Source organism: Pristis pectinata, chromosome 1, assembly GCF_009764475.1.
Source record: "Pristis pectinata isolate sPriPec2 chromosome 1, sPriPec2.1.pri, whole genome shotgun sequence".
Classification (NCBI taxonomy): domain Eukaryota; kingdom Metazoa; phylum Chordata; class Chondrichthyes; order Rhinopristiformes; family Pristidae; genus Pristis; species Pristis pectinata.
This window is the reverse complement of record NC_067405.1, coordinates 91,675,336-91,747,424: the sequence shown is the minus strand read 5'-3', so window position 1 is coordinate 91,747,424 and position 72,089 is coordinate 91,675,336. Positions and strand designations below refer to the sequence as shown.

General features: G+C 43.1%; 1 protein-coding gene across 1 annotated transcript; it reads right to left on the bottom strand.

The window, feature by feature from the left end:
- Positions 1-14,305: 14,305 nt before the first annotated feature.
- LOC127569723 (fibulin-7-like) lies at positions 14,306-68,684 on the bottom strand. Its single transcript, XM_052014578.1, has 9 exons — positions 68,534-68,684; positions 66,300-66,481; positions 32,181-32,337; positions 28,635-28,805; positions 24,017-24,142; positions 21,150-21,278; positions 19,786-19,923; positions 19,078-19,216; positions 14,306-14,666 (listed from the first exon to the last, which is right to left on the bottom strand). The coding sequence occupies exons 1-9, from the start codon at positions 68,682-68,684 to the stop codon at positions 14,306-14,308; spliced, it is 1,554 nt and encodes a 517-aa protein (XP_051870538.1).
- Between the last annotated feature and the right edge of the window lie 3,405 nt (positions 68,685-72,089).

Here is a 72,089-nt window from a genome sequence, read left to right as displayed (position 1 = left end):
ACAAAGCCAGCTCACAAAGAAGACGCAAGAGACTGCAGATGCTGGAATCTGGAGCAACAAACAATCTGCTGGAGGAACTCAGCAGGTCAGGCAGCTGATTTATCTCAGTGGTATTTAGCAGTATGCATCGGGGGTTGGTCTTATGTTTGGAGTGTCAGATGTGGGGACCCTGGGAGACTCCCAGACTCCCCGATAACTACATCTGCACAAGGTGCACCGAGATGTGGCTCCTCAAGGAACAGGTTGAGAGTCTGGAGCAGCAGCTCGATGACCTTCGGCTGATTAGGGAGAGCGAGCAGGAAATAGACAGGAGTTGTAAAGAGTTTGTAGAGAGTACATCTGTGGCGGTCCCCCTTGAAAATCGGTATCTCATTTTAGATCTCATTGGAGAGGATGACCTGACAGAGGAAGACCACAGCAACCGGGACCTTGGCACCGTGCCTGGTACTGTGGTCCAGCGGGGAAAGAGAAATGCAGTGGTTATTGGGGATTCTATAGTGAGGGGTACGGATAGCAGATTCTGCGAAACCGACAATGAACCTCGGATGGTGCGTTGCCTCCCTGGTGCCAGGGCATGGGATGTCACGGACGGGGTCGAGAATATTCTGAGGGGAGAGGGTGATCAGCCAGAAGTCTTGGTACATGTAGGTACCAATGACATAGGTAGAAAAAGAGAAGATGTCCTGAAGGAGGAATACAAGGAGTTAGGGAGAAGGTTGAGAAGTAGGACCTCAAGGGTGGTAATTTCACGATTACTACCTGTGCCACGTGCCAATGGTAGAAAGAATAGAAAGCTCTGGCAGATGAACGCGTGGCTGAGTGACTGGTGCAGGGGGCAGGGCTTCAGAATTTTGGATAATTGGGACCTTTTTTGGGGGAGGCATGACCTATTCGCTAAGGATGGGTTGCACCTAAACTCCAAAGGGTCCAATATCCTGGCGGGAATGTTTAATTTAGCTGTAGGGGAGGGTTTAAACTGACCTGGCAGGGGGATGGAAACCAGGATGTTAGGATACAAGATGTTAGGGTAAGGGAGGAAGTTTATAGAAACAGGTCCAAGACAGTGTGCAGTGAGGATGGCAAGAAGGAAAGGCAGGTGAGAAGTCAGGATAATTTGCTGAACAATAGAAGTACGACAAATCAGGATGTTAGGATACAGGGTGTTAGGATAGAGGATGAGGTATATAGAAACATGTCTAAGATAGTGTGCAGTGAGGATGGTAAGAAGGACAGGCAGGTGAAAAGTCAGGATAATTTGCTGAACAATAGAAGTACAACAAAATCAATAGCAGATACTGGACTAAATGTACTATATTTAAATGCACATAGCATTAGGAATAAAGTAGATGACCTAGTGGCACAACTACAGGTTAATAAATACGACATTGTGGCAATCACCGAGTCATGGCTTTATGACAGATGTGATTGGGAACTGAATGTCCAGGGGTACACAGTGTATACGAAGGATAGGCGGGCAGGCAGGGGGGAGGTGTGGCCATGATGGTTAGTAATGATATAAAATCAATAGAAAGGAATGACATTGGGTCAGAAGAGGCGGAATCCTTATGGGTGGAGCTAAGAAATAGCGAGGGTAAAAGGACAATAGCAGCAGTTATATATAGGCCCCCTAATAGTGGTCAGGAAGCGGACCATAAGTTGTAGTTTGAAATAGAAAAAGCATGCCAGAGTGACAATGTGAAGGTAATTATGGGGGATTTTAACATGAAGGTGGACTGGGAAATCCAGCAAGGCAGTAGATCTCAGGAGAGTGAGTTTGTGGAATGTCTATGGGACGGTTTTTTGGAGCAACTTGTTGATGAGCCCATTAGGGGATCGGCTGTTTTGGATTGGGTGCTGTGTAATGAACCGGAGGTGATTAGGGAACTAAAGGTAAAGGAACCACTGGGAACCAGTGATCACAATATGATTGAGTTCAGTTTCAAATTTGAGAAGGAGAAGCTGATAACTGATGTATCGATATTTCAGTGGAACAAAGGAAATTACAGTGGTGTGAGAGAGGAGTTGGCCCAATTTGATTGGAAGAGTAAGCTAGCTGGAGGGACGGTGGAGCAGAAATGGAAGGAATTTCTACAAGTAATAAGGAAAATGCAGGATAGATATATTCCAAGAAAAAAGGTTTTGAATGGAAAAAAGGCACAAATGTAGATAACGAGAGAGGTGAAGGCTAAAATAAAAGCAAAAGGGAGGTCATACAAGGAAGCTAAAATTAGTGGGAAAACAGAAGACTGGGAAACTTTTAAAAACCTGCAGAAAGAAACTAAGAAGGTCGTTAGGAAAGAAAAGATGAATTATGAAAGGAAGTTGGCAGATAACATTCAAAAGGATACTAAGATTTTTTTAAAATATATAAGGAGTAAAAGACAGACACGGATTGATATAGGACCAATCGATAACGGTGTGGGAGAGATTATAATGGATGATAAAGAGATGGCAGAAGAACTAAATGAGTATTTTGCATCGGTCTTCACTGTGGAGGACATCAGCAATATACCGGATAGTCAGGGGTCTCACAGAATGGAACTGAGTTCAGCTAAGATTACTAGAGAGAAGGTGCTAGGAAAACTAAATGGGCTAAAGACTGATGTCTCCCGGACTGGATGAGGTGCATCCCCGGGTTCTGAAGGAGGTGGCTTTAGAGATAACGGAGGCATTGGTGATAATTTTCCAGGAATCGATAGACTCTGGCATGGTTCCGGAGGACTGGAGGGTCGCAAATGTAGTTCCACTGTATAAGAAAGGTGGGAGGCAGCATAAAGGAAATTATAGACCTGTTAGTCTGACATCAATGGTGGGAAAGTTATTGGAATCAATCCTCAAGGATGGGGTTATGGAATACCTAGAGGTGCAAGGCAAGATAGGTCCTAGCCAATATGGTTTTGTGAAGGAAAGCTCCTGCCTGACCAACCTATTGGAGTTTTTTGAAGAAATCACAGGTAGGGTGGATAAGAGAGAGGCGGTAGATGTTGTGTATTTAGACTTTCAAAAGGCCTTCGACAAGGTGCCACATAAGAGACTGATTAATAAGATGAGAGGTCATGGAATTACAGGTAGGATAACAGAATGGGTGGAGCATTGGCTGGTTGGCAAGAAGCAAAGGTTGGAAATAAAAGGATCTTGTTCTGGTTGGCTACCGGTTACTAGTGGTGTTCCGCAGGGATCGGTGTTGGGGCTGCTTCTTTTTACCTTGTACATTAACGATTTGGATGATGGAGTAAATGGCTTTGTGGCTAAGTTTGCGGATGACACCAAGATAGATAGAGGAGTAGAGAGTATTGAGGAGACAGGAAGGTTGCAGAGAGACCTAAATAGTTTAGGAGAATGGGCAAGGAAATGGCAGATGAGATTCAATGTTGAGAAATGTGCAGTTGTACACTTTGGAAACAGAAATAAACGGGCAGATTATTATCTAGAAGGAGAGAAAATTCAAAGTACAGAAGTACAAAGGGACTTGGGGGTACTCGTGCAGGATACCTTAAAGGTTAACCACCAGGTCGGATCGGTGGTAAAGAAAGCGAATGCTATGTTGGCATTCATTTCTAGAGGTATTGTGTATAAAAGTAAGGGAATGTTGATGAGGCTCTACGGGGCACTAGTGAGGCCTCATTTGGAATACTGTGCACAGTTTTGGGCCCCATATCTTAGGAAAGATGTGCTGATGTTGGAGAGGGTTCAGAGGAGATTTACGAGGATGATTCCCGGAATGAAAGGGCTTACGTATGATGAGCGTTTGTCGGCTCTTGGACTGTACTCACTGGAGTACAGAAGAATGAAAGGGGACCTCATAAAGACATTTAAAATGTTGAAAGGACTGGACAGAGTAGATGTGGTCAAGCTGTTTCCCTTGGTGGGTGAGTCCAGGACCAGAGGGCACAATCTTAGAATTAGAGGGTACAGGTTTAAAACAGAGATGAGGAGAAATTTCTTTAGTCAGAGGGTGGTGAATTTGTGGAATTCCTTGCCACATACAGCAGTGGAGGCCAGATCATTGGAGGTGTTTAAGGAAGAGATATATAGATATCTAAATAGTTGGGGTATCAAGGGAAATGGGGATAAGGCTGGAAATTGGGGTTAGTTTTTTTTTGCCCGCCCCCCCAATTTCTCATTTCTTTTTCTTTGGAGCAGACTCAATGGGCCAAATGGCCTACTTCTGCTCCCTTGTCTTGTGATCTTGTGATCTGTGGGGGTGAAAGGGATTGTCGACATTTCATGTCCTGATGCAGGATTTCAAGCCAAAAGGTCAACAATTCCTTTCCTCCCACAGATACTGCCTGACCCGCTGAGTTCCTCCAGCAGTTTGTTATTGTGGCTCACAGAGAAGTCTTCCTGCTCAACAGAAAGTATGTTCCTTATACTCTTGGCATTAATTTGAAATGTAAGTGTACGTGTGTTACTTGTTCTAACTGTGGGTATACTGGATATCGTGAAGAGACTTAGAGAGTTGCTAAAACACAGGATATCTTGTTTATTTGGTTCTTTAATTATCCTACGCACATGGGCATACATCATATGTTTACATACACTACAGGGGTTTATTCTAAATTTTTGTCCTCATGTCAGGAGTGGACCAAAGCTAGCACCTAACAGAACAGGAAACTATTTAAATAATTAACCATTGCGTTACATAGGAGCTAAAACAAATTCACCTTGACTCCATGTACAATGAGTTGATAGTTTAATGGTTCAAACATTATGGTTTACATTCATTGTGTACAGTTCATTAAGATAATTTACTGACACATAAAACAGCAAAAATTTAAAATTCTAATCAGAAGTACACGGCTTATAAAAATAGCTCTATCAAAAACTCTTTGATTTTGTTGTAAAAGCAAGGTTGCTGCTTCCGATCTCAATCGGCTATCTACTGAGATGCCTGTATCTACAACAATTACTAGCACAATTCATGGTATCCCATGAAACAGTACAAGGAAAGGGGTGAAGCAAAGAATACTTGGAATAAAGCTTCAGGCACTGTCTCAGCCTCTTAATAATCCTTCCCTCTCCATTTTTAACTGAGCATATCCTTGAAGCAAACACCAATTCTATGCATAGTTGCCATGGCAGAGAACCTTGATCTTGACCACTTCACCCCACTGATCTTCTTTATGTGAAGGTGCCTGACCTCCACCTACCAGTAACCAACAGAGATATGGTAAAGACCAAGAACTTGTAATATGATGCCCACTACCAAGCTTCAATAAAGCTACCACAAGCAAGCTCCAAGCCACCTCTAGTGCTTAATGTCTTTTCTGTGCAAGCTTCCTCATTATCTAGCAAGGGAATTCACACTGATTAAAACTTTGAGGTAAAATTAATGATTATGGCCTTTAACAATGTGAAGGGTGATGTGGAAATGTTCTCGTGCTTCATTTCAATCAGAGCTTCCATTGTGAGGGTTAAAAAACACAGGGATAGAGTTTCAGTACTCATTCATCAGGATCATTCATCATCTGCAACTAAAAGGGTTTCCTTCAACCTCCTGCTGAAATTGGATGGCAGAAAAGCAGGACAAACCCCCCGGGGAAAGTAATGGAGATAATTTAGTAGGATCCAAAAAGAACTTTGTCAGAAGGCTCAACCCATGTTTGTCAGAATGGAGAACAGCTGGAGGCACTTCAACTAATTTGGTTTCTTGATAATGGTGAAGATGGAGGAGAAGGATACATCCAGCAACGAATGATGTGCTGATGACTGAGGTGTTAACAAATTGCTGTTAAGATCATGATGAGATAAAAAAAACAAATGGAATGTAGTGATGGCATGAAGATGATGAGATGGACAGCATTATAAGAGGAATGATGAAGATTAAAATACATATGGTGGGATGTAGACATTGAAGATGAAGAAGGGAATGATCGTGAGGATACAGAAAAAAAAGTGTACACATTTTACACTCTACATACACTGGTCTTGCTGAGATTGGTAAGTTATGCAGAATCACATGTTATGCAAGCACTGGAAAATGTCATATGCCCAACCCATATAAATACCCATGCCCTGCAACATTGAATCAGCTCATTTTGATGATGTAAGTTTGACTATTAATGTTCCCACCTTGTTCACAAAAATGCTAATACCAAATATTTTAATTTCCTGACTGATTATTGAAGCAAATGTAAGTCACAGCTCTCAGGGAATGTAATCCTTTTCCTTACTATGTTAATTTCTGTGCCACAGCAAATGGTAATAAAATAAAGATCATGATGTTAAGAAAGGGTGACCATCATGACAGTTGCAAATAGAAATAAAGTTATATTATGAGATAAATATCATAGTATTTATTATCTTTATTATAACATATTATATAAATATGCTAATAAGCTGACAGTGATCAAAATGCTATAGTCAAGATTATATTGCAAAGGGTTATGATGATACTGATGAAGATGGTGTCATGGTGGAGATAATTAGATTCATAACAGATGATGAGAAGGCAGTGACAGTGATGATATTCCAGTTCAAGTGATGACATAATGGGGATACAGATAAAATAGTCATGATGCTGAGTTTCTAGTGGCAGTGATGAGGTGGAAATAATAGAGATGCAATGGAGATGAGATGGGAGTGATGATGAGATAAGAGTCAGGATATCATGATGATGGTGAGAAGGAAATGATGGCCACGGGATGCAAGTGACTATGACAATGATGCAATGGGACTGATGGAGATGAGATGAGAATAATGGAAAAGAGATGCAAGTGATGGAGAAAAGATAGGAGAGGTGATGACAATGATATAACAGGAGTGATAAAGACATGGTGGGAGTGATAAAACAGTTGATGAGATGGGAGTGATGGTGACGAGATGGGGTACTGACGATGAGATGGGAATGATGACAATAATGAGATAGGAGTAATAAGAGTTGCGATGTGAGCAATGGTGATGGGAGTGATGATGCAGTGGGAGCGATGGAGGTGATAGGAGCAATGGTGATGGGAGTGATGATGCAGTGGGAGCGATGGAGGTGATAGGAGCAATGGTGATGGGAGTGATGATGCAATGGGAGTGATGGAGGTGATAGGAGCAATGGTGATGGGAGTGATGATGCATTGGGAGCGATGGAGGTGATAGGAGCAATGGTGATGGGAGTGATGATGCAATGGGAGCGATGGAGGTGATAGGAGCAATGGTGATGGGAGTGATGATGCATTGGGAGCGATGGAGGTGATAGGAGCAATGGTGATGGGAGTGATGATGCAATGGGAGCGATGGAGGTGATAGGAGCAATGGTGATGGGAGTGATGATGCATTGGGAGCGATGGAGGTGATAGGAGCAATGGTGATGGGAGTGATGATGCAATGGGAGTCAAGCTGACAATGACACAATGGAGTGGCAGTGATGCTACGGGAGTGATGGTGATGTAATGGGAGTGGTGGTTATGAGACAGCAGTGATGTCGATGTGGTGGGGCGATGGTGACAATGATGCAGTGGGAGTAATGATGATGCAATGGTATGTGATGGAAGTGACAGTGACAATGATGATATGGAACTGACAACAATGAGACGAGACTGATGGTGATGCGATGTGAGTGATGAACGTGATGATGGCAATGATGAGGTGCAAGAAACACCAGAGGGATGATGATGAGATGAAGTCACGATGGGAACGATGAGATGGGAGTGATGATGACACTGATGCAACGGGAGTGATGCCTGTGATATGAAAGCAATAGCGATGAGGTGCTGGGAAGACAGTGATGAGAGTGAAGGTGATAGAATGGAATTGGGAGTGATGGTGATGAGATGAGTGGAGTGGAGACAAGGACGTGATAGGATTGATGGCAATTGAACCGCTGATGCAATGGTGGTGATGGGGACGTGATGATAATGACAATGTGATGCAACTGATGGTGACGAAACAGGACTGACAATGACAATAATGAAATGGGCGTGACACCACTGGGATGAGAGTGATGGGAGTAGATGGGAATGATCACAGCAAAGATGTGATGGGACTGAAGGTGAGGAGATGGGAGTGATGATGAAAGTGATGCAATGGGAATGATTGTAATCAGGTGCAATAGTAATGAGGTGGGACCAACGATGGCAGTGATGTGATGAGTGTGACAGTGATGAGGCATGAGTGATGAAGTGGTGGAAGTGATGATGAGATGGAAATAATTATGTCATTGATCTGATGGAGAATAGTTGGGAGTGATGTTGATTCGATGCAAGTAATAATGACAATAATTCGATGGGAGCGACGCCCATGCAACGGAAGTGACCATCACACTAATGCAATGGGTGTGTGGTGAGGACATGAACGTGACAATGATGTGATGGGAGTGATAGCGATGGGATTTATTGCTGGAGCGTTTGAGTATCAGAGGGAAGACCGCTTACTGCAATTATATAAACCTTGGTGAGAACATAGCTGGAATATTATGTACAACTTTGGTCTCTTCACCGTAAACATAATATTTTGCAATAGAGGGAGAGCAGTGAAGACTCATCAGACTGGTTTCTGGGATGGCAGGCCTACCACATGAGGAATGATTGATGATTGTTGATGAGATTGGGGGGAATGTTGTGATGACAGCAAAAAGAACAATGACGACATGGGATAATGAAAATGCGATGGGAGTGGTGGTGACAGAATGGGGGTAATGGGAGTGCTGATCAGATGATGAGATTAATGATGACTCTAATGAGTTGGGAGTAATGATACGGCAGCAGTGAGAATGAGGTGGTAACAATGAGAATAAAATGAGTCAATAAAAGTTAGACAACAGAGATGATATCAATGAGGAACAGCTGGTAGCGGTAAGATTGAGATGGTAGCAATGAGAATGAAAGTAATGAGAAAGGGATGGTGGTGATGGGGTGGAGGTGTTGAGAACAGGACGGTGGTGATGGAAATGAGATAAGGAAGGAAGGGAATGAGATGGAAGTTAAGAGAATGAATTGGTGGTGAAGGGAATGAGGATGGCGAACAGAAGGAGATGGTGGAAACTGGAAAGAGACAATGACAGAGAATGAGACAAAGGTGAAGAGAAGAAATGTTTGGAGATCTGAATGAGATAGCGGAGATGGGAGATGGTGGCCTGACGATCATTGGTGGAGTCATGGTCAAGGGATGGTTATGAGGATGAAAAACACTATGATGCTGGAGGAACTCAGCAGGCCAGGCAGCATCCATGGAGAAAAGCAGGCGGTCAATATTTCGGGTCAGGACCCTTCTTCAGGACTGAAGATAGGAAAAGGGGAAGCCCAATATATAGGAGGGATAAGCACAGCAGCGATAGGTGGACAAAAGAGCGGAGGGAGGGGTGGGCACAAGGTGGTGATAGGTGGATGCAGGTAAGAGATGGTGATAGGCAGGTGTGGGGGAGGAGGGGAGAGCAGATCCACCAGGGGATGGGTCAAAGCTAAGGAGAGAAAGGGAAAAAAAGGGTAGAAAAAAGAGATGGGCTAGGAAAGGGAAGAAGTGAGGAGGTTGTGGGGAAGGGGGGTGGGGATTGCTTAATCCATCCCCCAGTGGATCTGCTCTCCCCTCTTCCCTTGCACCTGCCTATCACCATCTCTTACCTGCATCTACCTATCACCACCTTGTACCCACCCCGCCTCCCCTCTTTTGTCCACCTATCACTGCTCGGCTTTTCCCTCCTATATACTGGGCTTCCCCTTTTCCTTCAGTCCTGAAAAAGGGTCCTGACCCGAAATGTTGACCGCCTGCTTTTCTCCGTGGATGCTGCCTGGCCTGCTGAGTTCTTCCAGCATCATTGTGTTTTCCATCTAGATTCCAGCATCTACACTACCATGCCATCTTAGGAAGTCTGGAACTTGGTCACACTCAGCTTTTTAATACTGGCAAAAAATTCTTCACTCCAAGAGCTGTGAATCAGAAGTTTTTGTTTTGAATATTCAGTTAGTGAGCTCCTGAAGACAGGTCAATAGCATTTGGATACCAAGAGAATCAACAAGTAGGAAAGTTGAGCAGGAAGATGGAACTAAGGTAAGAAAATATATAATTAAATGGAAGAGAAGGATTAAAGGGTCAGTTAGCCTAATTCTGCTTCTACTTCTGGTACTTCTGTCATGATGATTGGATGGGATCATCATCATGGGGAAGGATGAGATGCTGGTGAGATGGCAGTTCTGCAGATACTGTGATAGTAATAAGATAATGCTGGAAAGCTGGTAATGATAAAGAGGTAATATTAAAGAATGAAGATGAATTGATATTAATGTTAATAATGAAGTTAAAATCCTGGAGGTGAAGGCAGTTACAGAGATGATGGTGGTGCAGACAGAGGAGCAACAACAGGGATGCAGATGTTGATGTATAAAAGGTTGAGAATAAGGGAATAAAGCAGTCACCAGTTTATGCAATTCCCTGAATGCCCACCAATTCATGTATAAGAAAGGATTTTAAACAGTACAACATCACAGCTCAACGGCATTCAAAACCACTTCACCCAGACATACCCAAATTTGATACTTTGTTAGTTCCAATTGCGTATTGTTGAACTTCATGAATAAATACTTGTGAAAACTATTCCAAAGAATGAGTGTCAGGGAGGGGGACATTTCAATGATGCCTGAAAGCTATGGAGTGATTTTGAGTGTTAAAATCCTGAAAAGTAACATGTTAAAAGAATCATTATTCAACAATGATCACAACCATGTCTCACTGCTGTAGCTACCTGTTGATGAAGTGCCTATTCCCGTCACCAACAGGATTAAGGCAAAAAGTGACAGTTTAAATCCAACTCGAAGAGGGATTATACTGAGCACAGACCCAAACTAAATTGGTGAAACAAACCTTATCAATTTGTATCTTTTGAAGCATAGAATTCAGGAACAGTAGGCCATTCAGCCCGGTGTGCTTGTTCTGCCATTCAATACTATCATGCGCTGATTATCCAAATTCAGTATGAAAAACACGATGCTGTTGGAGGAACTCAGCAGGCCAGGCAGCATCCATGGAGAAAAGCAGGTGGTCAACATTTCGGGTCAGGACCCTTCCTCAGGGCTGAAGATAGGAAAAGGGGAAGCCCAATATGTAGGAGGGAAAAGCAGAGCAGTGATAGGTGGACAAAAGAGGGGAGGCGGGGTGGGCACAGGGCGGTGATAGGTATATGCAGGTTAGAGATGATGATAGGCAGGTGCGGGGGAGGGGAGAGCAGATCCACCGGGGGATTGGTCAAAGGTAAAGAGGAAAAAGGGGGTTAGAAAAATGAGAGATAGGCTAGGAAAGGGAAGAAAAGAAGAGGCATCGTTGGGGGTGGGGATTACTTAAAGTGGGAGAATTCAATGTTCATGCTGTTAGGCTGCAAAGTTCCAAGACGGAAAACGAGGTGGTGTTCTTCCAGTTTGCGCTTGGAATTCTCCTGGCAGTGGAGAAGGCCGAGGACTGACATATCTGTGATGGAGTGTGAGGGGGAGTCACAGTGACTGGCAACGGGGAGATGCAGATCGTGGTTATGGACAGAGCGCAGGTGTTCTGTGAAATGGTCACCTAGTCAGCGTTTGGTCTCACCAATGTAGAGGAGGCCACACTTGGAGCATTGAATGCAGTAGATGATACTAAGGGAGGTGCAGGTGAATCTCTGTCTCATCTGAAAGGACTGTTTGGGTCCCTGGATGGAGGTGCTGGAGGTGGTGTAGGGGCAGTGGAAAGTTCCCGGGATGGGAGTGGGATGGGTGGGGGGGGGTGGTGAGGAGTGAACTAGGGAGTCACGGAGAAAGCGGTCCCTGCGAAAGGCAGAAAGGAGTGGGAAGGGGAAGATATGCTTGGTGGCGGGGTCCCATTGGAGATGAGGGAAGTGGCGGAGAATGATGTGTTGGATACGGAGGCTGGTAGGATGAAATGTGAGGACAAGGGGGACCCTATCCCTGTTGGGTCTGGAAGGAGTAGGGGTGAGAGCGGAGGTGCGAGAAATGGCAGAGATGCGGATGCAAGCTCTCTCGACCACAGTAGGGGGGAAGCCATGGTTAGTAAAGAAGTTGGACATCTGGGATGCCCTGGAGTGGAAAGCCTCATCATGGGAGCAAATATGGCAGAGGCAGAGAAATTGAGAAAAAGGGATAGCATCCTTGCAAGAGACAGGGTGGGAGGAGCTGTAATCGGGATAGCTGTGGGCATCAGTGGGTTTGTAGAAGATGTCAGTGGATAAGGAATCTCCTGAGATGGAGATGGAAAGATCGAGGAAGGAGAGAGAGGTGTCAGAGACAGTCCAAGTGAATTGGAGAGCAGGGTGAAAATTTGAGGCGAAATTTATGAAACTGTCGAGTTCCGCATGGGTGCAAGAGGTGACACCAATGCAGTCGTCGATATAGCAGACAAAGAGTTAAGGAATGGGGCCAGAGTAAGCTTAGAACAGAGACTGTTCAACATAGCCAATGAAGAGACAGGCATAACTGGGTCCATGCGCGTGCCCATGGCTATGCTCTTGGTCTGTAGAAAATGAGAGGAATCGAAAGTGAAGTTGTTTAGGGTGAGGACAAGTTCAGCCAGGTGGAGGAGAGTGTTAGTGGAAGGGGACTGGTTCTGTCTCTGGTCAAGAAAGAAGTGGAGGGCGGTGAGGCCATCATGATGGGGAATGGAGGTAAAGAGGGACTGGACATCCATGGTGAAGATGAGGTTGCGTGTGCCGGCGAACTTAAAGCTATGGAAGAGTTGGAGAGCGTGCGATGTGTCACGGACGTAGGTGGGAAGGGATTGGACCAGGGGGACAGGGTAGTGTCCAGGTACAAGGATACAAGCCCCGTGGGGCAAGAGCATGCGGGGACAATAGGTCTGCTGGGATAGTCCATCTTGTGGATTTTGGAAAGAAGATAGAAGTGGACAGTCCTAGGTTGTGGGACTATCATATTGGTAACTATGGGGGGGAGATGTCCCAAGGTGATGAGGTCAGTGATGGTGCAGGAGATAATATCCTGGTGGTCCTTGGTGGGGTCATAGTTCAGGGGTAGCTAGGAGGAAGTGTCCGAGAGTTGGCAGAGTTGGCATCTGGCCTCTGTAAGATAGAGGTCGGTACGCCAGACTACCACGGCACCACCTTTGTCAGCTGGTTTGATGACTACATCAGGGTTGGTGCGGAGGGAGTGTTGAGCAGAGTGTTCAGAAGGGGTGAGGTTGGAGTGGGTGAGGGGAGCAGAAAAGTCAAGACAGCTGATGTTGCGCCGACAGTTGGCTATGAATAGGTCCAGGGGAGGTAACAGGCCTGGTGGGGGAGTCCAGGTGGAAGAAGAAAGCTGGAGGCAGGAGAACAGGTCATCAGAAGAGGGAGAGGACTCCTTACTGAAGAAGAAGGCACGGAGGCGGAGGAAAAAGAGCTTGGCATCGTGCCGGGCTCGGAATTCATTGAAGTGGGGGCGTAGAGGGACAAAGGTGAAGCCTTTGCTGAAAACAGAGAGGGAAGGTCGGGGGGGGATGGTAAAGACCCAGCAGGGGTTGGAGTCAGGGCTAGAGGAGGAAGGGTGGGGGGAAGTGGGGGTAGAGGGACTGGGCTGGTGAGAGGAAAGGGGTGAGAAGGGTTGGGAGTGGTACAGGGGTGAAGAGTGCGATGAAGGATGTGATTCAATACCCTGTTCAGTATTCAAATTCAGTACCCTGTTCCTTCCCCGCTCCCTCCTCCTCACCCCCGCCACCCCACCCCCTGTCCCCATCCCTCGACATCGTAAGGTTCAGGTTAAGTCACATTTCTCTCCTGAACAATGAAATACCCTGTCTTTCCTGGCTGGAAGAAGGGACAGTTCATATGAAAACTTCACAGCATGCTTTGGTACCTACTATACTTCCTGAAACAAAGCTGTGATACTGCTAATAACCAGGACTTAAAAGTTACTCAGTACCCACTCACCCAACTCCACCTTCTCCCATTCCCCCATACCTCCACATGGTACAGAGAGATGGATGAGGAATGGATGTTCACTTATAAATGGTTCCGTTATCACTTCAAATGTTTGATTAGCATGACCCACTATGTTAGTGCCCACATCGCCGTACAAGACATTGCCAATTGAAGGTGGAGAGGGTCTTCTGAAAACTTTGCTGTAAAGAACTTGGCCCTCCGAGCACGTGCAATGGCTTGAGACATTGTCGTTCCCCTGCCCACTTCAATATCAATACAACTCCTTCCATCATCTTCAGCCTTGTCCCTCAGAGGTTCTCCTTCATTCTGATGCAGCAGCAGCACGTATGCCCATTATTGTGTAGCTTGATATTATTCTTAATACTTTCTTTAAGCACTTTAACTTTCTATTGGTTATACACTTAATTTATCTCGGCTCTCTTTTAAGGAACAGTAGCAGGAGTCTCATGGGAAAGTGAAGTTCACCTAGAAGTTGTACTGTGAGACAAAGATAATGACCTTGGAGATGTGCTTGGTCAGGACTGTTTTCCCATGGAGTTCCGTCATCTCCATTTCAACCTCCAAGGTTGCAGGGCCTTGGATGGGATGTACCAGCACCAGCTCCCCTGTCTGCCTGTCTGACCGCTGGATGGAGAAATGGTTCTGTCCAACACCTCCTACGATGCTGAAGCGCATGGTGTCACCTGTGAATCGGCTGCTTGTCATCCGGAATAGAGCTCTGGGGGTTCGCAGGTTCGAGGTCAGGGTGAGGTAATGGAAGGTAATGGAGTACGCAGCATTTGCACACAACTTGCTCTCCATCGGACACGGGTTTCTCTCACATTTACTAGGATTAAAAGAGAAAAGTGTAAGACCTAGGGACGAAGAGAATGTGTTGGATCTTTTACCGTACTGACACTTTCTTTCCCAAAATACAATGGAGGGAGGTGATCAGTTGAAAATTCCATACATTTGTTGTTAAACAAAGACTGAAAAGGGAGACGCACATTACTGCTGTGCAGCAGTGTGTCTCCAAGCAATTTACAGCTAGTAGTTTTTAAGTGTTGTCATTATGGAATGTGGGAAACATGGCCATCAGTATATGCAGAGCAAGATCTCACAATCAGCAAGAGTATCGGCAGACCAAAGCAGCGTGCTCCACATTTACAACAGAAGCAATGCTGGAGCCTGGGAGGAACCAGGTTGTGCCCTGTTCAATGATGATTAAGCTTTGGCATCTCAGCATTTCTACACAGGCTTCAGATTAATAGCAAAGAAATGTCATGAGGTACCAAAAAGGCAGCAAAACCCCAGGCGACCATTTATCATTTGATGAGCATTTAAGTCTATTAATATCTGTGGCCAATATCTAAATTCATAATCATTTATACTTATGTTCAGTTTTCACATATAGTAAATAAAGGCTAAAGACGGGTGGTGAGATCAGGTTACCTATGTTTCAGAACATACTGCAATATATTTAGAAGTTTTATTTAAAAAGATGCTAAACTGTTCACATGATAATTATGGATCAGACAGGCTATTTGATTCATCTCAGGCTCGCCAGAATGGAATCCAATCGTGCCTCATGTTATTCTAGGGGTTGTGCCTTCACAACATGCCCAAGGGACCATTGCATGTGTTGAATGCTCTTTGAGGCACATTTTAGCCTTGTATGACTGCATTAAATGCATGAGGGCAGTCCTTTCACACCTCTCCAACTTTAATGTCAACCAACTTACATCAGATGAGCTTGGTATATGGATTCACCATCATTTTGTTTCACACCAGAACATATTAGGCCAGGTCATCCAAGCCTCCTGCAAGCAGCTACACCTTTGTTTCCAGTCAGAAGGTGATGGATTGGCAAAGTCCCTCAGCAATCACTGATTTGCCAAACTTCTGACTGCCTACCCACTGGGGATCTGCTCCCTTGCCAGTCCCTCACTGAGCCACTGGGTGCAAAATCACCTAGTCCTTACATCAGCATGTGGCCTCTTGTTCAGCAATCCAAGCTCCACCGTAGATTTCTCAGTGTACCTGAGTCGCTAAGTGGCTAAGACCTTGTACTGAGTGAGAATTACAAATCAGTCAAGAACTCGGGGGTGGGGTTGGAGAAATGTGGGTGGGCAAGTGCTAGTTGACGCGGGGGGCTGCTCAACATAAAATGAGAAAGACATCCTCGTGTTATAGGATCTCCTAATGTAACTTCATCAGAGAGAATTCAGCAGAGAACTTACATCCAGTATCAACAAGAGTAGATAACTTTAAAAACTTGGATGATTAGTGTTTACTAAGCTGCCGTTGATGGGGTTTCTATAAATAATGAGCAATTGCTTGTCTATCCTAGCATTTGAAAATCACCTCACCCAGTTGGAAGTCTTTGTTAATAACCCAGAGAGGAACTGAAGGGAAGTGTACCACAAAGGCCTGCTATAAATGTCATGACTTGTGAGTTCATATTCCCACTTGTGGGTAAGATAACACAAACCAGCCCACCCATTCTTCATTAATCTATATGATATCTACTGATCTCTGACATGGCAACTAAGCAATCACGGCCCACTGGGTAGAAACCTACAAAATATCAGTAAATGTTTTCATGAATAGGTTCCTATTTAGGATTATAATTATTCTGGTTGTACTAATTTAGCTAAATAATATAAAATGACAAGGTTAAACTTTTCTGAACTGCGTTACTTGATCACTAGAAATAATAAAGGTATTAAGTAAAATTCCCTTGAAAACATGCTCTGATAGCAATTCTATGTGTACGTAAATTTTTTTGATGGGGAAGCTTGCATTTCAGGCTTCTTTGGTGTGTATTTGGAATGAGCTGCCAGACATAGTGGTTGAGGCAGGCACATTAGCAACATTTAAAAGCCATCTAGATAAGTAGATGGATAAGAGAGGTTTAGAGGGCTCTGGGCCAAACACAGGCAGATGGGTCTAGCTTGCTGGGCAGCATAGTTGGTATGGATTAGTAGGGCCAAAGGGCCTGTTCCCCTGCTGTGTGACTCTATGACATGTGCCTTATTCATCGCTATCAGGGGGAAATTATTAGTTCAGGTATATGTCAATTACTGGAATACCATATTCAAGCCAAAACATAATTAGATCCCATATTATGCAACAAATGTTGGCTGAAATACTTTCTGCAATATTATCCTCTACTGTATTATTATATCTTGGTTGAAACTTCCTATTATGTTTATAGAGTTGTGGATTATTTCAACATATATATCCCATACTGCAAATTATTACCGTAAGTTATTTAAAAAATTTGCATAGCTCAATTCAACATTCCTCCTCTAAATGGAAGGCCAGACAACTTTAAAAAAATATATTTAATCATGTACTTGGTGAAATAGAAATGGCTTAACGTTATTGTTTAATTTGATTTTCTCGTCCCATCTATTTATACAGTTAAGAATAAGAGTGTAAGAAATAGAAGTGGGAGTAGGCCATTGACCTGCTCATACCTGCTCTACCATTCATTAAGATCATGACTGCTTCTTTACCCCCGTGCCATCTTCCTACACTAACCCCATATCATTTAATAGTCCAAAATCTACTGATTTTAGTTGTGATGACTGAGTCTCTGGGTAGAAAATTCTGAAGATTTACCACACTCTGGGTGAAGATAATTCTTCTCAGCTCAGTATCAACTTTTGAGGCTGTAACTCCCTTTCATCTACTCTGTCAAGTCCCTCAGACACTTGAATATGTCAGTGACAGCACTTCTTGCTCTTTTAATCTTTAGAGTGTGCAGACCCAGTCTACTTGATATATTGGGTCCCATCTCAGGAAGTAATCTTTGTTCCACTTCCTCGATCACAAGTCCCTTAGATAGGCAGACCAGACCTGTACACAAAATTTTAGGTGCTATCTTGCCAGTTCCCTATATAATTGTAGTAAGTGCTCATCTCCAACTTGGTGCCTCCACACTGCATTGTATCTCATCGTCCTGAATCTCACCATGTATCACATGAATTTAACATCTGTGGATCAAAGGCAAAAACATCGGCAGCATTTCAAAGCTATTGGACTGAAAAGCAGTGAAGCATGTCTTGTTTTACCTCATTGGCACAAAAAATCAAATTGTTAGGTTTGAAGGGCTAATGACAGGAGTCCATCCTGAACACTCCACTGATACTGCATTTTCATTTTACTTTGTAGCAAATCCTTCAAGTGCCAAGATTCCATGAGAATGTGTCAGGACATCAGACAATAATTAGATCCAGCTGGAGAACATAACCAAAAAAATACCCCAGATAAAAAAGGGATTAAAAATTTGATCTACTGAAAACATAAATGGCATAGATTTCCATTCCACTATCAAAACTGAAGGTCCATGTGCTTTTATTTATCATTTGTTTTGCCTTATTTCATGTTGTCTTCAGTTTCCAAGACCCCTAACTCTTGTTTTGATTAACTCTGGCAAATTCTTATTTTAACATACCTTTATTAGGTAAATTTAGTTTTCAGCCCTTGCCTGTGAAGTTGGAGGGGGTGGTGTTTTCATTCTGATGTTATCAACATGTGCAAAGGGCAGTCAAATGACTACCCCCCCCCACCCCCTATCCTGACCCCCAAGCCCTTACCCACCCGTGCTTATGATCGATGGGTGGTGTGGAGATTAGCAGGTGTTCAGCCTGCCAAGCTCAATTTGGAGTTCAGCAGTAATTGAAAATCAAAACACTGCAGATGCCAGAAATCTGAAATAAACAGACAATGCTGGAAACACTCATTAGGTCAGGCAGAATCGGCAAAGAGAGAAACAGAGTAATTTTGAATGATTTTGAAAAATCAGAAAACATCTCAGGTCCCCCACTGCCTGTCCATTAAACACACACCACTGTCTGTCCATTATGCTCTCCCCCACTGCTTGTCCATTAAACACTCACCACTGTCTGTCCATTATACGCTCCCCCACTGCCTGTCCTATATTCTCTCTGTAAGCTCTCTTCAGATTCCTCTGTAAGGACACCACTCAGATACCTCTCTAAATTCTGCTCTCAGATCACCAACTGCCTCTAAGTTCATCTTGCAAAGACTTTTGTTTGAGACTGTGAGTCCAATTTTTTCTTTCTTTATAACTCACACGAACGTACTCCCTCACACAATGTAAGAGTTCAGTCATGCAGCTCCTCACTCTGGAATAGTTCACTTGAGTCTGTGACCATAACTAGCCAAAACTCCCATGGCAAACCCTCATTAGACCCAACAGAGGTATGTTTAGAAGTGCCAGTACTTACAATTGGGATGTTTTTACGTAGCTCGCATTGTGGCGAGACTTTGGACACTCTGGGCGAACACAATGGAACCCACCATGTATATTAATGCAAATTTCTTCTCTGGTACAGTTATGTTGATTGGTCAAACACTCATTAATATCTGCAAAAGCAGTATAGTAATAAAATATATAATAACACATAGTTGGCATAGCTATGGAGAGTACATAAGTTAGAGAATAATATACAGCCAGTGGTAAGTTAGAGTATAAAGAATAGCCAGCTATGAGAAAGGATGGGCAGGCAGCAGGGAACAGGGCATTAGACAGTTGATGCAGCATAACATTATGGCCAGGCAGTGGGGAAAGTAAACAGAAAGGCAACAGACAAGCGTATAATGGCAGGCAGTGGGAATGGGGAGGGCGGGGAGAATAACAAACAGACTGGAGGAAGTATGATAGACAGGCAGCGGGTAGAGTATAAAGGACGGGCAGAGGGAACCATAGTAGACAGGCAAGACTATAATGGAAAGGCAAATGGAAGAGTATAATGTACAGGCAGTGGGGGTGAGCATAATAAATAGCCAGCTGTGAGGGGTAGAATGGATAGGCAGCAACAGGTGAGTGTAATGCATGGGTAGTGGATTATAATGGTCGGACAGCAATGAGTTACAGTAACTAGCAGGCAGTAATGACCTTCAGGTGAATGAACATGAGGATTGGGTGTGCTTACCTTCACAGCTCCGAGAATCCTCCAGTAAGCTGTATCCTGAGGGGCATGCACAAATATAGGAACCTGGAGTGTTCACACAGGTGTGCACACAAAGGCGAGCCAATCTGCCTGTTTGAAAGAGCTCACATTCATCCACATCTGAAAGAAATACAGTGTCTGGTGAACATTTTAGGAATAGGAGCTTCCTCGGTGTGCTGGATTAAAACTGGTGGGGAGTCATCGCTAAATTACTGTGAAATTTCAGGGAGCATTGAATGTCACATACGAACACTGAATGCAAAGCTTCTGCAATGAATGAAGAACATGGTATACAGATGGATAAAGAGAGAGAGAGAGAGAGAGAGAGAGACCCTCTCCTTACCCAAGAGTTAGTAGAAATGTTGGAATTCTCTCCCCAAATGTTTATGAGTTCTGGGGTCAACTGGAGTGTGCAAGATTGAAATTGTTAGATCTTTGTTACTTTATCAATATAGATTGAAGATGGATAAATGGAGTTGATCTAAATGAATGAATGGGGTAGCAGGATTGAGGGACTGAGAGGCCAGCTTCTGGTCCTAATGTTTATTGGTATAGGCGTTCTTCAAATAAGGATCAAAATATTGGGGGCTAAATGTTTAACATTTCATCAAAATGTTAAACATGGGCTTCACTTTATCCAAATCACCACCATCGAGCAATCACCTGTACCTTGAAGAGTATAACGCATCTTGGCCAAACAACTCTTTAGCTGGCAAATGTTAACTGATAAGGTACCAATGGCATGGCTGTGCCAGTGTACTCTGCAAGAGGTGAAAGTTGTCATGAAATGGTAACTCCTGCCTAATACAATAAGTTTTATTTATTGATCTATATGTTTCTTCATTTATCAAGATCTGGACAACAGAGGCAAGGCCAGCTTTTACTGCCTGTCCTTAACTGCCCTTGAGAATATGGTGGTGAGCTGCCTTCCTGAACTACTACAGTCCTTCTGATTAAGACACTCCTACAATGCGGATCGTTAGGGAGTTCCAGAACTTAGACCCATTGGTGTTTTCTTTCCACGTCAGGATGGTGTGCAACTTGGAGGGGAACCTGCAAGTGGTGACGTTTCCATGTGCCTGCTGCCCTTGTCCTTTGTGGTGGTAGAAGTTATGGGTTTGGGAGATGTCAGAGGATCCTAGGCAGGTAACTGCAGTGCGTATTGTGGTTGGTTCACACTACAGCCACTGTGCACCGGTGGTGGAGGGAATGAATGTTTAGAGCGGGTAATGGGGTTACCAGTCAAATGGCTGCTTTGTCCTGATATTTGCATTTAAGGACCATTCCTCCATCATTGAATTTGTTGCTTTCATGGTCTCAGTTCAACCGTAGTGGATGCTACTTACCTCGACACTGCCTCAGGTCCATCCCATTCAGCTGGAAGCCTGTCTCACAGATGCAATGTTGTGAGCCTTGGATATCTGTGCATCGTGGCTGGCGACTGAAGGATGGGTCGCTCTGCACCATTGTCCGCTCTGTCAACAGTGGGAAGAGGTTTGTGTAAGCACAGGCACAGTACATTAAAAAAACAAGGAGGCCATACGAATAACTCACAGCTCACTGGTTAAGCTTCAGTGGGACCATTATGTGGGCACCGCACCTACAACTATATGAGCAAGGAATTACCAGTACCCCACCTGGCCCCTCAAGGCTGTTCTGTCTTTCAGTTACAGTATTTCCATATTTCCTTGTGATGTTGAAGGAAGCCATGTACAGGAGGAGGCTGTATTTGGGATGTTGTGTCCACTTTTGGTCACCCTGCTATAGGCAAGATGCCATTAAGCTGGAAAGAGTGCAGAGGAGATTTACGAGGATGTTGCCGGGACTTGAGGGATTGACTTATGGAGAGAAGTTGAGCAGGTAGGGGAAATTTTTCATTGGAGCGTTGAAGAATGAGGAGTGATCTTATAGAGGTGTGTAAAATTATGAGGGGCATAGATAGGGTGAATGCGCACAGTCTTTTTCCCAGGTTTGGGGAATCAAGAACTAAAGGGCATAGGTTGAAGATGAGAGGGGAGAGATTTAACAAGAACCTAAAGAACAACTTTTTCACCCAGAGGGTGGTCAGTATATGGAATGAGCTGCCAGAGAAATGGTCAAGACAGGTACATTGGCAACATTTAAAAGGTACTTGGACAGGTACATGGATAGGAAAAGTTTAGAGGGATATGGACCAAATGCAGGCAAATGGGACTGGCTTAGATGGGAATCTTGGTCAGCATGGACCGGTTAGGCCGAAGAGCCTGTTTCCGTATTATATGACTCTATGACTTTATTCCAACCCTTTGAGTCTATCCCAGCTCACAGAGAAATCCCAATTCACCTCTAGTTTTCTCTGTAACGTACTCTCCCCACATTCCCATCAACTCCTCCCAGATTCTACCACTCACCTACACTCTTGGGACAACTTAGTGGTCAGTTAACCTACCGATTCATTTGTCATTGGGATGTGGGAGATAAACCAGATCTGTCACTGTATACAGTACTGATGTGGACACGTCTGAGGATGTAACACAGTTAGTTTGAATGCAATTTCTGTACACTTCCAATAGATTCAGATATGTATGTGTCGGCGATAACATTCCCCACTCAACATCAGAAGCAATTGCTTCAACACACACTCTAAAGGCCTGTGTATATGGTGTGAACTTGCAGGACTGCTCTTGGAGGTGTTGTCTTTCAAATAAGATGTTATACCTCTCAAGTGTAAATAAAAGGTACAGTGGTATTATGTTGAACAAAACCACATCCCTAAATACAACCCTAGTGCTTGAATCAGTATTTATCCTCCAAACCAAGAGAAGACCTTGTTGCCGTGGGATGTTGCGGAGTGGAAATTTTCCTTCCTAAAATACAACAAGGACAACACTTTCAAGCTGTCTATCTTTCACTTCATGTTATGCTGCATGGGACATTTTCAAACACCAAAGAAAACCTTTTCTAGTCCTGGGCTGTTTACCAGGAGGCGTGGCTCCTGCCTCCCACACAGCGCACAGCTGATCAATGAGAGAATGGGGAGGCTTAGAGACTGGAACCCACAGCTATTTATCTCCCCGCCATGGTATTCGCTCACTGCGTTCCATCCTTTGTTGCTGTAACTGATCTCTGCCCCTGAGGAGCGAGCCTGTCCTGTTTTCTGAACAAAACAGGGTTCTCATTGTGCCAGAGTCACTGGAGATACTTTGAGATCCATCCAACTGATAGAGATAGTCAGCATCAGACAGGACGTGCATTCCCTGAATAGAATTAGCTAGCAATGTTTCCAGATTCCCACAAAGCACACTGTAAATAAGAGCAAAAACCAGCTGTTCCTACCAGCAGGTGTTATATCACATTTTCCACATATTACAGTCAGCTTGATTTAAGTTTGTTGTTTTGCATCAATTCTTTGATGAGTAATGAGCGCCACTATAATTGAAACTGTTATGCTACACCTCAGAGTTCTCTCAGCTTTTGTTTTGCCGCACAGTCCTGCACATTCTTACAATCCATTTCACAGTCAGCCAGTGTGATTGACATGGACAATCATCTACATGCAATTAGCAACTACTGTTTGCTATCAACAGTGGTGCCCATCACTGAGGGTCTGAACATATATTAATGGTGTTTTCTCTTTGGGGCACCTGAAAATTAAATAGTTTAAAAGCAAGTGCAACTTCAAGCAAAGAGACATAGGGCTAGAGAAAGAGGAAAAGAGAAAAAGAGAAGTGAGAAAGGAATAAGAGAAAGAAATGGTAATCAGAAAAGAAAAAGAAAGAGACAAACATGAGAACGAGACTTTCATTTACGCAGAATTTTCCCTGGCCTCAGTTCATCAGAAGCTGTTTGGAGTTAGTGCAACACTTTCAATGTGAAGTTCACAGAGTGCAATGATTTCAATGCATAGTTCAAACCTAGTGCAAAGCTTTCAATATGTGATTCACAGCCAATGCAGCTGTTTCAATGATAGCAGCTGGTACATATGTTTGATGTGCAGACTACAGCTTGTCCAGTGCGTTCAATGTGTAGTTCACAGATAGTGCAGCCCTTTCAATGTGCAGTTCACTGACACTACAGTGATTTTAGTGTGTAGTTCACAGATAGTCCAGTGATTTCAATGTGTAGTTCACAAATAATGCAGTGATTTCAATGTATCCTTCCAGGAAATGTGCTTGAACCCACAAACCCTGAGGATTGTGTGTGTGCTGGGGTTCAACAACCTAGTGAAACTTACGTGAGTCTAAGGTAAGGCGGCAGTCAAAGCCAGCCCAACCAGCACGGCAGAGACAGGCATAGCGGTTTACATCATCCACGCACGTCCCACCATTGAGACAAGGATTACTGGCACACTCATTTATATCTGCAGGAAGAGAGTATAAGCAATGGGCAGCATTAGAGCTTAAGCTGATGCTCTACTCTTGAAATGATAAAAGCAACAAGCATTTATATGTCATCTTTATAATAAAATGGAGTCCCAAGGTCCCAATATTTGACACTGAGACACACAAGAGGACACTTGGGCAATTAGTTTCAAGAGAACATTTCAAAGGAGGAGAGGGAAGTATGAAATGCGAGGAGTTCAAGCAGGGAGTCTCAGTTCTTAGGATCCAGGTAGCTAAATGCACTGAAAACAGGGGGCTGCAATATAGATCAGTGATGCTGCGATGGAAATCCAGGAAGCACCAGAGACTAGAAACAAAGGAGCAGAAAAATCTCGGTCGGCTGCAGGGCTTGAGGAGATGGCATGAGAGATTTGAAAATCATAATTTTAAAACTGATGCAAATCTCATTGTAGTTCAACAAATACAGACGGTGATGAGTTATCGGCTGTCTGGGAGGATTTATGGGGGTGGGGAGGGTTGTCCACATCGAAGTTCTTTCACTCTTGCAGGTGGAAAGGGTGAGTCCAAGGTTTTCATCTGTACTGGGCTGCAACAGGGCAGTTATCTTGCCTAACATAAGTGGAACCGGTGCTGAGAGCCACGTTTACCCAAATAGTATGGGGTTAGAAAGGGTTGTTTTAACAGCAAGAGAGTCTTTACAAACTAAACCACTCCTACCAATCCTTACATGCGATTGAGGAACTCCCTGCGCTGGTGAACAAAGCTGTTCTGTGATTGGATAGGGAAAATTTCCAGCTCACAGTTTGGCTATGTAGAGCATGGTGATATGCCAACCAACAACTTGGGGCAGGGGTAGCACAGTGGGACCTGCCAGAAACAGCAGTCTAACTTTTAACACCTCAGCTGGAAGAAGAACTTGCATTTATACAGCGCTTTCCACAACATCTGGGTATTCCAAAGCACTTTGCTGCCAATGAAGTTCTCTTGATGTGTGGAGGCTATTGCAAAATTGACCAAATGAATCGAAGGCAGGTGTGAATGAAAGAGTTGCAGGGTATGGGAAAAGTGGGAATGGGGATGATCAGCTGGGAGCTGGCATGGACCCAGTGGGCTGAATGGCCTCCTTCCTCGTTGCAATCAATTTTCCCATAGGGAAAAATCACACAGTCAGCAACAATATAATAACCAGGGAATATGTTCAAGTGATATATGCTTAGGAGTAAATATTGGCTCAAACTCGCATGCTTCTCTTCAAAGCAGCGCCATGGGATCTTTACGTCAACAAGAAAGAAAAGTCAGGTCAGACCACACTTGAAGTATTGTGTTCAGTTCTGGTCACCTCATCACAGAAAGGATGTGGAAGCTTTAGAGAAGGTGCAGAGGAGATTTACTAGGATGTTGCCTGGATTGGAGAGCATGTCTTATGAGGATAGGTTGAGCGAGCTAGGGCTTTTCTCTTTGGAGAGAAGGAGGATGAGAGGTGACTTGATAGAAGCGTACAAGATGATAAGAGGCATAGATCAAGTGGACAGTCAGAAACTTTTTCCCAGGGTGACAATGGCTAACATGAGGAGACATAATTTTAAGGTGATTGGAGGAAGATATACGGGGGACATCAGGGGTAAGTCTTTTACACAGAGAGTGGTGGGTGTGTGGAATGCACTGCTGGCAGAGGTTGTGGGGGCAAATACATTAGGGATGTTTAAAAGACTCTTAGATAGACACATGAATGATAGAAAAATAGGGGACTATGTGGGAGGGAAGGGTTAGATAGATCTTAGAGCAGGATAAAATGTTGGCACAACATTGTGGGCCGAAGGGCCTGTACTGTGCTGTAGTGTTCTATGTTCTATGTTTTATGTAACACCTTCCACTGCACCCCCACCTTCAACTCTGCTCAATGCTCCAGTGGAACCATTAGCATAAATTTCAAGTCTCTGGAGAGCGATCAGCAACCTGCTACTTACATTGCTGACTTCCTATAGCACACACCGGGTTAAAACTCATTTTCACCTCATACAATCAAACTTACACAAGGCTGAATAGGATTTGACATCAAGAATGGGAGTTCTATTTCCAAAAGAACAATGAAACTGTGGAGCAGACTGCAGGGAGAATTATTGAATGGCAGTTCTGTAAATTCCCTTAAACGTGAGCTAGAATGTTCTGGCTGATGCAGAGATCAGCCTATGCAAGAGTTTGATACCTAATAACCTCAGTGACTCAGTGAAGGCCATTGTAGTGTCCGAGATGAAAGCAGTCCAGGAGAAATTCCTGAGAAATACCCTGGAGACATTCCCTGACCTGGAATTTTTACTGGCTTTAACTCTTTTTCCCAGGAGATCATGGCTGGAGTGGGGGCCAGTATTGTGAGGTATAAGACACTGAGATGCATCAGACAGTCCTTGTTGACACGGTCTTCTGGTTATGTTACTAACAAACAACTTGGTGGCTACACAAGTTCAAATCACATCATGACAGAATTTAAATTTAGTTAATTAAATACATTCTGGAAATGAAAGAAAGATATTGTCATGGGAGACCTATCTGGCTTACCAGTGGCCCTTAAGGGAGGAAATCTGTTGCCCTTACTTGACGTAATGCAGTTCACTATTAACTGCTCTGCAATGGATATTTAGGGACAAGCATTAGATGTTCATCTTCCAATAATGCCCATGTCCTGTGAATGCATACAGTTCAGCTTCTTAGTGTCAATATAAACACCAATCAGTACTTATGTCAAACTTATGTTTTCACAGTCTACAGGCAAAATATTCCTTCTAATAAATTTCCTTGCATATCTAGAAGTCTATTAAGATCTATCTTCTATCTATATATCAATGGGAATGACCAATGTCAACCTTGACTTTTCTACTAAATTATTTTCAAGAATGCTATCAAATGTCCACAGTCAGTATAATGTTTAATGGAGAGTTCAATGTATTGCTCTCCATTAAACATTATACTGACTGTGGACATTGACAGCCCGTGTGTCTCAATGTCAGCCCTATTATAAATGCACGATGATTTACTGCTATCTGGGACTGGATGCTCACGTGTGTTTCTGTGGTTGCTCCTATATGTGTACACCAGCCAGAAAGTAAACGGGGTTGCTGTCTTCTATTTAGTACTGTAAATCTAGCATGCGTCTCGTTTTTTGCTCCTACACATATATACTCTGGTTGAATATGCTGCTACCATCCAACTTTTGCATCTCAGTACTAGCTCCAGTGAATATATAGTAAAGATAAGAGGCAGCCCTCTTCTCGTTACTACCTTCAGGGAGGAGGTACAGGAGCCTGAAGACCCACACTCAACAATTTAGGTACAGCTTCTTCCCCTCGGTCATCAGATTTCTGAACAGTCCATGAACCCATGGACACTACTTTGTTATTCCTTTTTTTGCACTATTTATTTTTTAATTCATAGCAATTTTATGTCTTTGCACTGTACTGCTGCTGCAAAACAACAAATTTCACATAACATAAGACAGTGATAATAAACCTGATTCTGAGTCTGAACAATTCTCTTTCTTTAAGATCAAAAAATTGCAGATGCTGGAAATCTGAAATGAAAACAGAAAATGCAGGAAAAACTCAGCACGTCAGGGCTCTCTTTTCTTCTGTTTGTAGCAGGGCTGGGCATTTGTGCTCACCATTATTCTTTTCCCTCTTTTTCTTTCATTTGTATTTTCTGGCCTGCTTGGCATATCCCAGTAGGCCAGACTACACAACATCACCCAGACCAAACAATATTAGCAACACATTACACAGAGAAAGGAGCTTAACTGCCCATTCAATGGCTAAATTATTTCATCCTACCACAGATATTCCCTTTGTTCTATCCACTGCCCTTCCCTACATTCCCTGCTACTTAGTCCAACTTGCTTGCTTGCTTTCTCAGTTCTGATGAAGGCTCTTCGACCTGAAACATTGTTTCTCTTTCGGCACATGCTGCCTGACCTGCTGAGTTTTTCCAGCATTTTCTGTTTTTATTTCTCTTTCCTGTCTTGCACTGCATCTGACAAATCCCCTGTGCCTAAGCATCAGCTCTTGTACATGCAGGAGCAGGTTAATGTCAGGAGTTCAATCATGAATCTCATTGTATGTGCCTCAGTTCTGATGCAACATCATATAGACATTACTGTAATTAGAGGATCATTGAAGTGAAGCTGTTTAATGGTAGGCAAGAGTTTGCTAAAGTATCACTTTCAGTAAAGTAATCCAAGAAGATTGAACACTTTGGAAGCCATACTAGTAATTACGAAAGTGTCTGCACTTTTCAGTCAATGTAATAAAATGAACTCCTTTAGCAATAAACTCGGTAGTATTATAAAGTGGTTTCCTCAGAAAGGATTACTGCACTAACATGTTCCAGACTAGTGATAAAAAAGGAAGAATATCATAATTCTATTGCTTAAATAGCAGGAACACCAAGAATGCCCCAGTGATTAGTGTCTTAAACTAGTGGTGTCATGTAAAGTTTTGTCTTCTGCTTCAGAAGACTTACTTTTACAGAAAGGCACCTGTCCACTCCAGCTCTTGTCCTTGAGGCACACCCTGGTGCTCGACCCGACCAGCACAAACCCAGGGTCGCAGGCAAAGTGCACCTCGTGGCCCACTAAGTACCTGCTTCCAAATTTCTTTCCGTTATTCGGGGCATGGAGCCTGGGACATGTTTCTGTGGAGACAAAAGTCAAAGTGAAACAAGGAAGGGAACTGGGGGAGGGAGGGGGCAGAGTATAATAGTTACTGAAGGTACTCCAGCCAGCAATGCAAAATGAATAAGAAATTAAACACATATAATGCTTTTTATTACACCATGAGTATTCCAAAGTAGTTTGCAGCAAGTTGTAGTCTTTTTATTTGCAGCGATATAGCCAGAGCAAGTTCCCTTAAACAGCTATGAGATAAATGATCAGACAATTTGCTTTGGTTGTGATCTGGGGATTCTTTTCTATATGGAGGACAAATATTAACCAGAGCACTAGAACTTTTTAGTACTGTCTTATGAATTGCCTTCATTTTTACCTAGGAAGGCAAATATAGCCTCAGAATGCCTCTTCCAAAAGGCAGCACATCCATCTGTGCAGGATGTCCTGAAAAAGCACTGGGATGTCAGCCTACACTGTATTTCAACTCTCTGATGTGCAACTTGAACCATAATCTTCTGAATCAGAGGCATGAGTGCTATCAGCAAATCAAGGGTAACACATTAGCCAGGATACATAATGAACATGGGAGTTTAATCCAGCTGAAGGGAAATATGTCAATGAGAAGTCATTATAATCCTAGATACCCTGAGGTCCAAACCCTCACAGACGATATATTAGCCTTATGATGATGATTTGTTATGACGATGATGTATAAACTTTGTGCATTCTCTTCAGCTTAAAACACTGAGAGATTATCTAATGGAGGTGTTTAAAATAATACAGGAATATAACATTATGGATACCTGGAGGCTACATTCTCTGGTGGAGGAAATCCAGAACAAGCAGCATCATTTTGAAAGTAAAGCTAGGTCCTTCAGGGTGAAATCAGAAAGCATTTCTTCTCTCAAAGGGTTGTGTACATTTCCCCAAGGGACAGCAGATGCCTGGTGTCAATGGGTGCTTTTAAGACCATGATCAAAAGATTATTATTGGGCAAGAGTTATCAATAAGTCAGGCAAATAAGACTTAAGATATACTGTATATCAGTCATTGTGAATTGTGGAATGGGCTCAATAAATTGTTAGAGAAATAATTTCCCCTTTAATACACAAAGTTATATCCTCTATCTTGATTTCCCCATTGTGGATAAGTTCTTTTCTCTATACCTTATCAAAACAAATAATATTTCTTAAACATGTTGATTAGATCACTCCTCAGCTTCTTACATCAAGTACTAATAATTCAGATAATCCTACTAAAGCAAATAAAATCTGGAAGTAAATGCTAGTACAAGTAATCGTGACCATGAGCTGTCAGATCTTCACAAAATGCCAACTCATTCATGGGTCAGGGAAGGAAATTTGCCACGTTTGCCTGGTATGGTCTGCATGTGCCACCCAATCCACATTACATAGTCAACTCTTAACTGTCCCCTGAAGTAGCTCGAAAATAAAAAAAAATCAGTCATTTCAAAGCACTGGGCCAACTGGATGCGCACATCCCAAAGAGCTGCATTGGGACAGTCCTAAAAGCATCTCCCTCATCCGAACTTACAGTCAGAGTGCTCCTCATGGACAATTGCTCATGTCAGTGAGCTGGGCATGTTGGAATTGCATCTTCAAGATTTTTATTTCCCTAAATTATCCATGTTTTCTTTTTCTGTTTATTTTTCTCTCTCCTAGATTTTTGCTCTTTGAGTGGAGTGTGGTGTGTTTATTTAATGATATGCAAGGTATAAAAACTGTGTAGTCAGTAGGTTGGACCAGAGGGCCTTTTATCCACCCATTGTTGCTTCTAAGTTTGCAGCAAATTGGAAAATATATTTTCATCACTCTGAACTAGATATAAACTCATATGGCAAAGGTGACAGGTTAATGAATAACTTATAATGCTCCTTAGTTTTTCAAATTCAAAACCAATGAAAACTAATTATTTCTGAGAACAATTTAAGCAAATTCTTGATGCAGGATCTCAAGCCAAAAACATCGATAATTCCTTTCCTCCCACAGATGCTGCTCGACCCTCTGAATTCCATCAGCAGATTATTTGTTGCTCTAGATTTCAGCATCTGCAGCCTCTTGTGTCTCCATGAAGCAACTCCTTCCCCAAGTTTCCAATATCAAGAAATCTATGCTGTCACCCAATCAACAGGATCAATTCTGCCCCATCAGGCTGTTAAATTAACAAAATCTTAACTGTCTCCTGATCTACAAGTCTGGTGCCTTTATTTGTAGATCCCATAGTCACACTCTCTTCCTCCTCGGAATTAAACAGAGGATCCTTTCCAAGTGGATTATGAAATACAAAGCACCAGCTGACAGTCTGTACTGACTAGTTATGGTTATTCTGTTCTAATCGGGTTACTTTCTTTAATCCATTGCAATCACCTCATTCCTTTCCAAATATTTATTTCACCGGAAACTATTCAAAGGAGATTTTAAAGATCCATGGAAATTCCGATCCAAGTTGTGGGCAGCACAATGCCTAGAGATTGAGCAGAGCTGGGAAAAGCATGTTAGACACTCAGTGCGCAGTGGACCAACAAACATTCTGTTTGACAGTACAATGCTGCAGAGTTTAGTAGCACATGAGACCCAAAATATCATGCATTACTGAAAAGCCCTTAAACAAGCAGAGGGCTTGTATTCACATGCTCTGGGGACTGGTTGGGTTGAGAGACGGGGTGGAGATGAGGGTGGGCTGCCAGAGAGGGATGGATGAGTCAGCAGTCAGGGAGAAGTAAGCATGGCGGCGGGAGCGGGCGTTGGATCTGTAGTCACGGAATGGATTGTTAGTTGGAGGAAGTCACCAGACCAGTGGAGGGAAGAATTAATAAGGTAGCAGATCAGTGGGAGTGGAGAGAAAAGCAAAAAAATGTAGATACTGGAAACTTGAAATACGAACAAATACAACAACTTATTTAGTGAACAACAAATTGCATCTATTTAGTATCTTTAAAGCAGTGAAATGCCTCAAAGTGCTTTGTGGGCGCAATCAGATAGAAAAAAAACACAGCTGTTTAAGAAGGTTCTATTGAAATGAACAATAAATTATAAAGACAGATTCCACAGACAAGGTTTGCATGCAGAGTGAAGATTATATGATGATCCAGAAGTCCCCAAAACCTGTATACATGAAACTTGGAAACTTAGAGATAATTGGGCATCAGGTACTACAAAGCCAAGGTGGGTAACTGGCTTAGGATACACTCTCGACCTGAAACATCGATTGTCCGCTTCCCTTTACAGATGCTGCCTCACCTGCAGGGTTCCTCCAGCAGCTTGGATACAGTCCAGCTTTGATCTAAATTACTGCTGGGCAGGGTTGAGGTGTGAAGTGGCCTGAGACACAGAGGAAGGATCTCCTTGTCCTAGTACTTAGTCACACTTCATCTAACTTACCATTGTGCTTGGAAGCCTGTTTATTTATTGTGTTCTGCAGAAGGCTAAGTTTCCTCTTCATCATGCGAATCCCCTGGGTGTACTGGGCTTCCTGTGTGGACAGCAGCTTCTGCATCTGCCGGATGGCACTCAGCACCTGCTGCTTGCTGGGACAGCCCTGCAAAGGGAGGTATGGCTCAGATTAATCCAACCCAATTATTTTGGGCACGTGCACACACAGAGACAGACACAAACAGAAACACACAGACACACACACACAAACTAACCATTCCGAACTGTTTATAGCTGTTTATGCACAAGAGGCCTATGAACAGCTGATCTAAGTCCAAGTATTTAAAAACTTTCCATTCGACCATCTCCGTAAAAACAGTAAGCAGCCTCAAACATGTCAAGAAATTAAGCTGGAAAGAGTGCGGAGGAGATTTATGAGATGTTGCTGGGTCTTGAGGGACTTTGTGGAGAGACGTTGAGCAGGTTGGGACTGTTTTCATTGGAGCGTAGGAAAATGAGGGGTGATCTTATAGAGGTGTATAAAATCATGAAGGATATAGATAGGGTGAATGTGCACAGTCTTCTTCTCGGGGTTGAGGAATCAAGAACTCAATGGCATAGGTTGAAGGTGAGGGGGGAGAGATTTAATAGGAACCTGAGGGGCAACTTTTCACCCAGAAATGGTGGTCAGTATATGGAATCAGCTGCCAGAGGAAGTGGTTGAGGCAGGTACATTAACAAAATTTAAAAGGTACTTGGACAGGTACGTGGATAGGAAAGGTTTAGAGGGATGTGGACCAAACATGGGCAAATGGGACCGGATTAGACGGGAATCTTGGTCGGCACGGACCAGTTGGGCCAACTGGCCGGTTTCCGTGCTGTATGACTCTATGATGTGCTTCTGATGTTGGAGTATAAGACACCAAAAAGTGATGAAGAACAGAGAACATGGAGGAAAAATCAAGCAAATCATCCTGACTTGGATAAAGTACTGAGCCAATGCAAGTGCAATACCAACCAACACAATACCAGTGTTCTATCAGAATATAAACCCAACCCAACCCAAACTCCATACACATCATCAGGTCCTGTCAGACTCAGGTTGGGTAGCCAGACTCCATTAAGTAGAGTATGATGATCTCCCCCCACCCTCCCCCCTCCCTCTTCCCCCCCTCCCACGTGTCCCTGAAAGCACAGAGAAGTAAAATATTCCATTTCCTCCAATATCAGAAAGACACTCAGAACCCTATCACAAGAGGAGTCTTGTTGGTAGGTTATCGAAATGTGCATCAGATATATATATGTTAGATATCAGCCATATATCTTCAAGGTAAACCCCACTTGGAGGCAGTGTGAAGGGCAGAAAGAAAACAGTAAGTGCTCTGGCTGGGTGTCCTGATGTTCATCATCCAGTGTCAGGGGCACCACTATGGACTGAGCTGGTTGAATCTGAAAGGACAAACTGCTGGAATGGTTCAGGGGAACACGTTGAGAGAATGTATCCAAGGAAAAGGTTTATTTGATCTTATTCTCACCAAGTTACTTGATGATGATGGCAGGAGTGAGCACAGCCTTGTTGTAGTAGAAGCAAAGCCCCAACCAAGGACAGTCTCCATCATGCTGTGTGGCACTATTCACATGCTATATAGGATTCATGGAGGCAGAGTCATACAGCACAAAAACAGGCTCTTTGGCCCACCAAGCCCACATCCACCCACTTACACTAATCTTACTCTAATTCCATTTTATTCTCCCCACATTCCCATCAACTTCCCCCTCCACCCCCCCCCCCACCCCCCACCAGATTCTACCACTCACCTACAGACTAGGTGCAATTTACTGAGGCCAACTAACCTACCAATCTGCACACCTTTGGGATGTGGGAGGAAATCGGAGCACCCTCAGTCACAGAGAGAATGTGCAACCTCCGAACAGACAGGATTGTGAGGCGGCAGCTCTACTAGCCGTGTTCTCTCCTCAGCATTCAATAAACAGATCCAGCAGCTCAAAACTGGATGAGAGTAAGGCACTGTGAAAAGCAGCCAAATTTTATTTCACAGATTCTTCCTAAAGTGGGGCAGGTGTTGGCCGGCAGGGTGGGTGGATGGGTAGTTTGTGGGGCGATGCAGGATCTTTCTGCCGCTAATGCATGGCCCCAAGGTTCTCCATCCCATACGGAATGCTCCTCTTCCACTTTCGGTGCTGTGGGCCAGAGATTCCCAGGAGTCTGTGGGGAGATTGCATTTCCTCTAGGAGACAAGCCTCTCATTGCAGGAACTAGCCTAGTGAATCTCTTTTGGACTGCCTCCAATCTTCGGATATCTTTTCCCAAATAAGGGGCTGGGACTCTTCACGGTGTCAGCAGAGGTCCTGCCATCCTCCAAATCATGCTAGTGAGCTCCACTATAGAACATAGAACAGCACAGCACAGGAACAGGCCCTTCAGCCCACAATGTTGTACCGAACTAATTAAACTAGTAATTAAATGCCTAAAAAAACTAATCCCTTTTGCCTAAACAATGTCCACATCCCTCCATTCTCTGCACATTCATGTGCCTATCTAAGAGCCTCTTAAATGTCTCTTATCGTATCTGCCTCCACCACCACCCCTAGCAACACATTCCAGACACCCATCACTCTGTGTAAAGAAAGTTGCCCCACACATCTCCTTTGAATTTACACCCTCTCACCTTAAATGCATGCCCTCCAGTTTTAGAAATTATGACTCTGGGAAAAAGATACCAGCTGCCTACTCTATCTGTGCCTCTCATAATCTTATAAACTTCTATCAGGTCTCTCCTCAGCCTCCACCACTCCAGAGGAAACAAACCAAGTTTGTCCAACCTCTCCTTATAGCACATGCCCTCAAATCCACTCAGCATCCTGGTAAATCTCTTCTGCACCCTCTTCAAAGCCTCAGCATCCTATAATGGGGAGACCAGAATTGAATGCAATACCTTTGATTAAAGCCATTTACTTTGACTAAAGTACGATTCAAGGCAATGAGACTAGCCATCCACTTCCAGCACAGGGAAGCAGTAGTATGGGGATATACACCAGTGGCAATTATGGTAAAAGGAACCAGGCAAACAAGAAATGACCCAATCTTTTGGCAGTACAGTGGCACAGCAGGTAGACCTGCAGACTCACAGCTCCAGCAACCCAGGTTCAATCTTGACCTCCTTTGCTGTTTTCCTAGAAAGGGCTGAATTTATTTCCGCATTTCATATCTTTCTCCCTGTGACCATATGGGTCTCCTCTGCGTGCTCCAGTTTCCTCCCACATTCCAAAGGTGTGCAGGTTGGTAGGTTATTGGCCACTATAAATTGCCCCTGGTTTGCAGATGGCAGTAGAATCTGGGGGAGTTAATGCAAATGGTGGGAGATTGGGCTACCAGGAAAATTAGTGGGGGAATGGAATTGCCCTGCAAGTTGATATAGACTCGATGGTCCAAAATAGTCTCCTTCTGTGTCATAAAGAAATGTGGAATACCTAGATGCATAAATATATGTACAAGCACACACAACCCTTCTTGTTTCTCGATTAATTAAAGACTTCAAAATTATGCTTTAAAAACATCAAAGAATTTTAACAATTTCCATGCAAACCCCATAATTAGTATGGCATTAGATCTGAAAATTGCACTGGTGTGAAACAACAGGTTTGCTTTGGAATGAAATGCTTCTGAACTTGCAAATAAAACTGCCTAGATATTTGTACTTGAGTCTGACCCAAAACTTTTTTAGTGAATTAAAATAGCACACACAAAGTTTCCTATAATGCTTTATTGATTACAGTGCATTCAATTCTGAAATAAATAGGAGTATGCTTTAAATTATTTGTCAAATAGAAAGTCAAACAGGCCTTCTGACTTCATCCCAGCACAGTACTAATCCTCACATCTCCTTACTGTGAATGCCACATCCACCAGAATACAGGCGACCTTGGCATATCGTGATTTTCCGTAACACGAAGCTGCATCATGCATCAAGAAATGCGAGTTGCAAGAAAAATTTTATGTTGATTCTTAAATATTTTTTGCACCTACCTTCTGTGAGAGTGAATTTTATTCTGTACCTCAAATTTTTGAGTGGTGATTTGTGAATTCTGTAAGGGCAAATTGATGTTACCCAAACAGCAGTAACGCATGGATTGCTTATAAGCTGTCTAATTTCAGCCTGATCTGTCTTATTCATCACAATCTGGACATTCCACACCAATGCATGGTATCTCAGGCTAATTAAGAGCAGGAAAGATATGAAATGCGGAAATAAATTCAGCCCTTTCTAGGAAATCAAAACACTCTGGTCAAAGAGACTTAGAGATACAGCGCAGAAACAGGCCCTTTGGCCCACAGAATCCATGCTGACTATCAACCACTCATTTTTACACAAATCCTACCATTTTATTCTTCCCACATTCCCATCAGCTACCTCCAACATCTTACCACCCATCTATACATTAGGGGCAATCTACAGTGGCCAATTAACCTGTCAACCGAGGCATATTTGGGATGTGGGTGGAAACTAGAGCACCCTGAAAAAACCCATGGGATCACAGGGAGAAGATGCAAACTCCACACAGACAGCACCCGAGGTCTGAGTTGAACTGGGATCACTGGGATTGTGAGGCAGCAGCTCTACTAGCTGTGTCACTGATCCTGATAAATATTTCTGGTACCATGTCCAGCACGATGTGAGACTTGACCCAACCGCAAACTGGTCCAATTATTATCTGAAGGTTGGCAGCTGTAACCACCTTCAACCTAGATATAGGTGCGCCCAAGCCCTGGTATAGAGAGGCATAAACCACACACTTCAGAGATAATGGCCACCTGCACCTGAGCTATGGTGTCAGCAGCCACAAGTCAGTCTGACAGGGACGTACTTAAATTGGTTTAAACACTCCTCCCGCTTTAAGCAAAATACCTTGTGTAAAATAACCTGACATTTGTGACATTTGTAACATTACTGCATGCATATTTGTTATATGTTTACCAACATTTAGCAGTGCCGTTGTGAAGTGTTGAACTCCCAATGTTGGCCTCTACCATCAAAGGAAAGGCATCAAATGAAGTTCAGGCAACTCTCCAATGATGTAACTGATACATGTACTGCCCATGTAGAAATGAATTCCACAGACAGGAAGGGGCTTGGCCTTGATGGCTGGAAGAACATAGATTTTGGAGGGCTGCAGAGCCAGAAGAGATTACAGACATGGCAAGGCTTGGAGGTTTAAAATTTCATACTTTGCAATTCTGACCTGTTGCATGCCTCTGCCTTCCCTTGCTCCATGAATCGTGGCTGTCCCTACAGCTGTCAAAGTCTTTAGCTCTGGAAATCCCCCCCAAATATATGTGCCTTTCTTCCACACTCAGCTGAGTCACATCTACTCTTCTGACCATGCATTTGGGCATTTAACCTAATATCTCCTTATGTAGCTCATATCAAATTGTGTCCCATTAATGTTTTGTGACATGCCCTGGGACATCGATACAAGGGCAGGCACAGTAGCGTAGCAGTCAGCGTAACGCTTTACAGCGCCAGCAACCCAGGTTCAATTCCAGCCACTGTCTTGAAGCAGCTTGTATGTTCTCCCCGTGTCTGCGCGGGTTTTCTCCGGGTGCTCCGGTTTCCTCCCACATTCCAAAGACGTACAGGTTAGGAAGTCGTGGGCATGCTATGTTGGTGCCGGAAGCGTGGTGACACTTGCAGGCTGCCCCCAGAACACTACGCAAAAAGATGTATTTCACTGTGTGTTTTAATGTACATGTGACTAATAAAGATATCTCTCTCTCTCTCTCTCAAAGTTGTTGTTCTGCCGACTTTAATGTGATCTAAGATGAAGCAGCAGAAAAGCTATAAACTGGTGTGAGTGCCCCTGGGATGGGCAGATGATAAAACCGACAGCATTGCCATGCCTGTGGACCAGAATCAGACTTGGCTGTGTGGTTGCATAGCGCTCATTATCTGTGCTGTTGCAGATAGCAGGCAGCCAGTTGGCCACAGTTTGGGATGGAGCCACAGGCCCATATTTTCAGAGGAGTAATATGAATTATGTGGTCAGACGGTGGAAAAGAGACCAAACATATGCTTAATGCTTGGTTTTGAAGCAATCTATATGTGTCACCATCAAGTTTAACACTCTTAGGGAGTGGACAAATCACCATTTTCATTTGCTCCTTTCACTAATTCCATATTCCAATGACAGATGCTGGCTTCAACTATAGCTCAGTTTGTAGTACTCTCACCTCTAGATCAGTAATCAACATTTCAAACTCACCACATTATCAACTTTAGACAGGACTGCAAGGAGACAGGCAGCAGTCTCGCCTCATGTCACAGGGAAAGACACCGATGCTGTCTCAGGTCATGGGGCCAGACACTAATCTTGTCCCAGGTCACTGAAAGAGACATTAATCCTGTCCTGGGTCAGGGGAGAGGCAACAGTCCCATCTCAGGTCATAGGGACAGACACCAATACTGTCTTAAGTCATGGGTACAGACACCAATGTTGACCCAGGTTGCAGAGAGTGACACCAGTCCTGTACTGAGTCAGGAAACAGACAGGAATCCCACCTCAGACTGTGTAGCAGATACTAATCCTGTCCAGGTTCAGTTTGGTGAAGGGCATTTCTTGTAAATGAATAACTGAAGCACTGTGGGTTGTCCTGAACATTTGAAAGGCAATCTTTTTCCCTTAGTAAGATTACGCTTGATCTTAACAATTGCTTCTCTATATTTTGCCCCTTCATAATAAGTTCCCTCAGCTGTAAATGGCTAAACAAAATTATTTTACACAATGAGCTGTGGAAAACTGGAACTCTTCTCTACGAAAGCTGTTGAGATTGGATCAAATGAAAAGTTTGTAGGTCAAGGATACTTGGGATCATGGAGGTGCTATGAATTGGCAGGAGTACCATGGGTTAGGAAGCTGATAAAGCAGCCAACACTGCTAGCAACTCTAGCTAAAATAATAAAGCATGAAAAAGGAAGGCAGGTTCAGACAGATTTATAGGGAGCAGCCATGACCACCATGAATGTGGAATTAACTTGAGATGCTGAATGATCCACGACTGTTCCTTTAAAATGGTACATGTCTCATGTATTAAGTCGTGGTTCAGTTAGTAAATGAAGGAAGCTTCACACAATAGGTTAAAGTCACAAGAAAAAGGATGCTAGAAACACCAAATTAATCGAGGGCTATACTTCCAAGGATAGCAGCCCAACAATTTAGTTCATTCACTAATATATCATTCACTCAAACCTTGATAATAATGTATCAAACCTCAAAATAACCACTGGCATTTTAGCCACAAAATCCATTCCACATTCTATAGATGCTGGCACTTTGCCAGAAGGCCTGATTCTAAACCATGGGCAAAAGCTGAGTAGATTGCCATTCCCGTTTGTGGTACGAGACCAATGAATGCATCTAACTTTCAGGAAGCTTTCTAAAATGAGATTCCACAAGAACTTTCATCATAAAAAAGAATTTGTATTTCTTAAGACCTCAATATTTCACAAAGTGCTTCACAGCCAACAAAGTATTTTTGTTTTAAGGCACATTTGCAATGTAGAAAATGTGATGGCCAATTTATACACATCGGGATTCCATAAATAACAATGTGATAACAGCTAGATGATCTGTCATGTTGGTCATGGGATAACTATCAGCCAGAAACTGTGGAAAGGGGTTGCTTGATCTTCTTTGAAGTAAGGAAATCTCTGATGGGACAGGCAGAGACTTGGATTCAATTCTCATCCAAAAAGACAGAAGCTTTGACCATGCAGCAGTCTCTCGGCATTACACTGGATGTCACTCTGGGCTCCACAATCTTCTGATTCACTGGTAGTGAATTATTCTGCTGATCTGCAGCTCAGGAGAATTGATATCACAAGGATTCGTGTTATCGACCTGAAAGAAACATCTGGACACTGCCACAATGGATGCATCGAACAAGTAGCATGCAACAGCTCCTTCATGCATGGCCAGCTTCACACAGGAAGTCCAAAAACCCTGACTTGTTTGTTATGCACAGTTGTTTCTCATTTTTATTCCGTAGCCTGAACATGAAGCATATTCTAGAGCTGCTGAGGTGTGTAATACATGATCAAATATGGTGCAAGGAGGAGCTCTCAAAAGACTCCATCTCAGCTGAAATATATTCTTAAGCAAGGAGACTAAATGTATAATGGAATGCTCATGACAACAATTTTGCTGACAACTCTTCGTTTGAACAACATGCCCAGACACCAAAGCAAGACAATTAGAAATGTTTAACACTTTTTTTCCCCTTGAGCAACAGGCAAGGGAGAAGTGGGTTGCACCAACAGCAAATCTCAAACTCCTTTTTTACCCTTATTCGCCAACTGGAACAAACAAAAGAATGAATCATTCGATTTCCTGTTTTAAAAAAATGGCACAGCACTGAAGCAAAATATTTATACTGGAAGATTGCAAAAGAATCCTTTGTGATTTTTCCTTGGTTGACTTACAGTACCAACCCCATATAGATTACACTGGTACATTAGACTACATGCATATCAAATCAGACCCAGCCATTAGGTAGAGGAGTAAAGTCTGAGTCTGTTTAAAATCTTGGAGAAAGAAATACTTGTATTTATTTGGCACTTTTTACAACCTCAGGATATCTGAAATGTTTTACATTCAATGAAGCTCTTGAAGGAGCATTGTGACTGTTGCAATATTTTGAAATCTTGGAACCAATTTTGACATAGCAAGCACTCACAAACAACTCTTCAGGAATACTAGTTAAACCTTTTGGTAATGAGGATTGAATATTAACCTGAACAACAGGGAGGACCTTGCTGCTCTCTTTAAATAGCTTCTTTGGATTTCTTGCAATTACCTAATAAGATAGTTGGGGTTGAACATCTCCTGTTAAGCGCCTACAAATTGTCTGAGGGAGATATCAGAGCAAATATGCAAACGAATTTCCGACAACTGCAAAAAAAACACTAGGGTAGTTATAATGAGAGATTTTGATTCCATTGATATCAACTGGGATATAGCCAGCGTAAAAGTTACAGAGGGCACAGAATTCCTACAATATACTCAGGGGAAGCTTTTTAGCCAGTGTGTGAGAGGGTGGGGGCAATTCTGGACTTAGCTGGTGAAAGGAATACAAGTGGGCAAGCATATTTGTCACAATAATTATAAATGAGGTAGAATAGGCAAAAGGACAAAATAAAATATAAGGTTCTAAATTGGGCTGTGTCCAATTTCACAAGGCTGACACAAGATTCAGAAAAAGTGGACTGGAAAAAGTTACTTGATGATAATTCAGTGTTGGAGCAATAGGAGACATTTAAGAAGGAGATTCAAGTGGTTTAAGTTAAACATGTTCCCACAAAAAAAACATGCTGTCAAACCTAGAGTCCCCAGATAATGCATGGAAGATAAAAAAAAGTGTATACCAAGCACAGAGAGCTTAATACAGTGGAAAGATTAGAAGGTATAGGAGTGAAAATAAAAAGGAAATAAAGAAAGCAAAAGAGAAGATATGAAAAATATTGGCAAGTAAAATCAATGAAAATCCAAAAATGCTTTAAAAGTACATAAAGAGCAAGAGGATAACAAAGGAAGGAATATGGTTCATTAGGAACCAAAGGGGTAACTGATTCATGGAAGTGGAGGGTTCTTAATGAATATTTTGTGACAGTGTTCATAAACAAGGGGAATGTTGCTAATGTTGTCATTAAGACAAATGAGTGAAATATTGGATGGGATAAACACAGTAAAAGAGTATTAAAGATTTTATCATCTCTGATAAAGGATAAGTCACCACATCCAACACATCACAGGTTGTTAAAGGAAGGGAGGGAATTTCAGAGGCTCTGACTACAGCTTTCAGTTCTCCCTGACTGTGGGAGCAGTGCCAGAGGATTGGAGGTCTACTGTCACTGTAGGGTTACTTAACAAGAATAAGAGATAAATGAAGTAATAAGAGGCCAATTGGTATATTGTCAGTGGTGGGTAAATTATTGGAATCTATTCCGAGGAATAGTGTAAACTTCATTTACAAAGGCAGAGGATAAACCAGGGACAGTTCAGCAAAGGATTTGATTAAGCTAAATTTGTGTCAGCCTTACTTGATTTAATCCTTTGAAGGGGTTATAAGGAGGGTTAACAAGGGCAATATGTTTTTTGAAGTCTACACGAACTTTTGCAAAACTTTTGACATGGCCTCACAAGGTAGGCACTAAGGGAAGTGAGATTGTATCCAAAACTGGTTCAGTGTAGGAAGAAAAGTGTAATGGTGTTTTTATTACTACTGGAGTTCCACGGGGCTTAGTACTTGATCCCTTGCTTTTTGTAATAGTTACTAATGATTTAGACCTACAGGTGGGGAGCTAGATAAAATAATTTGAAAATGATACAGAAATTGGCTACGTGGTTGATGGTGAGAAGGAAAGTTTTGGAAGAATTAGGGTCAGTTAAGCAGAAAAATAGCAAATAGAAGTTAATCCAGGGAATCATAAGGTAATGCATTTAGGGAGGTGCTATAAGGCAATGGAGTATAAAATAAGTGAGAGGATATTGAGTGCTGCGGAGCAACGAAGAGTCATTAAATTAGCAGGATGTGTCAAAAAGGTGGTTAAAAAGGCAAGCAGGACACTATCCTTTATTAACTGAGGCAAAGAATATACTCTTGAAGAGTACATGATAGTATATACAATTGTGAGAGGCTTAGATAGGGTAGATGGTCGGAGTCTTTTTCTCAGGATAGAAATGTAATATTCATGTCAAATGTCAAATATTAGAAGGCATAGGCTTAAGGTGAAAGGGGGAAAGTTTAAAGGACATTTACAAGGGATGTTTTTTTTAAACACGGAGGGTGTTAGGTGCCTGGAACGCGCTGCCAGGGGAAGGGATGGAAGCAGATACAATAGCTCCATTTAAGAAGCATTTAGACAGACATGAACAGGCAGAGAATAGTGGGATATAGAACTTGTGCAGGCAGATGGGATTAGTTTAATTTGGCATCATGGTCAGTGCAAATATTGTGGGCCGAACAGCCTGCTCCTTTGCTATACTGCTCGATGTTCTATGAGTCAGACCACAATATAAGTGCTGTATACACCACACTACGGGAAAGATGATCGCACTGGAATGGGTGCAGTGAAGATTTACAAAGACGTTACCAGGATGAGAAAATTGTAGCTTTCAGGAAAGATTGAATGAACTATCATTGTTTTCTTTGAAATAAAGAGGCCAAGGGGAGATTTAAATAAGCTGTATAAAATTATGAGGGACCTAGAACAAGTGAATACAAAGAAGTCGAGGGAAGAAGCAGAGGGATCATAAACTAATTTAGAGCAATTGCCAGAAAGTTTGGAAGGGAAATGAGAAAACACAGAGGGTGATAGGGGTCTGGAACTCACTGTCTGAAAGAGAGGGAGAAGCAAAGAGCAGCACAGCGGTGCAGTAAATAGAGCTGCTGCCACACAGCTCCAGCAACCTCAGTTCAATCCTGACCATGCGAGTTTCCACCGGGTGCTCTGGTTTCCGCCCATATCTCAAAGGCATGCTGGTGCTGAAATGGCCACAGTAAGTTACCCATAGTGTAGGGGGTGGCAGGAGAATAAGTGGGAGAAAGGATTGGTATTGGTATTGGTTTATTATTGTTACTTGTACTGAGGTACAGTGAAAAACTTGTCTTGCATACCATTTGTACAGATCGATTCATTACACAGTGCAGATACATTGAGGTAGTACAGTTAAAAACAATAACAGAGTATAGTGTCACAGCTACAGGGAAGTGCATTGCAGGTAGACAATAAGGTGCGAGGTCACAGCAAGGTAGACTGTGAGGTCAAGAGTCCATCTCAACGTACAAGGGAACCATTCAATCATCTTATCACAGTGGGATAGAAGCTGTCCTTGAGCCTGGTGGTATGTGCCCTCAGGCTCCTGAGCTGATATAAACTCAGTGAGCCAAATGACCTCCTTCTACAGCATATGGAATATGTGAATAAAAAGCCTCATCACATTTAAACAGTGCTTGGATGTGTACGCCAAGAGCCATAGGGCTGGCAAAGGTGAGATGTAAGGCAGCTGTTTTTCAACTGGTACTGACACAATGGGCTAAATGACCTCTCTCTCTGTCATATATTTTCTATGTTTTCATGCCCCTCTTTGACCTTGTGTTATTCCTGTCCCAGCCCGTTTTGGATAGCCTCCCCTTCCAACCACCCCCACCCCCCACACTGGATAGTCCCCCTCTATGTACTTTCCCTGAAAAGTTGCTTCTCAATATCCTTCCAACTAGTTAGCAGCCCATTGAAAACTCACAGTAGTGCAAGCAGATCTCTTTGCTCTCTTAATACCAACAGATAGATTTTGATCTTGATCCTTATTGCCTAACGTTATGGACACAACACCAAAACCCCATGTGGTTAACTGCCTCTGCTGCCTACCAACCTTGGTTAATTTGATTCTTACATTTATGTAAATACACTGCAAACCTACATTAGGCCTGCTTGTACTCTCTCTAGTCTGGTTCCGTTTACCAACCTTCTATACCTTATTCTGATGCCATTCATCTTGACCAATTATTTGGGCATTATTCTCTCCTTTCAATGCTACCTTCCTCTGCCCATTCCCTGCCAAATTCATGTCATCCTCTCTCCACTGAAATCTCCTGAGAGGGTATAGGTCCTAGTTTTGTTAAGGTGCTTTCTATCTGGCCAGCACCCATCTCTCCTCACCCCTACCCATCTCTTAACTGATCCCAAAGCCCCAGGAGCTTTAAAATCCTCACTCCTGCACCATCTCTTCAAACATACATTTAATGGATAAAAATTTGGCTAAGCAACAGGAAACAAGGGGTAACAGTTGAAGGTTAATAAAAAAAAATCTCAGATGCTGGAAACCTGCAACAAATACAGAAAAATGCTAGAAACACTCAACAGGTCAGGCAGCATCTGTGGAAAGAGAAACCGTTAATGTTTCAGGTCAGGGACCCTTCTTCAGAATTGGGAAAGACAGAAACAAGTTAATTATTGATAGCAGAGTAGATGGGGGAGGGGATTGGGTAGAACACAGAGAATATCTCTGATAGGATGAGACAGAATTACATAATGTGGCAGTTAAACTGCCATTAAAATCAGATTAAAATAAGTTGTCTTTATAATGTGGTGCTAATGATACAGCTGTACATCATGTACAGGTCAGACAGTACCAAAAAAAAGGAGAAAAAATCTGAGCCAAAATGATAACAGTTAATAATTACTTTTTGAACTGGAGAGAGGTGTATATTGGAGTTCCCAGGGATCAATGACTGTTGTTTTCCTTAATATATAGGTCCTCCCCAGGTTACAACAGGGCTCCATTCCTGAGAATTGTTCGTAACCTGAACAGTTCACAAGTTGAAAATATAGCCACAAACTGAGTTCCCACATGGAAGAATATACCTGCAGCCCCACAGCAGCTGGCAAACCACACCATCCCGCCAGTCTCCCAAATGCTCAAATGCAAATGCTCATTCATGTGTACAGGCTGTACATAGCTCGGGCATTCGTCAGCTGGAGAGGACCTGTGTATTAAAGGTTTGAACTTGAGATGACAGGTAACAATTTCCAGATGACACAAAACTTAGAATTGTAGTGAGGTGTGAGGAGGACGATAACAGATTTCAAGGAGACATAGAGGAGGTAGGTGGTAGGTACAGTTTAGTCCTAGGAAATGTGTAGCATTATATTTTGAGAGGAAAAATGAGAAGAGGCAACACACTAGAGACAATCTCCAGAAGAGGCTCAAGAACAAAGATCTCAGGATATATGCACATGTTTTACTGGAAGTGGCAGGGCAGCTTGAGAAAGTGATCAGAAAGACAAACTGGTTCCTGGGTTTCATAAACAGAGGCATAAAGTACAACAGCAAGGAAATCGCGATAAACCTTTATAAAACAGTGGCTTGGCCAGTGTCCACTTCCGAGTGCCACACTTTAGGAAATAGTCAAGGATTTAGAGGGGGTGCAGAACAGATTAATGAAATGGGATTAGTGTAGATAGGCATTTTGGTTGGCATGGACGAGTTGGGCCAAAGGGGCTGTTTCCATGCTGTACAACTCAATAAATCTATGAATCTGTGAAAATGATTCACGGGAATATGGACATAAGTTATGTGAAAGAGACTGGAGAAGCTGAGGTTTTCCCCTTGGAGAAGAGGAGGTTGCAAGAGTATCCAATAAATGGAGAGAGGAATCATGAAGAGTACAGACAGAACTGTTCCCATTGTCAGAAAAGTCAAGAACGAGGTGAAGATGATAGGCAAAGGAACCAAAACCGACGTGAGGATAAACATTTTTATGCACGAGGTTTTGAGGTACGGAATGCACTGCCAGAGAAAATAGTGAAGGGAAATACAACTCAAAAGCGAGCTGGATAATTGTCTGAAAGGGCAGGCGTGGTAGTGTAGCGGTTAGCATAATGCTATAACAGCACCAGTGACCCGGGTTCCATTCCGGCCGTTGTCTGTAAGGAGTTTGTACGTTCTCCTCGTATCTGCATGGGTTTCCTCCGTGTGTTCTGGTTTCCTCCCACATTCCAAAGACGTATGGGTTAGGAAGTTGTGGGCATGCTATGTTGGCGCCGGAAGCATAGTGACACTTGCGGACTGCCCCCAGAACACTCTATGCAAAAGATGTATTTCACTGTGTGTTTCAATGTACATGTGACTAATAGAGATATCTTATATAAAAGAAAAGTTCAGACAATAGGAAGAGGGCAGGGGAGAATAGGGTGTGCTAGTAATTCTTGCATAGCCAAACATGACACTGTTTGCAAACAATTGCATTTCAGATAGTTGATGGGGAGAGAGGTGAAGTCAATGAGGTTTATGGCAATGGCTTCAACACAGAATTAGGTATCAGAAAATTCTGTGTTGCAATTTAAAGAGAATTGAGAGGTGACGGCAAGATAGAGCTAGGTGTCAGAGTGTATGGGAAAGCTGATTCTGTGGCTTAAGGTAATGTCATCAAAGGCTATCATCCAGGTGAGAAACAGGAGGAAGCCAAGGATGGATCATCAAGGATGTTAGTGTTAATGGTGCAGAAGCTGCTGCAGGTGAATGAGAACAGAACCAAACAAGCATTGTGCCACCAGAGTAAATTTTATAAATGACTTGGCTGAGGATGTGGAAGGGTGGGTTAGTAAGCTTGCTGATGATGCAAAGGTTGGTGGTGTTGTGGATAGTGTAGAAGGTAGCTGTAGATTACAACAGGATATTGATAGAATGCAGACCTGGGCTGAGAAGTGGCAGATGGAGTTCAACCCAGGATAGTGTAAAGTGATACACTTCGGGAGATCGAATTTGAAGGCAGAATACAAGGTTAATGGCAGGACTCTTAGCAGTGTGGAGGAACAGAAGGATCTTGGAATCCATGTCCTTAGGTCCCTCAATGTTGCAGTGCAGGTCGATAGGGTTGTTAAGAAGGTGTATAGTGTGTTGGCCTTTAATAGTCGGGGTATTGAGTTCAAGAGCCACGAGTTAATGTTGCAGTTCTATAGAACTCTGGTTAGACCACACTTGGAGTATTGTGTTCAGTTCTGGTCGCCTCATTATAGGATGTGGAAGCTTTAGAAAGGGTGCAGAGGAGATTTACCAGGATGCTGCCTAGATTGGGGAGCATGTCTTATGAGGATAGATTGACTGAGTTAGGGTTTTTCTCTTTGGAGAGAAGGAGGATGAGAGGTGACTTGATAGAGGAGTACAAGATGATAAGAGGCATAGATCGAGTGGACAGTCAGAGACTTTTTCCCAGGGCAAAAATGGCTAACACGTGGGGGTATAATTTTAAGGTGAGTGGAGGAAGACATAAGGGGATGTCAGAGATAAGTTTTTTTTTACACAGAGAATGGTGAGTACGTGGAATGCACTGCCTACAGAGGTTGTAGGGGCACCTACATTAGGGACATTTAAGAGACTCTTAGATAGCCACATGAATGACAGAGAAATGGAGGGCTATGTAGGAGGGAAGGGTGAGATAGATATTAGAGCAGGATAAAATGTCGGCACAAATTTGTGGGCCGAAGGGCCTGTACCGTGCTGTAATGTTCTATGTTCTACGTTTGGATCGATGACACCCAAGAGGAATTGGAGGAACGTGATCTGTTCAATTGTGCCAAAGGCTCCAGACCTGTAAGGCAGGATCTGACCATCTTTGCCACACAGAATGTCTCAAGTCATTTTGATCATTGTTTCCTTATGCTGGCTGGGACTCCAACTGCACTGGAAGGAGAACGAACAATACACTAAGGAAAAATATTGGCTGGAATGGCAAGGGGAGCTTCCCTGCGCACCTGTTACCTGTTTTCACCTGAACATCTGAGTCAAATATTTGTTATATGTAATACCCTGACATCTTCTAAGGCTGGAAATGTACCACGTGGTTGGGACCACCTTCATGAGGCTTATACAACTTCCTTCCCCTCAAACACTAGCACAGACTGCAGGCATGGAGAGATGGGAATGCACCCTTCTTCCGGCCAAGATATCCACAGGGATAATGACAGCCCAATGACAACCCTGTATGAGCAACAAGCTGGGGCAGTTATAGCTTTGCCCACGGGCTAGATGAGCTTTGGTTCTTTTTCAGGCTATTTTCAGTGCAATGCCAAACCAAACTCGGATTTTCATGTCCCAGGACTTGTGTGTGTGCTGAATATTGACAAAATATTATACATAGAATGAAACACCAATTTCTCACTGCACTCTCTTGCATCCTGCCCTTTCCACATGCCATTCTGGACTTCCCAAATTGCTTTACAGCAAAGTTCAAAATGGAGACACCATTGCAGTACAGTATCATGAAGTCAAATCACAAGCTTTTAAATCCATCCGAGAGAGCTGATGGGGCATCAGTTTAATGTTTGTTGCAGAGGATGGCACAGCACTCACCCAGCACTGCGATGAACGTGGGGGCTTGTACTCTGTGGCCCAATCACTGGAATGGAAGTTGATTCATGAACTTTTCACTCAGATTCAGAAGTATAACCAAGCCGCAACTGGAAGTAAGTATGCTATCTGTAGGCAAAGAGATTGATTACAGGGTGCGGGACAGTGGTTTATGGGGTTTCCCTCTGTTCCTTTCCTGTACTTACCACCACCATAATCAGATACAGGAAACAAACTCTTGGCTGTGACCACAGTGACCTAAAAACAACTCTGGCTTTTAAGAATGCGTTACTAGAATCACAGTAGATCAAGACAATGTTACTTGCGTTTTCACTTCAGAACTTCATGATCACTTTGGAGACAGAAGAGACTGCAGATGATAACATCTGGAGTAAGAAAATACAAACTTCTGGAGGAACTCACAGGTTGAGTAGCATCTGTTGTGGGTGGGTGGGGTGGGGGGGTGAGGGAGGAATTTACAAAATCCTCAGGTGAAATTTGAGTTCACTGCTCTCAAACTGTTAATATGTTAATAAATAAAGCTGATCTTTCCGACAAGCCATATACAATTCACCCTATTATGGATTCCAATCAAACTATTTGATGCTCTGGGAGAAGATCTTGCCATAGTTCTTATGTTCTACAAAAGACAACAATAAAACTATAGAATCCAACCTTTCAACCTGACTGGATATCCCTTAGCTGATGTTCATAGGGTGTTAGTTCACCCCACCTCTCTCAAACTCCCTTTGTCCTGAGCAGGGTATCCTAGATGTCTCCCCAACTCGTCCATGCCAACCATGGTGCCCATCTAATCTAGTGCCATTTGCCCATGTTTGCCCTTTTCCAGCTAATCTCCTTCCTATCCATGTACTTACCCAAATGTCTTTTAAATGTTATTACTACCCTATGACTCTATTCAGCTTCGAACATTGTTTGACCCATCACATCTACAGTGGTTCTTTCCTCATTGCCTTGCAAATATTCTGCATCAAATCTTCTTCAGAATCTGCTTTCACCATCCCTTCAGCTATTGAATTCCAGATCAGTGCTATTAGGAAAAAATTCAGATACATTTGCCAATTATGTTTAAACTGTGCCCTCAAGCCAGTGGAAACAATTATTAATCCTCATGCCATTAGAAACACTTTTTCCCCTAACTATTCACACCATCAAAACCCTTCATAATTCTGAACATTTTTATTAAATCTTCCCTTAACCTTCTCTATTCAGAGGACAATCCAAACTTCTCTACTTTTTTCACTTAACTCAAGTGTTTCATGTCTAGTACCATTCTGACATTCAAAATTGCTCAGGGATGTGACTTCAAAGCACACCTTTGCCAAGGCAATTTTCAGGCATCATGCAATGTGTGGATAGGATGGAACTCTGTGCTTCACTCGCCTTGAGTGTTTTTGTGTCAAATAGATGGCCATAAATTTGCAGCCCATTTTACAGCACCCCTGTTTTGTATTCACAATGAAAGGAATCAGACAAAGAACATGGCTGCTAATTCACTCCAACCTGCAGTACATGATCACAGAAAGTCAATACCACTCCTCCGAGGACCAACCTTCATTGATGCTATTATGTTTCAATTCTCAGCTGGAAATCAGGCACTGCCCCAGATTGAAAGAATGGAAATTAATAAAATTATAAAACCAGGGTGGCACAGTGGTGCAGCTGGCAGAGATGCTGCCTCCCAGCTCCAGAAACAGGGGTTCAATCCTGACCTGTCGAGTTTGCATGCTTTCTCTGTCACCACATGGGTTTCCTCCGGGTGCTCCAGTTTTCTCCCATATCCCAAAGGCATGCAGATTGGTAGGTTAATCGGCCACTGTAAATTTTCCCTAGAGTGGTAGAATCTGGGGGGAAGTAGATGGGAACATGAGGAGAATAAAATGGGTGCTTGGTGTTGAGCACAGGCTAATATTTCCGTGCTGTGTGTCTCAATGACTCCCTGACCACCATTCCACTACAAAATGGCCCTTTCACTGACTCTGTGGAATTAAGACCACCCTTGTCTCCATTCAGCCTTGACCTGATCGTAGGGAACAGGAAAGTAGCTGCACTTACACCTCACCTTTCCTGACTTTAGGGGTCCTAAAGGCTTTATAGCTAATGAAATGCTTTTGAAGTCCAGTCACTAATGTATTATAGGAGACACAATCACTAGCCATCCTACAAGCACCAATGAGTTAATCCAGAAAATCAGTTTTAGTACCATTAGTTAAGAGAGAAGCATTCACCAGGACTCCTCCAAACTTCCTTGAATAGTGGCAGGGGTTATTTACATCCACTTGTGTGGCTTAGTTGTGCCTCAGATCATCTGATTCAAAAAACAACAGGGCCAACCCTGCAGATCTCCCTCAGTCGGCCTACTTTCTCTGTTCAAGTCTCAGAGTGGAAACTATGAATTTACAACTGACAAGATAGCCACCACTGAGACAAGACTGACAGCCAATAAATTTTGTATCAGTGCAAGTGTAGTGTTCACAACAGACTACACTTCAAGAGTATTTAATTGTCTGGAAAGTGCTTTGAGACATCCTGACTTTGTAAAATGCATTATATAAATTATTCATTGGATATATCTATAGAGGGCAATTTTGCCAATCAGATCAAATTATACAAGACACGGATATGACTGGTACTATACTTCAATTGTAATGTGACTTACTGGAATTTGGAACAGTACATAGAATCTTTTGGGATGTAAGTGATTTTTTCACTGGCACTGTAGTTTTGTCAGGCAACACAACTTCATCTCTCTGGTGTCCGTTGCCTTGTTGTCTTTCTTTGAGGTCATTTAACCTCTCATAGAGTTTTCCTGGTGACATGACATATCTGACATTTATTCTTCATTTTAGCAAGGTGTTGCACTGTGTCTAGCTGTTGTCTATTTACAGCATCCTGTCCTCTACTTCCCCCAATGTCCCCTTCCCAAAATGTGAGGCTTGTCAGAAAACTCTGATTTCTGTGTCAGTGTACAGAATGAACCATAGATAGAAAAAAAGACAGGATAATTTTCCTAAAGTCTCATTTATTTGGAACTTAAACCAGTGTAAACACAGAAAAAGTGGAGGAAAAGGATGGTCTAACAGGTTCACTTTCTACTCTCATGGTAGTTGACTAATACAACAATAATACAACTGTTACTTATCACAGAAATCAGCCTCAATAAATTAGTCCACAACAGACCCAGACAAGGTGGTGGAAAATCCCAGAAGAAGCTCTAAAAACTATTGGTCCCAAGTCATCTGTTCTTCACGGGCATGCTTCACTTGTCATACATCACATCTCAAATTACCCAAAATCCAAAAATTTCACCCAATGCATGATAATGCACTTCAATATTATCAGATCATTTCTTACCAGAGAAACAGATTCAGCCATACTCATGCATCAGTGGTAACTACATTATAATCACCACTCATGGTGACCCTGTCCTCCACTATGAGACACAGACATTTTTATTTATTCTTTAGATACCAGCAGGGCTTGACAGTTGTTTAATCAGCAGGTGAAATGTACCCATTTGGCCTTTAAAGTGCTGACATGGTTCAGAAGGTATTTTCTCTGAAAAGCCTGAAAGCATGTACCACCAGGCTCAAGGACAGCTTCTACCCCGCTGTTATAAACTATTGAATGGTACCCTAGAATGACAAGATGGACACTTGACCTCACAATCTACCTTGTTATGGACTTGCACCTTATTATCTGCCTGCACTGCACTTTATCTGTAACTGTAACACTTTATTCTACATCCTGTTATTGTTTGCCGCTGTACTACCTCAATGCACTGTTGTGAAATGATCTGTATGGACAGCCTGCAAAACAAAGTTTTTCACTGTACCTCAGTATATGTGACAATAATAAACCAATTTACCAATCGCACCTTTCAGTCAGAATGCTGCATATCTATTTTTCCATCTAGAAAACTGAGCACAAGCTACAAGTTGGCATTCCCTGTGCAGGACTAAATGAATTGGAATTGGAATTGATTTATTATTATCACATATATCAAGGTACAGTGAAAAGCTATTGTTTGCATGACAGATCATTCCATACACAAGCACATTGAGGTAGTAAAATGGAAAAACATAATGCAGAATAAAGTGTTACAGTAGCTGTACTGGTGCAGGTACTGTTTTCAGGTAAGACACAAGAGCATGGAATTAGGACCAGCAGTAGGCCAGTTGACTCTTCTGCTCTCCCATTCAGCAAGATCATGGCTAATCTTCACCTTCAATGTCTTTCTGTTGTATTATATCCATATTCCTTGATTCCCTTAAAATCCAGAAATCAATTTTAAACAGAAGTCCTGACTGTCTCTTCAGTTAGAAGATCCCATGGGCTTACTTTCAGAAATGTTCCCCAATGAGCTGTTCAGTTCCTCAGCCAACATCACCGAAACAGGGTTCTCTCTTCAGTTCTCTTTTTGCTATTGGTGGGAGCTCACTGTGTGCAAATTGACAGCCACGTGGCCTCCACTACATCGGTACTTATATTTCAAAAGTACCTCATTGGTAATAAAAGCAATTTGGAGCATGCCGAAGTTTGCAAGTTCTGCTTTTCCCTTCACTGCTATCTGCGTATGTTTATCACAGCTTCTAACCATTACCATTTGGCCTTCTTGTGCCAAAATAAATGATGCTTTAAACTCCAACATAAACACACTCTTTAATTACTCAGTCATAGTACAATGCCCTCATTCTTGTGCTTCCGTGTTCCAGAAGACTTCACTACCTTGAGGTTTTCAGACAAATCTGTGCACTGTGCACACACATGTGAACTTACACCCACTCTCCTGAACCAAGGACACAGGCCACAGTTGTATTACAGGATCAAGTCTGGTACCTGTCTAAAGGTGGCTGGTGGGACCAAAGTTACACAGTCAGCTCTGCATCTCCCTGACTATTCATGTACGGAAATGGTTCCATTTACTGGTGATCACAGCCAATTATTTCTCAAGAGGAATAAAAGGGCCAAGGACAGACCAATAGTTCTTTGACAAAATTTGTTAAGTATCATCCAATAGAAACCTCCAACTGACCACAGCTGTCCATATGGTGACACCATTTTAGCCTCAAGCACCAGTTTGTTACATCTCTCACACAAAGCGCTTGTTAACGTAGGCAACACATCTTATTAATAAGCATCTCCCAACATTCAGTAACTAAGGACCAGCCACAACAATCACACACTTTAGTTTTATCCTTTTACCAGCAAGAGTACAGAAAGATAAAAGTTGACAGCAATATGGCGTGCAAGTGTCAGTACTGATATCATGAGCCCAATAACTACTTCTGCTGTTCTTAATTTACCAGTTAGAAATGTATGTAGATTCACACTGTGACGACTGTATTTTGCCCATTCAAGGTTACAACGATTAGGTTGAGGTGTGTAATATCCCAGACCGTAACCTAAAGAGCAGAGAACCGACTTCAGTCCGCATCTCTAGATATACCTCAGCTTCCAGCACGGCGGAGATGGTTTTACCGATGCTTGGCTTAAGTTTGATATAGGTGGCTATGCAGATTCCAGCGTGATACAAAACTGAAAATCACACTGAATTCAAACAAGAGCTAAAGATATAGCTTGCTTTGGAATAAATAAAATTATCAAATGCAAGGCTACCTGCCCGTTTAACTCACTCACCGAGGCCAAGTCACCCAGATCGTTAAGATATTGTCTAGGGGTTAGTTAGAATGATTACTATTTTTTTCACTGTAACAATCAATGTATTGAAACTACCGGTGATGAATTCCGTCACATTAAATTGCAGTTCATTAAAGATGACTGTTCGTTATTCCTTCTCTCCCCCGAGAGGTGACACAAGCACACTTCATGCATACAAATCCTCCGCATGCTTTAAATCCTGGGGGGGGGGGGGCGAAAATTAACAGCGAAGAAAGTTACTTGCCAAACTCGAACGTTAATAAAATCAAGTCTTTCTTGCCTGCTACATTTAAACATTTGAACGCAGCTCTAAACTGTTTTTCCAGGTTCAAGCCTCCTTACCTGGTCTGCACTAGAAACTAGTTCTAAAACACAGAGCATCATCCAGCCAGAAACTCCAAGGATCATCCTGAAACTGACAAAATGAAGCCTCCCAGAACGTCTCTGATGGCACCGATTTCTTCTTAAAAACAAAGCCCTTCTTGGTGTGTTTTGTTCTTCTTTTGTAGTGCTCTTCTTCCAAACTTCCAGTCGAAGTTGTGACTTGGTCTGGTCCGGGATATTTACCGCCTGTGCATCTGTGCGTTTTGCAAATCCAAGGGATTAGATGCTGCGAGTTTGATTGACATTTAGAAGGAGCTCTGCGAGTGTGTGTGTGGAGAGAAAGTGGGTGGAGTGTGGTGCAAGGAGGAAGGAGTTGCGCAGGGATTTGGAAATTCATATTTTGCCAGTTATTCTGGGCAGGAAATCCACGCTGTGAAATGATGCCAAACGCCTGAAGTTACGAGTTTCCATCAAATAAGACTGTCACCCTTTGATGGCTGCTCCCCATCCCTTCTCTTACAGATCAAATGCCCTGCCTGAACATAACAAGTATGTTTCATATCCAAGGCATAAATGCACTGTTTCTGTAAAAGGCCATTCACCATGAGGCAAAAATAAATGTTTGAAAGAATATTGAAAAATATACGGCTACATATTCACAAGCGATGTTAAACATTAAAATAAGGAGTTCTTTATAATGGACCTGGGTAAATTGGTTTATTATTGTCATATATACTGAGGTACAGTGAAAAACTTTGTTTTACATGCCATCCATACAGATCATTTCACAACATCAGTGCATTCAGGTTGTATAATGGAAAACAATAACAATGCAGAAGAAAGTGTTACAGTAACAGAGAAAGTGCAGTGCAGGCACTTAATAAGGTGCAACGACATAAGGAGGTAGATTGTGAGGTCAAGAGTTCACCTTATGGTACTCGGGACCATTCAATAGTCTTACAACAGCGGGATAGAAGCTGTCCTTGAGCCTGGTGATACATGCATTCAGGCTTTTGTATTTTCTGCTCGATGCGAGGGGGGAAGAAGAGAGAATGTCCGGGATGGGTGGGGTCTTTGATTATGTTGGCTGCTTTACTGAGGCAGCAAGAAGTGTAGAAGGTTCAGAATGATAATATAAAAAATTCTCTCTCTGCTTATTGTTAGAGTCATCCATGGCTCAGAGCGTCACAGCCTCGTCCCACACTCAGAATGTTATAGTTTCAGGTCCCCTCTCCAGAAATTTTAACATATATTGGAAACAGGTCCTACAGTACACCAAAACTACACCAGTCATCAATCACACATTCACACCAATCCTATACTGATTCCATTTTATTTTCCCCGCATTCCCCTCAAACACCCTCAGATTCTACACACTAGGGGCAATTAATAGTGGTCAATTAATCTACCAGCGTGGAATACAGGAGGAAATCAGAAGCCTCCAGAGGAAATCTTTGTGGTTACAGGGAGAACATACAAACTCCATCCAAATGGCATTGTCAGAATTGAATCCAGGTCATTGGTGCTGTGAGGTGGAGGCTCCACCATCTGTGTCGCCTTTTATTAACCTAATGAAGGTGGATAGTACTATTTAGTACCGTGCACAGCACAGTTTAGTTCTGTGGGTTGATCATACCAATAGCAGTGGTACATTTTTGATAAGATGTTAAACTGTGACTGTCTTCTCAGGTGGATTTAAAGATCTTATCACTCTGTTTGCAAGAAGAACAAGCACCAGCATTAAACCGGGCATTCCTCTCAGAGTTTCAGCATCATCTGTGAGATCTTGCTGTGTAAACATTGGTTGTTGCATTTTCGACCTTACAATAGCACTGGATTTTGGGAAGTATTTAATTGGCTGCAAAGCATTTTGAAATATCCTGAGGTCATTCAGGATGTGTACAAATGAAAAGCTTTTCATTTCCATAAGAGGAAGGAAGCATTTCTAATGGTATACAGTTGCTGTGACATAATAAAATAGCAAAAGGGGAATTTCAGTAAGAATGGATCTGATTAACCAGGGATGTAATTAAAAAGGTGTGTGTGTGTGTGTGTGTGTGTGTGTGTGTGTGTGTGTGTGTGTGTGTGTGTGTTTGACTTGCAAGGATGCGATTGATATAGTTATATTATGATTGATGGAACTAAGACTCAGTTAAAAAGAACAGCAACATACAAATTCCTATTTATTCAATGCAGTTAAATAGATCACCGGCTGCTCACTGCCATTCAATAAAATATTTGACCATTTCCCCATTCAGTTACCCCAAATAAATAGAATACCAATTCCTTTGCAGACATGCAATTAGCCCACCCCCACCTCACCAATTGAATAAAGTAGTCTAATTTACTGTGATTCACCCCAATTAAATAGAATAAGGCCAATTCTTTCCCAGTCACCATCATGCAATCAAGTACAGAAAATACAATTTATTTCCATTCAGGTGGAGAAATAGAAATACAACTGCGTAATTATGTCCAATCTATCGTAAATTAATCTCGTATCAGGAGAACAATTCTTTCCCATTCACCGCAATTCCTACAGTTCAAAGGTGAACGTAGTTCAAGAGCAATTTATGGTTGTAAGGTATTTGCAATATCCTAACGTCATGAGACAAACAATATAAATGCAAGCATCTTTTCCATATTAAGTAAAATATTGATATATCAATAAATATCAGAATACTAATTCTCTTCCACTTATGAGTAAACAGAATTACCAGAGATAAATTACCTTCTTATTTGTCTCAATTAAATATAATTCCCCTAAAGAAAATCCATTTGTTTTCACTTCAATTAAATGGAATTTCAATAACTTGTTCTTATCTCATTCAATGAAATAACCTTCAAACTCATGACAATTAAAACAGACTTCATGAAAACTTCTAATAATTTACCATAACTAAATAGAATTCAAATTGAGCTATTAGTTTACCATCCTCCTTAATTTCGTAAATAATTCAATCGCCTTCCAATTCATTGCTTTTCAACAGAACATCAGCAAACCTAATTCCACTGCCATTCCAATCAATTAAATAGAATATTAATTGATTGGTTTCTTCCCATTCACTCCAACCAAATAAAACAATTCTCTTCCAATTCACATCAATGAAATAAAATATCCAAAGACCTTTCCCATTCATCATAACTAACAGAGTAACCAAATAAATGTCTCCAATTCACTCCACCACTATAGAAGAATACCAAAGCGATTATTTTTGCATTCATCTGAATTTAAGAAAATTAGTAAATTCTGTTTTGTTCATCATACTTAAATAGAATTCTCAATTGTTTCATGTTCACTACAATTGAACTATTTCAATAAACCTTCCAAATTGCTTTAATAGATAAGCCACCTCTTCATTAAACAAACTTCCAGTAGACCAACCTCTTTTCACTCACCTCAACTTTGTAGAATTCTAACAGAGCAAATCCCCTTCTCATTCACCTATTTAAATACACATTCATCAGTTCAGCACATCACAGAAACCAGCCTCTCCTCCTTGGATTCTGTCTACACTTCTCGCTGCCTCAGTAAAGCAGCCAACATAATTAAAGACCCCACCCACCGCAGACAGTCTCTCTTCTCCTCCCTCCCATCAGGTATAAGATACAAAAGCCTGAAAGAATGTACCACTAGGCTCAAGGACAGCTTCTATCCCACTGTTATAAGAGTATTGAATGGTCCCTTAGTACGATAATGTGGATTTTTGACCTCACATTCTCCCTCATTATGGCCTTGCATTTCATTGTCTACTGTAGTTCACTTTCTCCATAACTGTAACACTTTATTCTGCATTCTGTTATTGTTTTCCCTTGAACTACTTCAAAGTACTGTTGTAATGAAATGATCTGTACGTACAGCATGCAAAACAAGGTTTTCCGATATTCCTTGAACATAATAAACCAATTTACCGATTTACTAATTTACATTTTCAACCCATATATGGTGATTACTCCCATTCACACTTCTAAATTAAACTGACTGTTAATAAACGAATTCTACTTCCCATTTACATTGGCTAAATAGCATTCCAATGGACCAATCACCTTCCCATCTACATAATTTAAAAATATCAATAGGCCAATCCCTTACCTGTTAAGTAATTAAATGCCTCAGTCTTCAAAATGTCCACCTCAGTTAGGTAGAATACAAATTAAAAATCATACAGCCATGGAATTGTTAAGGCACAGAAAGAGCCCATTAACTCATAAAGTTCGTGTCCAGTCCTTACAAAGCAATCCCATCAGTCTCATTGCCTTGCTCTTTCCACATAATCCTGCAAATTATGCAGACACAAGTGACTGCAGATGTTGGGATCTGGAGCAAAAAAGCAAGCTGCTGGAGGAGCTCAATGGGTCAGACAGCATCTGGGGAGGCAAAGAGATAGTCGATGTTTCAGATCAAGACCCTGTATTTTACCTTCTGTGTTCCTCCAGCAGCTTGTTTTTTGATCTTTCAAATTATTCTTTCTTAGTGCCTATTCAATTATTTTTTGAGGCACTGATTGATTCTGTTTCCACCACTCCTTCTAGCAGTGAATGCCAGACCATGACAAGTCCCTGAGTAAGAAAGATTTCCCTTCTGTCTTTTTCCTAAAATCTTAACTGTATCACCCCAGATTTGTGAGGCATCTGCCAATGGAAGCAGGTTCTCCCTCTCAACCCTGTCCAAACCAGCCATGATCATGTCCACCTCTATCAAATTCTCTCAACCTTCTTTGCTCCAAGGAGAACAACTCCATTTGAAATCTATCTTCCCTAAAATCATTCCTGAAAATCTTTTCTTCATCCTCTCAAGCACCATCACAACCTTCCCAAAATTAGTTGACCAGAATTGGATGCAATACTCCGGTTGTGAGCTAGCCAGTTTTTTTTTACCGGTTCAGTGTAAACTTCCCATTTTTGTACTCATTGCTTCTATTTATGAATCCCACATTCCCATGTGCTTTGTCTACATTGCCTCTACTTTCTACCAGAGAATACCACTGCCTACTTGGCTGTACAGGTGACCCCCGCATTATGGTCATTTGGGTAACAAAATTTCGCCCTTATAGAATTCACAGATCACTACCCAAAAGTTTAAGATACAGAATAAAATGCACTCTCATTTGTGTGAAATAAAGGAAATAAATCAACGCAATACTAATTTTATTCAACTTGTGTCTCTTGATTCATGCGCAGATGATGGGTCTTCGCCATACAGAGAATCACGATACGGACCAGTTTCTAGGAACGCAGCCCCTCAGTAATGCTGGGGTCACTTGTATTAATTCATCTGTCACTTGCTTGCCTATTCAAACAATCCATCTATGTCTTTTCACTATCTATTGCTATCTACCTCCTTGTTTACCACACTTCCAGCTTTGCGTCATCTGCAAATTGGAAATTTTACCCTGCACATATGTATCCAAATTATTAATATATATTACAAAAGACACTGACCTCTGAGGACCAACTTTGTCTACTGTGTGAAAAACAACCATTTACGGCTGCCCTCTGCCTTTAAGCCAATGTACAATCCACACTGTTTCTAGTTAATTAGTTCCGTCGACCTCAATTTTGGTAACTAGCCTCTTGCAAAGGATTTATCAAACACTTTCTTAAAATCCATATGGATGGCATCTATTGCCCCTCTTCATTAATCTCTATTATATCGTCAAACATTCAATTGTGTTATTTAAACCGGACATGCCTTTAACAAATCCATGCTGGCTCGCCTTTCTCAAGTCAATCTGCTTATTAATGTTTTCCCTGATTATTGTTACTGGAATCTGGTCCAAAACTGAGGTGGCCTGTAGTTCCTTGGTATTTCCTTACGCTTCTTTTTGGACCCGTGTTTTACATTTGCCATTTTTCATGCTTTTGGGTTAGACTGTAAGCTTACAGCAAGCACTTCTACTATCTCCATTCCCACCTCTCTCAGCAACCTAGGAGGTATCTCATCTGGATTTGATGACTTGCTCGCTTTAAGCAGAACAGCCTTTTGAGTAATTGGAGCTATGATGAAGGACTTTGACCTGAAGCATTGACTTTATTTCTCTCACCAGAGATGCTGCTTGACTTGTTGAGTGCTTCCGGCATTCCTTGTTTCCAATATTTCTAGTGCCTCCTTTGTCAGTTTTCAGTACATCTATGTCTCTGCTACCCCTCTTTCTACTGAGATTTTTAGCAGCATCCTCTTGGAAAAATCAGCTACTCTTTGAATTAATCCAACTCCCTTCCAATTAACAGCGTGATGGCATAGAGATCAAGTCTGATTAATATTCTGGGGACATGGGTTTGAATATGAGTGTGGCAGCTGGGGAATTTAAATCCAGGCAATTAAAAATGACCCATGGCCTTCTAATTCATCCCAATTAAATTCAATACCAATTGACCAATTTCTTCTAATCCACTGCAATTAGAAAAAATATCAATGAGACAGCCTCTAAGCATTCACTTCAATTGTACACATTTAGAATAACCCAACACACGTCCTATTCATCCCAGTTAAATAAACCCATCATTCTGATTCATTTTCATTATATTGAATAACATACTAATTCTCATTTGCCTCAATTAAACAGAATCCCCGACCATTTCACCTCAATAGTATAAAAATTAAATGGACAAATAAGATTCCCATTCAGAGAGGAGACACAAGAGACTGCAGATGCTGGAATCTGGAGCAATAAACAATCTGCAGGAAGAACTCAGTGGGTTAAGCAGCACCTATGGGAGGAAAGGAATTATCGATGTTTCGGGTCGAAATCCTGCAAGGGTCCTGATGCAGGGTTTCGACCCGTAACGTCAACATTTCCTTTCCTTCCATAGATGCTGCTCAACCCGCTGAGTTCCTCCTGCATATTGTTTGTTGCTCTACATTCCCATTCACCTTATTTAAATAGAACTTGAGCAAATTAATGCTTTATCATTCAAATCCATTAAATAATACATCAACAAATCTTCCCTTTCCTATTCAATCTATTTAAGTGGAATAGTTCATGAATGAACATGAAATAGCATAGGGCCAGACCAATGGTCTCCCCATTCAACATTGTTATGTATTGACCAACTACATTCTTAGACATCCAGTTTAACAGATTGTCCACGGCCCAAACTCTTTCCATTCAGACAGATTAAGTAAAATATTAACAGACCAATTCCCTTTCCATTCACCTCAATGAATACAACATCAATAGACTAATTCCATCCAGTTCACACTTTCTTCTTAGTTCCTCAGGGTCAAGAACGAGTTTTTACCACTCTAGTTCTGTGGGTTCCAAGATGGTTGATAAGATCCGTTCCTCTTCTGTAGCTGGTAGTGGAGGATGCGCAGGACAAGGTAAAGGGTAAGGCACCAATCAAGTGAGCGGCTCTGTCTTTGATGGTGGTATTGAAAATATGTTCCACCAAGTTCACACAACGCTGATGTGTGCCTCATGGATGGCGGAAAAGATTTGACGAGGTAGAGGATGATCCACTCTTTACAGAATACCAGCCTCTGGGCTGCTCTTGTGTCCATGGAATTTATATGGCTTGTTCCATTTAATGTCTGGTCAACAGTGACCTACTGGGTGTTAATAGTGGAAGACTCAATGAAGGTAATGCTATTGAATATTAGGGAAGTAATTAGATTCTCTCGTATTGGAAATGGTTGTGGATATCATGAAGGTTAATTGCAAATCTTCAACCTAATCTGGATCATTGCCCAGGTCCCTTTTCATTTACCCTAGTAATTAGAATATCAATAGAAAACATTACGTACCTGGTTTACTCTGTAGAAATAGATTAGCTACAGAGCAATTATCAGGAATTCATCTATATAAAATAGAATTCTAATAACCCAATCTCCTCACATACACAGACATTAATTATAATATCAATAGATTAATCTTCATGGTATTCACCCATGGTAAATTGAAATCAAATTGAGCAATGCCTTTCCAATTTATTTCAATTAAATAGACAGCAGTAGACCGATTCTTAACTCATTCACTTCTTAATTAAATAGAGTATTAGTAGACCGAACTCACCACTGGAACACATTTGAAATTAGTTAAGACTGTCTGTTCAATATTTGAAGTCGAATCCACAATGGTAACTGTTATGGTTTATTTTGGCCAAGAGAGATTTCATAAGCAGCAGTTTGCATGTTATAGTACTCGTCTAGATTCCAGCATCTGCATTCCTTTGTTTCTATAGTACCCATTAGCCCTTGCATCAAATGAATGACCTACTTTCAGACTTTGTCCCACCTATTCATAGTTTTCTCCACTAAGAATGATCCAAAGCTCTTAGATTCTCATAAGAATCTAGAAGTGCGGAGACACCATCCAATCATAAATGGTCCTGTAGTCAGAAAAAGCCTTGGGTCCCTTTTATTTACTTTTAATCCCTAGCAAAAGCTATTTTTGCCTACTTCCTTTCTTGTTCCCCGTTGTTGATAGCACAATCCAGAATCATGATAAAGAGGTTTTGCCTGCAAGTGAAGGCTGGATTTTAATTTTAACAGATGAGAAATTAAACCACATTGATATAAAAATAAGCTGGCAAACTTAACGTTCAGCTACACGCCTGAGAAGCCTTATAATATTAAGAAGCAAAAATGATTTATCATTGGATATATTTTAGCAATCTGAAATAAGTTGGTGTACTCTCACACGTACAGAAGGAGATAATATGACAAACATTATCAGGTCTCGACCTGTTCTCTTCCTCTTTCTTCTGGCAATAGTAATCAATTTTTGTAATGCCAAGGCTATTTGTGATACTGCACCTGTCAGGTGGCAAGAAACATTCCAAAGCTGCTCGCTTGCATAGAATAATATTTTTGGAGAAAAGCTTGGGGTCATTTAACTCTTTCAATGCTTAATCCCTCAAAACTCCCCTTGTAAGCACAATCAATGTGGAGATGAGTTGTCTCTACCTCAATGAATTCCATTTCTTATCCTTCTGCAGGAGGCCTGTTAATTACATGTTGTTAATATGTAGATTAAATACACACAATTAGGGCAATAGCATTCAATAGAAAGTAACTGTATGTAATGCTACCGTTTATCTTGTAACCAGAAATCATGGGATCAAAGATTCTTTAGCTTTCCATTAATTCATATCGATCTTTTACATAATATGTATTATTACCATTAAGGACAGTGTATAAGTCAAAGCTGTGTAAAAGCCAGCTTTTACACAGTCTCCTTCGGGAACTTCATTGTTAGAAAAAGAAACATTTCTTCTTCTTTTGTTTTTTTTCATGAACTGGTATCTGCCCAGTTTGTAAACAAAAACAGCATGGGAACACTTACAACTCTAATTGTGGGTTTTTGGAAAGCTTACAAAGCAAAGCCTGTAATCCTTATCTGTGGTCCACACATGGAAACTATGTCAGAAAGTACCGTCGGTTTTCACAGTTGAGCAGCTGCAGTAGACACACACCCAGGTAATCAGATGTATAAATATATTCATATTTCTTTACAACTTTGAAGAAGGCCATTCAACTCATTGTATCTATGCAAGCTCACGGAGCAATTTCATGCCCCTTCTAAATTTCCTTGCAACTATTCTTCCTACATTCGTACCAACTCTCCCTAAATTCTACCAATACTTTTAAGGCATTTTACACCAGCCAATCTACCTTGTCGTGGACCTTAAACATTATTGTCTGCCTGCACTGCACTTTCTCTGTAACTGTAACACTATATTCTGCATTCTGTTATTGCTTTTCCCTTTGTACTACCTCAATGCACTTAAGCTTTGGAATGATCTGTATGGATGGCATGCAAAACAAAATTTTTCACTGTATCTTGGTACATGTGACAATAATAAAACAATTACCAATTAAGCTACCAACCTGCATGTCTTTGGGATGTGGGAGGAAACCCACACTGTCACAGGGAGAATGTACAAACTCCACACACACAGCACCACAACTTAGCCTATCTAAGCTTTCCTTAGAAGATAACCTGCCCTTTCTAGTCATTAGCCCAGCTAAACTAGGCTGAACTGCTTCCAATGTATTAACATCCTTCTGTAGCCGAATGTGATGCATTGCTGAAAGGAAAACTCAGAGACATGGAGGCTGAACTGGAGCACACTTTATTGTAACAAGCAAAACGCGCACACGCGCAAAAGTACCCGACAGCCTCTCCGGCAGACGTGACGTAAGATCCCTGCCGGAAGGCCCGCCCCGCGGTTAGTCTATGATGCGCTCCTGCGTGTCCACCCGCGGCTGCTGATGGCGTTTTGAGTCCCGTGAGTACAGGCCGCTACACCACCCCCCCGAAACGTCCATCGGGCACGTGGGACCCCCCAGTCTGTGAGTCCCTCTTGGGTGGCCTACCCTGCCGGCGCGGTGAGGGTACCTTCACCGGCTGCCCAATGTCCAAATGCGCCGGTTTGAGGCGGTCCACTGTGAAAGTCTTCTCGCGGCCACCCACCTTCTGCCGGTGTCCCTGCTGGACCTTGGGCCTCTGGCATGAACTCGCCCAGGACCGTCAGGGGAGTGCTGTAGACCAACTCCGCCAAGGAAGTGCCCAGGTCCTCCTTGGGGGCCGTGCCGATGCCCAGTAAAACCCAGGGGAGCTCATCTGTCCAGTTGGGCCCTCTGAGGCGCGCCATCAGGGCTGACTTGAGGTACCTGTGGAACCGCTCGGCCAAACCGTTGGACTGGGGATGGTATGCCATGGTGTGATGTAATCGGGTGCCCAGGAGCTGCGCCAGTGCTGTCCACAAACCTGACGTGAACTGTGCCCCTCTGTCGGAGGTGATGTCTGCTGGGAGTCCGAACCTGGCGATCCAGTTTGCGATGAGTGTCCTGGCGCAGGATTCGGTGGACGTGTCTGCTAGCGGCACGGCCTCCGGCCATCTGATGAACCTGTCGACCATGGTAAAGATATACCTGGCGTCCCGGGAGACGGGCAGGGGTCCGACGATGTCCACGTGGATGTGCTGAAACCTCCCAAGCGTTGGCTGGAACTGTTGGAGGGGAGCCTTCACATGCCACTGGACTTTGGCGGTCTGGCAGTGTACGCAGGTCCTGGCCCAGTGTCTGACCTGCTTGCGCAAACTGTGCCAAACGAATTTGTCCGCTACTAATTTGATAGACGCCTGGATGGATGGGTGGGCCAGGCCGTGTAGCATGTCGAACACCCGTTGCCTCCGTGCTGCTGGTACCACAGGCCGAGGTCTGCCGGTAGACGTGTCGCACAGGAGCCGAACCGCTGTCGGGCCAACGGGGACATCCTCCAACTGGAGTCCTGAAATGGCGGTGTGGTAGGCCGGGATCTCGGCGTCTGTCTGTTGCGCCTGCGCCAGTGCCGTGTAGTCGATCCCTGGAGCTGAGATGGTCACTGAGTGGATGTGGGGGCGGGACAGTGTGTTGGCGACCACGTTGTTCTTCCCTGCGATGTGGCGGACATCTGTGGTGAACTCCAAAATGAAGGAGAGGTGCCTCTGCTGCCGAGCTGACCATGGGTCCGATACCTTTGCAAGGGCGAAGATGAGGGGCTTGTGGTCTGTATACACAGTGAAATCCCTTCCTTCAAGGAAGTACCAGAAGTGCCGGATAGCCAGGTAGAGCACTAGCAACTCCCTGTTGAAAGCGTTGTACATAACCTCCGGTGGTCGCAGGTGTCGGCTGAAAAAGGCGAGCGGTCGCCACTGGCCCTCCACGAGCTGCTCCAGGACTCCGCCGACCGCTGTGTCGAAAGCGTCAACTGTGAGCGCCATGGGTACATCGAAGGGCCACCTTTGCCAACGCCTCTTTGGCCCACTCGAAAGCCTCCGTGGACTCCGTGTCCCATGCCACCTCATTGGCCTTGCTGGCCATCAGACCGAACAAGGGTCTCATGATGCGCGCCGCCGCCGGCACGGAACGATAGTAGAAATTTACCATGCCCACAAACTCTTGCAGGCCCTTGACCATGCTGGGTTTGGGAAACTGGCAGATGGCCTGGACCTTGTCTAGTAGAGGGGCAGCTCCATGCTGGTTGACCCTGTGGCCCAAGAAGTCGATCTCCGTCAGCCCGAACTGGCATTTCACCGGGTTGATTGCCAGTCCATGGTCGCTCAGGCGCTGGCAGAGTTGGCGCAAATGTGCCTCGTGCTCTTTGCATGACTTGCTGGCCACCAGGATATCGTCCAGGTAGATGAAGACGAAATCCAGGCCTCGCCCCACCGAGTCCATAAGCCTCTGGAAAGTCTGGGCGGCGTTCTTGAGGCTGAAAGGCATCCTCAGGAATTCGAACAACCCGAAAGGGGTGATGAGGGCTGTCTCGGGCACATCGTTGGGGTGCACGGGGATCTGATGGTATCCCTGGACCAGATCGATTTTTGAAAAGATGGTCGCCCCGTGGAGGTTCGCCGTGAAATCCTGGATGTGGGGCACTGGGTATCGGTCGGCGCTTGTGGTGTTATTGAGTCTCCTGTAGTCCCCGCAAGGCCTCTGACCTCCTGCGGACTTGGGCACCATGTGCAGCAGAGATGCCTAAGGGCTGTCAGAGCGGCGGATGATCCCCATCTCCTCCATCTTCCGGAACCCCTCCTTGGCGAGGTGGAGCTTATCAGGTGGGAGCCTACGGGCTCAGGCGTGCAGCGGTGGTCCTTGTGTGGGGATGTGGTGCTGCACGCCGTGCTTGGGACCGGTAGTGGAGAACTGTGGGGTGATGATGGAGGGGAAATCCGCCAGCACCCTGGCGAACTTGTCACCTGAGAGTGTGACGGAGTGTAGGTGGAGGGTCGGGAACTGGGCTTCTCCGAGCTGGAAGGTCTGGAATATCTCGGCGTGGACCAAATGCCAGCCCTTCAGGTCGACTAGAAGATGGTTGGCCCGTAGGAAATCTGCCCCTAGTAACGGCCGTGACACCACTGCTACCGTGAAGGTCCAGGTAAAACAGCTGGGCCCGAAACGCAGCGGGATGGTAGGCGAGCTGTACGTCAGGATGGTGGTGCCATTCGCAGCGGTGAGGTCGGGGCCTGGGGCCACGTTACGGGTGTCCATGTTAGAGGGGGGAAGGTCACTGATTTCGGCCCCGGTGTCCACCAGGAAATGTCGTCCGGAGTGTCGGTCCCAAAGAAACAGGAGGCTGTCGCGATGGCCAGCCGTTAAAGCCACTAGTGATGACCGGCCCCGGCGTTTCCCGGAAAGGCACACGGTGGACGGCAGTGGTGCGCGTTTGACCCCCATCTCTGATGGTAAAAACACCATTGATCCAAACCCTCATCCTTGTCCCCCATGGGTTTCAGTGGCTTCGGTTGTGGGGTCTTGGCCTTAGGCTGCGCGGTCATGGTTAAGCAGATGGAAGCCGCTCCCCGCTGCTTACTCTGCCACAAAATGTACGCCCTGGCCGCGAGGCTGCGCGGGTCGCTGAAATCTTCACCCGCGAGGAGGAGGCAAATGTCCTCTGGCAGTTGCTCGAGGAACAACTGCTCGAATAAAAGGCACGGCTTATGGCCATGCATGAGCGCCAGTGTGTCGTCCATCAGCTCGGATGGCTTGCGGTCGCCCAGGCCATCCATGTGCAGCAGCCGCGCGGCTCGTTCGTGGCAGGAGAGTCCGAAAGTGCGGATGAGGACCGCCTTGATCTTAGCGTACCTGTCCTCCATTGGTGGCTGGTGCAGGAAGTCGATGATCGGCCTGCCGTGTCCTGGTCGAGTACACTGACCACGTAGTAGTACTGCGTGGCGTCGGCTGTAATGCCTCTGATACTGAACTGGGCCTCAGCCCGCTCAAACCAAACGTGGGGCTGAGCGACCCAGAAAGTCGGGAGCTTGAGCGAGACTGCATTGTGCGAGTCGTTGGAATTCATGTCACGGGTTTCAGATGCCGTCTGGAAGCATCGGGGTCACCAAATGTAGCCGAACGCGACGTGTTGCTGAAAGGAAAACTCAGAGATGTGGAGGCTGAACCGGAGCACACTTTACTGTAACAAGCAAAATGCACACGCGCGCAGAAATACCCGAGAACCTCTCTGGCGGATGTGACGTAAGATTCCTGCCGGAAGTCCCGCCCCACAGTTAGTCTACGACGTGCTCCCACGCGTCTGCCCGCAGCCGCCAATGGCGGTTCGAGTCCCGTGAGTACGGGCCGCTACACTTCCTAAATTAAAGAGATCGATACTGTGCATTATACTCCAGATGCGGCATCTTACAATACCAATTTCAAAACAAGTGTTGACATTGCTTGGTGGTTTTTACATGGCAGTTTCACATCAGAGTCAGAACTTCCGGAATATAACTTGGAGATCTCCCTCCTTGAGCATTCTGTCTTGGACCAGAAAAGGCCAAATCATGTCAGGACCATCCTGCTGTTCTGACTTCAAGCCAGCAGCCACCACAGACCCCACCCGCCCATCCACATTTACCTTCCCTGGGTGCAGGGGGCCAAGAGATTCGACAGCTCACACACCTGACAAGCATTTGGCGAAGCAGTGCAAGCTCTGTGCTGTGAGTGGGCATCCTGACCCCACCCCCACTGCCCCCAAAACATGCCAACATCTTTTGACAACTGGTCATGGGCTGAAAAAGAACGTTTCATAGTTGTTAAGTGTCTCTGATGTTCAAAGACATTGAAAACCTAATCAAAAGACTTAAAATGATTTTAAAAAACATGTAAACATTAAAAGCATAAATTGAACGAAAAATACTAACCAATAACTAAATATAAAATACAGCAAACTAGGTGCTTATAGTCATTTACCATGTTCCATTCAAGCTCAGAACCAAATGCACGACAAGTTAAATGTAGAAAAGCCCAAGAATGCATAGCTAGGAAAACAATTATCAAACTTAAAACAGTACACATATGTAGGAAAGTGATATTTATAATGTTTAATGTATCTAACACCAAAGACAATCCACCGAGCATTAAATGGTTTAGCATCAGAGCACTGACTTTCAAGGGTACATTTTTCTTTAAAAATGTATTTAACAACTTTCAAATAAACAGAAAGCTGTAATTAAAAGGCTCTCTCCAATCCGGGCCACTGTCAGCGAAGCAAAGAAGACCATCTTCCTCCAGGTATCATTGTAACTTTCCATTATTACAGATCAACCTCAACACACCAGTGACCTCAGACCCTTCCCCATCATTTGCCCGACACATTGTATCACCTGCCTGACCCACCCTCATCATCCGATCCGATTCCCATGATCATTTGCCTGCCACTCTCTCACCCACATACCCCCCCACTAATCATTTGCATAAGCTCCTCCTTTCATTTATCCAAATCCCCATCAGTCACCTGACAACCACCCCACACTATGCTGCGTGATCTGCTCTTCGATTCACTTCCTCCAGGATCTCCACAATTCCATAGATCAACCTCCTTCTTAATCACCTTCAAAAAAAATGAACATCAATATCCTACCCATTCACCACAATTAAATAGATAATGAATAGGCCAATCCACTAGAGGCATAGGTTTAAGGTGAGAGGGGAAAGATTTAAAAGGGACCTAAGGAGCAACTTTTTCCACACAGAGGGTGGTGTGTATATGGAATGAGCTGCCAGAGAAGTGCTCGAGCTGAATATAATTACACCATTTAAAAGACATTTAGATGGGTACATGGATAGGAAAGGGTTAGAGGAATATGGGCCAAATGAAGGCAAATGGGACTAGCTCTGATAGACAACTTGGTCAGCACAGATGAGTTGGGCCAAAGGGCCTGTTTCTGTGCTGTATAACTCTATGACTCTATGGTTAATGATTCAACCGGGTAACAGTGAACCTTAACAGGCAAATTCTAATTAATGCCCAAAAAGTAGTATATCAATAAAATAACATATTCACTTTAATTAAATAAAATACCAATAGATTGTTCTTAAGAACTCAATAATCCTCTTTCATCTCAATTGAACAGGACTTCAATCCATCTAGCCAGTCTTGTTTCCATATTTACTTACAGCATAGCAGGAAGCCATTTAGTCTATTGAATCCATGCTGGCTCTCAGAGCATTCCCATCTATCCCATTGCCCTATTTGTTTCCCTGTAACCCGTTCCTTCTCTCATGTCCATCAACATCACTCGGATTCTCCTACATTCGCCTACAGTTGGGTAATTTACAGTAGCCATGTAAGCTACCACATCTTTGGGATGTAGGAGGAAACCAGAACACCCAGAGAAAAAGGAACCCACATGGTCACAGAGAGAATATGAAAACACAAGACAGCAGCCAAAGTCAGGATTGAACCTGGGTCTCTGAACTTGTGAGGCAGCAATGTTACCTGCTGCACCACTTCACCACCCAGCAACTTCTGTTCACTCTCTTGATATTGAACCAAATCCAATGGTCTAAAAATGTCCTCTCAATTATGGTAACATTTCTCCGTGTCAAAACACAGAATTAAGAAGAGAAAGACAAACTGTTCATGCAGTCCATCTCCAGCTGGCTGTCAGCTCGAGACCAATTAGTAATATGAAAAACACGATGATGCTGGAGGAACTCAGCAGGCCAGGCAGCATCCGTGGAGAAAAGCAGGCAGTCAACGTTTTGGGTCAGGACCCTTCTCCAGGACTGAAGATAGGAAAAGGGGGAAGCCCAATATATAGGAGGTAAAAGCAGAGCAGTGATAGGTGGACAAAAGAGGGGAGGTGGGGTGGGCACAGGGTGGTGATAGGTAGATGCAGGTAAGAGATACTGACAGGCAGGGGCGGGGAAGGAGGGGAGAGCAGATCCACTGGGGCATGGGTAAAAGGTAAGGAGAGAGAGGAAAAAAGGCTAGGAAAAGGAAGAAGAGAAGAAGCATGGTGGTGGGGGTGGGGGGTGTGCGGGGTTTGTGGGGAAGGGGGGTGGGGATTACCTAAAGTGGGAGAATTAAATATTCATGCCATTAGGCTGCAAGGTTCCAAGATGGAAAATCAGGTGCTGTTCCTCCAGTTTGCGCTTGGAATTCTCCTGGCAGTGGAGGAGGCCGAGGACCGTCATATCAGTGATCATGTGGGAGGGGGAGTTGAAGTGACTGGCAACAGGAAGATGCGCGGTTACAGACAGAGTGCAGGTGTTCTGTA

Bases quoted from the DNA above. Each gene is read 5' to 3' on its own strand.
- LOC127569723 (XM_052014578.1), bottom strand. From the start codon at position 68,684: ATGGAGGACAGGTACGCTAAGATCAAGGCGGTCCTCATCCGCACTTTC. The intron at 32,338-66,299 runs GTTCGGCTCCTG...CTCCCTTTGCAG, and splicing joins TCCCCGTTGGCCCGACAGCG to GGCTGTCCCAGCAAGCAGCA. The intron at 14,667-19,077 runs GTAAGTACTGGC...TTTTAATCCTAG, and splicing joins TACGTAAAAACATCCCAATT to TAAATGTGAGAGAAACCCGT.